This window comes from Mus caroli, unplaced genomic scaffold, assembly GCF_978045245.1.
Source record: "Mus caroli unplaced genomic scaffold, Mus_caroli_1 scaffold_10, whole genome shotgun sequence".
NCBI classification, from domain to species: domain Eukaryota; kingdom Metazoa; phylum Chordata; class Mammalia; order Rodentia; family Muridae; genus Mus; species Mus caroli.
The window spans coordinates 36,495,700-36,567,788 of NW_028227265.1; the positions used below are offsets into that span (position 1 = coordinate 36,495,700).

The 72,089-nt window shown below is 45.2% G+C and overlaps 1 protein-coding gene across 1 annotated transcript; it reads right to left on the bottom strand.

Annotated features, from left to right (window-relative positions):
- Positions 1 to 240: 240 nt before the first annotated feature.
- On the bottom strand, positions 241 to 36,685 carry Slc6a2 (solute carrier family 6 member 2). Its single transcript, XM_021169812.2, has 14 exons — positions 36,412 to 36,685; positions 26,607 to 26,738; positions 24,898 to 25,135; positions 15,817 to 15,955; positions 8,735 to 8,869; positions 7,441 to 7,544; positions 6,190 to 6,314; positions 4,755 to 4,867; positions 3,534 to 3,662; positions 2,967 to 3,066; positions 1,983 to 2,083; positions 1,564 to 1,731; positions 805 to 876; positions 241 to 264 (listed from the first exon to the last, which is right to left on the bottom strand). The coding sequence occupies exons 1-14, from the start codon at positions 36,683 to 36,685 to the stop codon at positions 241 to 243; spliced, it is 1,854 nt and encodes a 617-aa protein (XP_021025471.1).
- Positions 36,686 to 72,089: the final 35,404 nt, after the last annotated feature.

The following is a 72,089-nucleotide window of genomic DNA, read 5'->3' on the forward strand; positions in this document are numbered from 1 at the left end:
TCCTCCTTCCAGCCTCTTCCTTGAGGCTCACCAGTTCTCCATGCTCGCTTGCCTCCAGGCCAGATGAACAGAGGTGAACAAAACCAGCGTCACGGAATCATTAGTAAATGAGAAAATGGGAGCGACGGGGAAGGTGTCTTCCAGGAGAGGAATCCCAAGGTGGTATCCGAATGGGGGCAAAGAGGGTGCCCTGGACCTGGACGTTGGCACATGGGTTCCTCTTCCTCCACATTGCCAGGTTCAGATAGCCAGCCAGTGCCGCAACTGCAAAAGGACGGCAAGGCCACTACAGTGAGGACAGAGTCAGTGGGGACTTAGAGGAAGGGGTCAGCTGGTTGGGGCCACACGAAGCAAAGAGCAGACAAAACAAATAGCCACCTTGTTGACCCAGACCTCAGAACACCTTCCCTAATTGGTGCTAAGGCTGGATGCAAAGAAACTACCCCAAAAGAAGGAGGTCAACAGATATCCCCCTCACTGCTTGGGCCAGCGACATGCTATTAATGCCTTCAAGGTATAACATGCTCAGCTTAGCTTGGTGACACTAACATGACAACTCAGAGGCAGAAGAAAAGTCCAGCACTTGGCATCTCAGGATGCCAAGAAAAACAGAACAGCAACAGCAGGAGGCTGGCTGGACTCACAGCAGTCTCATCTCCTGCCCCCTTCACCTTCGTCCCTAAAATGAAGGTGACTGCCATTCAGACTTTCCTGTGACCTCTCTTGGGGGCACCCAACAGGGAACAACCAACCAGAACCCACCACATCCTGTCCCACACAACCCAAGTTCAGCTCTGCATCTACCTGGAACTGTCTCACGTCTCTCTGGGCCACCAGGTGGTGCTCATTCTCCGGAGTGATTCCGTAGGCCACTCTCTGTGAGAAGGGAGAAGGGAGGGAGCCTCAGGAGACCAGGGAAAGCAGCCTAGGGGCAAGGTCTTTGCCTTACAAAGTAGGGATATTTGAAAAGGCCACCAGCAATAGTTTGTGCAGCCAAATAAGTGTCATAATATACTAAGTCAGAATAAGAGGTATCTCTGCTGTGTGTGTATGATGTATATGTATATGTATATGTATATGTATATGTATATGTATATGTATATGTATATGTATATGTATATGTATAAGTATAAGTATATGTATATGTATATGTATATCATTTCAGAAACCCCTGGTTTAAGCTGATCATATTGTGGTGATTAGAAAAATGGTTGCAGGGCTCATACAAAGAGAAATGGGATATCTGAAGGCATCTCACACATTGAAAGGGGACAGGCATGGTGGAGCTTTGCCTTCTCATGTGAACAGCAGAGACAGCCATGGCACTGGCGGGAAGCACGCAGAAAGCACTTCCTGGGGCCAGGTTCTTTACTTAGTACCCAAGTGTTCTCTTCCAAGCTACACAGTATTATTCTCAGGCTACAGATGTAGACACTGAGGCTCAGGGTGGGTCTTCTCAGCAAATGAGGCAGGTACGCTGAATCAAAGTATCCTCTATCTCTGTCTTACCTCAACAGGACAGCCATGTCCACACTCATGCAACAACAGCCACCCAGAGCTCACCTCCCACAGGGAGCCACGTATGCTGAGGAACTTGTAGATGACATAGGCAGGGACCAGGATCATGGATGAGAGGGCGATGCCCCACCCGACCCAGTTGGCCCAGGCAGGATAGGTGTAGTCATCATAGGTGAGCGGCTTGAAGTTGATGATGCTGACCACCACCACAAACTGCAGGAAGGGAGGGGCAGAGAGGGAAGAATGATGCAGGGAGCAAGTGAGGCTGGGGCCAGCACAACAGCACCTGGGGGACCTGCCCGGACTCCCACTAAGATGGAACACCCTCCACACCCATTAAGGCCTGCATGACCAGGGCTTCCAGACCCCAGCACCTCCTTCCTTAGGAAATAAGTACGTACACCCTGCCCCCAACCTGGACTCAGCCACCCTACCGACAGGCACCCCAGCCACACCCTACCCACCAGGAGGAAGGCGGGGCTCACGAACTTCCAACACAGCCTCCAGTACAGGCCTGGCTTAAACCCCATCATCTGCTGGATGTCATTGCTGAACCTGTCCACACCTGTGAGCACATGGGGCAAGCGTGTCACAGGGAGCCCAGAGATCCAGGACTGGGGCCTCCCCCTGAAGTCATTCCATGAGAAGCTGTCAGAGTGCAGGGCAGGTGGCAGGAGACTGACACCTTGGAATGCAGGAAGCCTGGCAGGCACTCTGATGATGGCAAACAAGGGAGCTGACAGAGTCACCTTGCATGTGTCATTGTGATTATCTTACGAGACAGAAGCCAGAGCTCAGAGAAGGGAGGGCCAGACTGAGTAGCCAGGTGCCTGGATTCCAGCCTGGCTCTTTCTTCTAGCATAGGCTTTCTGCGTAAACAGTTTGTCTGTCCATATGTTTATGCACATGGACACCCTCAATCATAATCTAAGAGAGACCGTTAGACACTCTCTCTGCGATCTCTTTCATAAAGAGTAAGAATAAGATTAACCAAGGGGAAATGAGCAGTTAGAATACATTTGACAGTTTAGTAAGTAAAATCCAGGATATCTATTTAAATTTTAAGTTCAGACACATAATAGAAAAAAAAAATCAGTATTAGTAGATTCTATGCAATATTTGGGTCCTATAGATCTAAAACCATGTGTTCATTTTTCACCTGAAGTCCAAGTTTAGCTGGGCATCCTGTTTTGTTTGTTCAAGGTATCTGGTTTGGGGATCTGCAGCTCTCTACTGATTCTACTTCAGATGCGGGTACCGGGTGTCTCCCAGGTCTCACAGCCCAGTGAGCTGAGGATTGCAAGAGACTCGGACCTATATTTAATAGAGGCTGCTCACCTCTGGAGATCCATCCAGATGGCTGTCCTGGGCATGAAAAAACCCTTTTCCCCTCCAGATCAAACAGACTCCAGGAGTCCTAGAGATCAGAACTTGTGACACTCACTTACCATAAAACCAGGAAACTCCAATAGCCTCCATAAGCACCGCAAACAGAATGGAGGTGCCTGCTGCAAAGGAGTCCAGCAGAGTGAGGACATAAATCCCTCCCTGGGGCACAGAGAGAAAGGGCTTAAGTCATCCTTGGCTATAAATAGTCACCAGCTACATCTACCAAATCCCACCCATCCCTATTCCCACCTGCTCAGGGCCATGTTTACAAACATGCGTAATAGGGCTAAGGTATAGCTCAGTGTGTCTGTATTCTAGCGGAGGGCTCTAGGAGCTTCTAGCAGGAAGTGTTTTGTTTGATAAACAGTGTGATAAGCTTCCAGGGAACTTCTGCTGGCTCTAAGTCAATGAGTGGTAAATAATGATGCTTGAAGATCATCAGCCCCAGAAGTAGCAGAAGGCAACGGGATGTGCTGTCTTATCGACACAGTGTTTAACAGAGCGGTTGTGCTCAGCCTCATCCAAGTACCAAGTACCAAGTACCACCCCAGTACCAAGGCTGAGAATGTCTGGATTTTTGAAACACAGTCCTCGAAACCCCATGAGTATCTCATGTCCAGCCTCACCTTTGTTATGCAAAACAATGCCAGAAGGAAGGTGCTGATGGTGACAACACACGTGAAGAGTTTCCGGTGTCGCTTCAGGATCTGGAAGTCATCAGCCAGTCCAGTGATGACTGCTTCCATGCCTCCCATCTATAGAGAACCAGGATGGTGGGATGGGGATGAAGGGGTTCTTGTGGTTCAGTATAACCTCAGTTACATACGGATTTCCAGAAAATAACAGACCCTGCCTTCCTCCCAAGCATCTTTTCCCTTTTTTCTATCCCAAACTCAACCAAGCTCAAGTTATAAAGGATGGTGAAAAGCTAACTCTTTCCTGACTCAGCAACAAGTCCCTGACCCCTGACTAGCTCAGCCTGAGTGGGTAATGATGAAAAATAGAAAGTAAGGGATATAGTTCTCCAATGATACACTTTCTGGAAACATCAACCAAAGAACTTCTTCAAAGTGGGAACTTTGTCCCACAGTAGATGACAAGGGTTCCTTGTTGCCTTGGAAGCAAGTATCCCCAAGCAAAGTGATTACTTTAAATACAGACTCTTGGAGTCTATTCCTTACGAACCGCTGTTGGGACAGACAATAATCACACATGTCCCTTGCTCCTCTCCCCTGTCTTTGGAAGACATTGTTAGTCAACATCAGTACTCTATCCTGAGCTCTGGAATGAGTCTCAGACCCCTTTCCAACACAGCGCTCTGGCAGAGCCACCAAATGAAAAGCAAAGACAGTAAGATCTATTGGCTAGCTCCTCCCTACATCATTTAAGAATGAAGGGTGGAAACAGATATAAAAGGATGTCAGGAATTTAACTTTGCACATGACTAAATAGTAATAATAGTAATAATAATGATGATGATGATAAAAAAAAAACAGGGATCTAGTAGCAAAACAGGGTCCAAAATGTTTGAGTTGGTTGTCAGTAATAAAATTTAAAGGATAGGAAAGTGCTGGGTCACAGAATGTTCTATCCATGTCCTTTCTGAAGTCCGGCTCCCCATCTGCAAAGGCAGAGTGCTGGGCTGGCGTGTCAGAGGCCCAGTACAATTTGGAGTTCCCGTAGGTTCTGGCTTTGATCTAGGCTATCATTTGGAAGGGAGACTCACTTCATTGTTTGGATTAAAATAGTGCCGTTGGAAACAGACACCAGACAGCAGCAGCCCTACAGGCTGAGTGCTGGAGTGGGTTGCAGGGGTGGAGAAAGGTGTTCTGAGAAGGTTCACTCACTGAACTATCTAGCCCCAGAGCCAGGAGCATCAAGAAGAACAGGACGGCCCAGAACGTGGATCCTGACAGAGTAGAGATGGCTTCTGGATACAGGATAAACACAAGCCCAGCTCCTGTAAGAAATATTAGGGCCTGATCAGTGCCTGGCAAGTGGTAAAGGCTGAACAGAGCAAGGAACTCTACCCTAGCCTCAGGACATTTGGTCAGGCATGTGTAGGCAGCGGCAGTGCAGACTTGGGATCTTGGAATGAGTAATGGAGCCACAATTCAGTGTGCTATTATCTGGATCTCTATTTCCCAAGCTGCCTTGTGTCAAAGACTTGATCTCCAACTGGTGCAATTGTGTATTGGTTCAAACTTCAAGAGATGAAACCCAATGTAGTCTTCCATTCTTTGAGGATGCACCCTTTAGGGAGATCCTAGGACCCAAGTTCCTTCTCCCTCTCTCTGCTTTACACCTTGGTCATTAGGTGAACAGATTGCTCTGTCACATGGTCCCACCATAGGCCCCAAAACAAGAGCGTTAATTAGACATTGTGAGTAATCCTGTTATTTCATACATCAATTATCTTGGGTATTTTGTTAAGAGTAATACAAAGCAAATGAACACAATCTGTGTATCAAACAAGCAGCAAAGAGAGCAGCACGTTGCCTGAACAGCTCTAAGTCATGTGTGGCCAACCTGCCTTCCACTTTGTGGGATTCTACTCTGGTTCTCAGAAATTCATGATCCTCGGGATCCATTAAAGGCTGCCCTTCCCTGGGTCTCATCTTCCTTATGGCCTTAAGAACACAGAAGGCCATAGAGAAGAACAGAGGTTCCAGAGTCAGGCTGACTGGGGCCAAATGCTAAAATCACCTCTCACTAGCCCAGATTTAGCTTAAATCCCCAATCCCTCATCTTTAAAGAGAATCTATTAACCCCTGCCTTGTAGCTTTGTGAGAACTAAGGGGAAGGAAGTATGCTGGTACGTATTGAACATAATTTGTCCCCACTAAAATTCATGCTCAGGCTTGCTCCCCAAAATAGTGATATGAAGAAGGTTGAGGACCTTAAAGAGTTAATTAGATACTAGTAAGATTAACCCTCTTTTTTAGGAGTTCCTACTCTCTGAGGGTTAAGCGGGCTCTTAGGATAAATCAGGGCTGTCCCTCTAAGCATGACTCTTTGGACACCCAGACATTTCTACTACTTCTCTATAGTAAGATAAACAGATATGACCTACACCAGAAGTCTAACTGATAACAAGTCTTCATGCTCTGGATTTCCAGAGGTTTAATATAGCTAAAATTGCCAGGATGATGGCCTCAAGGGAAAGTCTAACAGATGGGGTCCAGAAACCTCCATAGCCAGACCTCTCCAACTACAGAGGCATTATGAAGCCAGCTCAGTCTTTCTTCATTTAGCTGGAAGCAAAGTGGTTTGGCCACCTACCTTCAGTGGCAACATCCTCAATATTGACCTTATGTTCATGGGCCATATAACCAAGGATGGAGAAAATGGCAAATCCAGAAATAAAACTGGTAACACAGTTGATGGTGCTGGTCAACAGAGCATCCCTGGTAGAGAGAGAGGCTGCTAATGACAGTCCACATGACTCCATCCCTACTCTGCCCACCAACCACTCGCCATCTATGGAACATTCAGTCTGATCCAGCCTCAAAGGTAATCTCTCCTTTCCATTGTCCTCCTGTCACATGGACCCCGAAGCCTTGCCATCACTGGGTAAGTACCTGCTGGTACAGTGCATAGCAAAGAGCTAACCAAAAGCATGCAGTCAACTCTTGGGGATCAGAGTTACTCCTCCCATAAGTAAACTCTGGCTTCCTCTGTCTCCCAGCTCCTTGTATGCTCATTTCAGAGTGTTGCTATGATGAACCACCCTTCACTCTTGCCTTATTTCTAGTGACTTTTAGCATATACTCATCATAGCAAACAAAATAAATCAGCTCATTGATCCACAGACACACTGCCTCTCTGGTTTTGTCCATAGTGTTCCTTACCATAACTTATGCCATCGGCTCTACATCTGTCTACTGTAATCTCAACTAATCTCCCAGACTTGCCTCAGGTATACTTCTAGACTCTTAATGGTGGCAGTCTACTAAAGGGATGATGACCACCCCATTTTCTGACCTCCCTAAAACCTTTCCTGGCTGAATATTCATCCTGTTCTTTCTTGGATCAAAGATAGTTATTCTGCCTTAACTGTTAAATGGAGTGAGAAAGGGAGGCCCAAATCTCCCAGCTCTGAAGTCCTCATAGCACAAGGCCTGCAGGAGGTAGTAGTACGTTTTCATTGATCCAAACTGGAGGTTTCTTCTGTGTCCTGTCTGCCCTGAAGTCTTACTTCTGATACAGCTAGCTCTCACCAGCCTGTTCTTTCTGTCCCTTCCTGACAGAGTATCTGATGGACAGAGTCAAATAGCTTCATCATCTCTTGAAGCCATGCCATGCTCCTCTGTCTCAGTGATCATTCCCCATGGGCTCCTATAGCTGCTGACCTCAATTTTTCCCAAGAAGTGTTTTCTAGTGAAATCTGCTCCTTGTACCCCATAGACCACATCGAGGTTCTCAGAATGACCAGGATGGTCCACAGGGGAAAGTCCCATCTAGATAAAACCCTCTCTGTTCCTACAAGGGCCAACTCCTTTTAGTGCTAGAAAGCACTAAAAGGGTGCTTACCTGTAACAGTTGTTGTCAAATTTATTGTAACTGGCAAATGCAATCAAGACTCCAAATCCAGCCCCCAGAGAAAAAAATATCTGGGTTGCAGCATCAATCCATACCTGGAACCAATAAATAAAACTCATCACCATCTCTATTTCCTACAGACCGGACAACAGCCCAGAGAGTACTATAGACTAGGAAATGTGGTAACAACCTGGGATCTCCCTAGATTCTCCTGGAGTCAGACACCAGATTAATCATGTCCTGGTGGAGCCCAGCAGATCCATTTAATGCCCCAGATTTTGAAGAAATGTAATAAACTAGAAAATCTAAGCTAGAAATGTTGACAGGGAAAGACAAAGGGTTCTGGCCATCTCAGCAGTTATGAAGATGAATCTTAAGAAGATAATGATGGGCTGGTGAGATGGCTCAGTGGGTAAGAGCACCCAACTGCTCTTCCGAAGGTCCAGATTTCAAATCCCAGCAACCACATGGTGGCTCACAACCATCCGTAACGAGATCTGGTACCCTCTTCTGGAGTGTCTGAAGACAGCTACAGTGTACTTACATATAATAAATAAATAAATCTAAAAAAAAAAAAAAAAAAAGATAATGATTTCTTCAGGACTTCCCCATGCAGATGGTGACAACCAATGAGAGCCTTAGGACACAATGGAGTTTACTTTTCTATCCACCCTCCCTGGTGACAAAAGTAGATGGCTGGTGCACTAAAGCTCTAACCTCTTCTCCAATCTCTATGTCATGGTTTGGCCCTAATCAATCTCACCTCTCCAATATACACGCTTAGAGATCCATTATATATTTATATATTAAATATGTGTATATTGTACATATTATAATAATATTATAATTACATCAGTACACCTAAGGCACTTGAGTGGGATAGTGTTTGCCATGTCTCTACTTGCTATTATTCTGGATTTCCCCAACCTTCTACTATAATGGCAGATTCATTCACTGAAACTGCACTAAGGACTCAGCGCCTGCATAGCTGACTGAATGAGGAGAAGCTAAATAGGTGCATAACCCATGGAAACCTGCTCTGCTTCAAAAGTTTCAAGATGATCCATGGTCTGTGGTCTATCATCTTTCTAAGAGTTACACAGGAAAGAGATTGCTTATTGGGCCTTGATCTACAGCACAGTGGTAAGCTAGACACTCAACTAAGAAAGACACATATTTAAATAAACCCCTCTTAATGCTATGTTACTACACTCATCACCTCCCAACCCTGGGAGGCCTCCTTCCACCTGGCCATTGGGTAGGTAGGTGAACCCTGGGCACTCACCGTGGCCTCCTTGAGGCGGTAGAAGTCAATGTGCAAGTAGGCATTGATGCCATTGGAGGCACCAGGCAGTGTGACACCATGGACCAGGAGCACAAACAGGACAAAGTAAGGCAGGGTGGCTGTGATCCAGACAACCTGAGCAATACACAAGATGGCTGTGAGAATCCCACCCTGACCATGACCTGGGGAGGTACTAGGACAAGGACACCGGGTCTTTTCTCGGACCACAAACATGCCATCCACCACTTCCCTTCTCCTAGTGTTGGAGGTGCCATCATCATTTCAGGGCCAGGTCCTCGGCCTGACCCCAGGGACATAAAAATAAACAGATGCAGGGCTCCCTTGGAAAAGCTTGGAACTGATCAAGTCAGTCACTGAGAGAATAGAGATGAGATGAAAACTGAGGTCACCAAAGGCAAACACTAGGATTTTCAAAGCCCTTGATGCCTCGTTTTCAACAGAGCTGCCTCTCTTTACTCTATCTTATATGGAACTCTATATAAGAAAATGTAAGGCAGTGTTACTCCTGTCAGCCTTGCCTCTGTCACACTACAGGCATGGGTTGTTAACACCCAACTTACAGGCAGGGTATTTAAAAGTACCTGTCCTTCCTCCTCCTCCTCTTCCTCCTCCTCCTCCTCTTCCTCCTCCTTCTCTTCCTCCTCTTCCTCCTCCTCCTTCTTCCTTCTTCTTCTTCTTCTTCTTCTTCTTCTTCTTCTTCTTCTTCTTCTTCTTCTTCTTCTTCTTCTTCTTCTTCTTCTTCCTTCTCTCTCTCTCTCTCTCTCTCTCTCTCTCTCTCTCTCTCTCTCTCTCTCTCTCTCTCTCTCTCTCTCTCTCCTTTCTATTTCCTTCCTCTCCTTTGCCACTCCACTTCTCCTTTATCCCTTCCTCCTTTGTGTGTTTTGTTTCCTTCAGTGTTGAGAACAGAGCCCAGAGGATAGAACCCAGAACTTTCCACACATCAAGCAAGCATGCTGCCACTGAGATACTTTTTTTTTTCCTTTATGAGACACTGGCTCACTTGTAGCCCAGGCTCCCTCAAATTCATGATTCTCCTGCCTCAGTCTCCCAAGTGCTGGGATTACAGACACATACCTAACACTTAGCTTCTCTATTTTTTTTTCTTTATCCACATTTCAGTATAGCCTCTCAAGTCTAGTACATGTGGCTGGGCAGAAAACAGGAAAACAAAACAATTCTCCACCTCAGTAGAAGATTGAGATCAAGACAAGCTATCTTTGCAAAAACACAAAAGGGAAGAAATTATCTTCAGACTCAAAACAGATAGCCAAACCCTGCCCGACATGGAGAAACAGAGAAAAGGGTGACTAGGAGGGTTGTCATCATCACTGGTCCCTCATGGTCTTGGCCACACATTAAAGTACTCCAGGGGAATTACATACAAGAATGTGGAAGACAATTCCCAGTTCTGGGATTTGAGGTTTAAATGGTCTAAGGTACAGCCTCAACTCCAGTATTTTTTTCCCAACTGAGGTCAACATGTAGCCAAAGTTAATGTCTTCACTCTTGATAAAGCTGTGGGCTGTAGCATTTTCTTTGCAGAAAAGCTGTGCACCAAACTGAGCCAGGGGATGGGTAGTCAGACCCAAAGAAGACAAACCTGAAACATGAATGGGCATATAGCTTAAAGTCCAACTCTTTTTTCCCTACAGCTCAGGAACTCTGTCTCCTAAAGAATCCATACACCGCCCTGGACAGAACATGGAAAACTTAGGACATGACTGAGAGTAATATTCTTTGTCAGCCTAGAAAGATATAGGCCCAAAACAAAAATTGACATATTAGTGACAAACTCCCATGTTTTCCATACTCATGTTTAGAGGCTGGAATTTATCTTCCTGATTTTCCTGTTCCTAGTATATATGGTTCCTTTGAATGTTCGTTAGGTGAGTGAATGAACAGTCACATGGATGAAAGGTTGCAGTAGAAAATGAGACCGATGGTGGGATATAGAATGGGTTTTAATTAAATGAATGGATGGATGGATAGTTAAGAGGGCAGATAGTTGAGTAGGATGGAAGAATGCAAGAGCAGATGAGCTACAACGAGAAGGTTAGTGAATGATGGTCAGCAGAAGAATGAAATTACAAGCAAAAGACTGGGAAAGGAAACACGGAGTGTAGACTCTCCAGTGGTGAGCACATCTGGATCAGAGGGAACCAGGAAGGCTCTCCTACTTTATGGCATCCGGTAAGTCACTCCCCAGTTCTATGAATATCTGTGAGAACATAAGCTTTGGGCTCTGTGTTCTTTGAGGGGTCATGGGTGCAGAAACATGGCAGACAAACTTGATAACAAAAGGGGGAGAAAACTATGCCCTTGAAAGAGAGGTTGTTGCATCTGGGTAGCCTCACCCTGGTCTCAGATGATTCAGTTTCTCAAACAGGGGCAAGTGGATCCCAACCCTTGGCATCAGGAACAAAGAGAAGCCGTCATCCATCCTTATCCTAACAGTTACAGTTTCCTGCCACTCGTGTCAACAGCTGTGGCCCAGATGCACTGTCCTGCCCAGGAGGCTGGGTGTGAGCACACTTCTCCCATGCAAACAGCACCCAGTGTTCTGACTCCAAGGAATCTCCCATGGAACCTGGGTGCTCCTGCACCGGCCATGAGTGTAACTCCAACACAGATTTGGTTTTCCCCAGGAACGTATAAAGGAATAATGGAGCTGACATGAGTGTGTCAAGTATCAAGAAATGCTCATACATTCAAAGTTAAAACTTTGGGTGGCAAACATATTTTCAGACATCTAGGGCATTTGTCAAAAACTAGAGGACATCTTCCTCACATCCATGTGCTCCGCTGTGCGCATAGCAAAGGGAGAGACGTGTGAGCTCTGGTACCTCCATCCCAGGCTTCCTTTTTACCATGAGATAAAAAACAAAATGAGTTACTCCTTTTTCTTTTTCTTTTTTTCCTATCACCTCCAATATAAATTTTTGTTGTTATTATTTGTTTTGTTTTGTTTTTTGAGACATGGTGTCACTAGGTAGCCTTGGTTAACCTGCTCTCATAGACCAGGCTGGCCTCAAACTTAGAAGCATCTGCCTTACTCTGCTTCCCAGATGCTGGGATTAGAGGCATGTTCCATCATGTCCATCCCTAAACATAAATTATTACCTACTTGTATGTGTCTGTGGATAATTTCTGAAGTTCTACAGTACCAAATTCAAACTAATGGCTGATCATAAAACTGAGGAAGACTGCGGCCTGTGGCTCGTAAAAGGAAAAGTCTCCAGATGGCAGAGCTCTCTATTCAAAGTTGTTCAGGGGAGAGGCTAAGGTTCCATTATTGAAAAGATGCAAGCCTTGACCCTTGCCATGCATCCAAGTATCAGGCCAAGGATGGACCACTAGCACTGATGTCGTCCAAAAGCTCATCAGAAATGGGAGCTCCTACCCCCACCCATACCAAATAAACTCTCTGCAGAAAAGATCAGAAATCTGTGCTTCACCAGGGTGCCCCTCGGGGTCCTCTTAAACCTGCAATTGAAGAAGCTCTGGTGGTGGTAATGCTCCAAAACTAAGAATATAGATATCCACACTCCCAGGAGAAAGCTCCCTACAGTTTGTGGCCAGCTAGCCTCACCTACTTGGCAAGTGCCAGACTAGTGAGAAATCATGTCTCAAACAAACAAACAAAACCAAGCACAGTGCACAGGAATGACAATCTGATGTCTTCCCTTTAGGCCTTGCATGTTCACACACACCCAAATACATATGTGCACTCCACTCACATACAAACATACACATGTGCACACAGATAAGAACTAAAATAAATAACAAAGTCATATCCGCTCTGTATCCCTGTAAAACTGCATTAGTTTTTCCAGTTTTAGGATTTGTAGTCTTTGAACCGAATTTTGGGGCCATTTTCACTAACAATGAAGACAGTCTATTATGGAGAAGAATTTATAGGGTATGGCATAACGATAATGTTGCTTAAGAAAATAAGGAGTTATAAATAGTTTAGTGTAAGCATGGATCCTGTGCAAATGACTCTGTTCTGTGTAACTCCATCAGGTCATGTCAGGCAGGCAAGCTAGGATCAGCCTGGATTGGCACAGTAGGGGGAAGACAGCTGGAATTTTGCCTTAACCATAAATGAAAATGCAAACAACAGCAACAACAGCAAACATCAATTAAATATTCTAAAGCTCTAATGATCTCTAAATTTGTCTGGCTTTCTCTCTTTTCCCATTCTACCGTGTCTGCTAGAATTCAGGACATCGTCTACATATTCAAATGGTCTATGTGTTCCCATCTTCCAAGCAGCCCAAAAGCTGGCAGCGAAGCAGGTGATGAGGAATGGCTGGGGCTGACCAGCTCTGTCATTCCCACCTCGTCTCCCTGGAAGAGGAGCCTCTGAAGTTTCTCAAAGTGTGGTGCAGTGTGTAAACAGATTGTGTGGGAGACAGGGAGACGAGCCCTGTCCCTGATCCCTTCTGACCTCCTTCTACTTTGAAGTGATCACTGGGCCAACACAGCTGTCACTGAGTGTGTGGTCTGGGATACCCCCTCACGCCAGCTCAGATTGTGCCCTGCTCCCACCTTCCCAAGAGCCAAGCAGTCAACAAATCATCTTTCCAAATCGTCTTCACTTGCACATTTCTGACTCATTCCAGGCCTCCTCTGTGACTCTGGGGGATGACTATGAAAAAGCTTGTGTGCTGTTCCAGAGAGAAATAAGCAATACTCTCGGATTCCTCATCAGCCAGTTTATAAAAACAATGAAAGACAAGGCAGTAGAATGTCCCAAGTGAAGCTGATTCTAGAAATAACCTCCTCATGGACCACCTGGGGCTTCTATGTGCTCAAACTCGAGGGGACTTACACAAATGGGGGCTCTGGCTTCAGTTGACTCTGTAGGGCCTAACACATCCCTCTTCATGTCTCCACATGGATGGTGCCTCCATGGTGAAACATTCCTTCTCAACTCAGAAAGTACATACAGCAAGAGAAACAGAGTATGCTCAAGCATTCCTGCTCCTGCTGGTATCTTTGGTAACACCAGTCTCCCTGCCAGCAGCTTTTATTGGTCTGCTCATGACTTTAAGGAACAAGGCTGGGCTCCATATTAGAATACTAATGACTCACATCCATCTTCTTCAGCTCATAGGATGAGCTGTGTGGCCTCCTCCTGGTGCCAAGGGTAGCACAAAGCCTAAGCAGGGCTTGTCCAGGGCTTCCACACCTTGATAACTGTGCTCACGGGTTCTTCCAGAGACTCCCTTTCTCCTCACTTCTTCCCGTGCCTATCCTGACAGGGGTAGCACAAGTATCACCTTCTCCACACACCTTTCTCTCAGCTGACAGAGCATCCATTGCCCACAAATGCAGCATCTCTGACTCTCTGACCATGGCCTATAATAAGAAATACTGCCTACCTCAAGTCAAAGTGCAGATGAACATGCAGCTGGCTGCATATGTCTGGCAAGAAGTAGCTACCTGCTCAGTTAGCTTAATAACAGCTTGAAAGCTTACAGTTGATATTTTTATTATGGAGTAACTGGACTACCTAATGTGAAATTATTTCTAAGGGTAATGGTAAGTTTAAAACAAACAAACAAAAAAAAAAGCAAACTGCATAATAACAAGTGTAGTTTGTGACCACAAGTGCTTATTTAAAGGAGGCTACACATAGATGCCTCTGTGTAGACACTCAAAATACTGCACATCTGGGCCAACCCCAAGCCCATCGGGAACACAAACAGAAGAAAGGAATGGAGGAAATAATCTGTCCTCTATTTGTGTAATGCTAGACTTAGCATCTAAAACATCACGGAGTAGGTGTCCATAAAAGCTTAGTAAGTTGAGCTAAGCACTTAATAAAGTCCCTGAAGCTTATCCAACCATCCTTCAACCCATCACTAAGCATTTACTAAGACCTATTATGTACCAAGCATTAGATCCTAGATCTAATGATCCTAGATCGATTTGGGCATTGAGACTAAGCATGATGCAAGCAGAAACCGGAAGAGCTACTTCATGAAGGGTCTCCTCTGTGTGAAGTGTGCTCTGGGAAGTCAGCTGTCATGATGTGCAATGTCCAGGAAACACATAAAAGCTACATGGAAACAATCCCATACCCATTGACTAACAGCTCCAACCCTGCTCCCAGACAGCTCCAACCACCTAGGATATTCCGGTCCAGCCAGGTCTCCAGACACATAGTCCAGGCAATATCACACAGAGCAGAAGAACCATGCATCTGAGCCCAGCCACTTCTCAGAATTGAAACATGATAAGATGTTTGCCATTTTTAACTCTCTCTTCTTAGAAATGGCTTGTTCCAAAGCTGTATCTAAGCAAAACAATTAGAAAGAATACTTCCTAGCTATGTCACTTCAATTGCAGTTGAGTTCTTCTAGACTGCATACAGTCCCTGGGAGATTGTTATTCCCATATCAATCCCCAAGCTGAGAATCATCAGGAGCCACCTCCTAAACATACCCCATCCCACAGAAGTGACCTCAGAAAGCAGCAACATCCAAGTTCAAAACGCCACCTCATTAGTCTGCTAACCTGTATTCTTCTCCTAAGTGTCTAGACACTTGTGGGAAACCAGAATTGTATTAGAACCAAAGCACACATCTAATTATCTTTCAAAGCATTTTCTCCCAAACATTCATATATAGACTTATTGATTCTATAGTGAAGCAAATTGTCAATTTCCCAAGTAAGATGCAATGCTTTCATGCAGTTTTAGGTGAGAAGTCAAGGCCAAAGATCAGTCAGTAGTTGTTTTAGCCTTGGTCTCAAACCTTAGAGGATGCCCCAGGCTCTGATCTCTGTTCTTATGGAAATTATCAAGGGAAAATGTGAGGACCTGATCTACTTTCATCCCTTTAGCCTGCTGTTGGGCAGAGTCAGGCTCTGGGTAACAGATTTGTCCACATAGAGACAGAGGTAAGGATGCAACCTGAACTTGTGTTCCTAGACCCACCTCTTTGCACTAGCCATGTTGTTGTAGCTAGGACAACACACACACACACACACACACACCTCCTGTGTGTCTTTCCAAGGCCAACCTCCCAGCTGAGGAAGCACAGAGACATTACCTTTCCTGATGTCTTCACTCCTTTCCAGAGGCTGAAATACAAGACAATGATGACGACCATCAGGCAGAGCAGCAGCTGCCACTGAGGCAGGCCGATGTCATGGATCCCACTGCTCTCGTGCAAGTGTAGGACTCCGCGTCTGTGAGCAGGAGAGAGGACAGCATCAGGGAGGATGACCAAGTGCCTAGAGATGGTCTGGACCAGCTCCAGTCAGCTATGACCTGCATTTAGGATGGCCTGCTCAAGTGCCACCTGCTGGCCATGGGAACATGATGATAAGAGAAGGAAGACCCCTGTTCTCCAGACTGCATTTTCTAAACTACCAGTCCTCAGGAGGAGAAAGAACACTGTTCACACACACTACACCCCTAGCATGTTAATAGCTACCATTCATAGAATTAATGTTCACAAATGCTCCAACCCCACATAGTAATACCTACCATTGGTAGAATTAAGGTTCACACAAACACAACAACCCCCAAAACAAAAATTCACCACTAGTAGAATTAATGTTCACACACAACAACCCCAACATGGCAATATCTACCATATGTGGAATTAATGTTCACACAAACAGAACAATCCCCCAAACAAAACTCCAACATTAGTAGAATGGGGTGTAGGGTACTATGAAGCATCTAACCTCATGGAGAGGTTTAACATCTTACAGTTGTGGCAGACAAATAAATGAGCATGTTCTTTCTGATTCTGTTCATATAAAGTTCTGTGAAATATGGAAACTTGATCCAGATGGTTAGAAGTCACTCTGGGCTGGAAGAGGGGTGGCCAATTAGGAAGGGACTCATGGGCACTTATAGAGACCATGATTCCTGGACTGGGTGTTAGTCACATGGCTATGTTCAGTTGGTGACAGTCCCTGAGCTGGCCCTTTAAGATATGTTAACTCTCAATAAAGGGCATTTTAAACAACAAAATCAAGCAGAATGAGCACTCTGAAAGCCTGGGGCTTTCAAGACCCCACATACCATGTACAGCGAGGGAATGAAAGACAGAACAGTAAGGAAAATGACCACTTGCTAATTAGAACCCAAAGCCACTTGATGACATGGTCAAATGAGTCAAATGGATAGATAAAATAGAAGAACAAGTCACTGGAACGGGGTGTCCCACAGGGCGCAGATGCTCACCAACAATACACACCCTAGAAAGTCAAGCAAATAGAACAAAGAATACTGTAGTGGGGCCTTGGACAACATCTATGCCATGCGTTCCTCTCCAAAGGGTGCTGTAGGCTGTCCCATTTGGGCTATAGACACACTCGGGATGCCTCTAGCATTCAATCCCTGCCTCCGTGGGGTTATACTCCAACGTCAGCAGTAGCGTTAAGTGTAAAATTACTATAAAGAGTGGCTTTGTTAGGAGGAGTCAGGAAGCTACAAGAGCCCCCAGAGTGGTCTCTGCCTTCTTGCCTCACTCAAAGGCAGACAGATGTTGCTTCCAATATCCTTTCCCCCAGAAGGGTTCCCCACTCATCCTTGATAGACATCTTTAACACTTTCAGTTCCTGCAGTTAATGAATCATCTGGCAGAAGAGCTTCTACATGGGACACCAAGACTGACCATACAGTTGGCCCTCAGTATCCTTGGGGGATTAGTTCCAGTACCTTCCATGGATACTATAATCAGTGGATACCCAAGTCCTTTAGATAAAATGGCATTGTATTTGATATTTCTTACGCAAGCCCTTTTTGCACATTCTAGATCATCTCTAGGCTGTTTTAAACACAGTAACAGTAAACGTGCTATTCCGTATCACTGCAGAGACAAAGGCAAGATACAAACTTTTGTCTGTACGTGTTCAGGATAGACACATCTTCACAGTGTGATATGGGGGGTTCACTGCACAAAGCTATTCCAAGAAAGAGGTAAACAAATTACTCCTGGGTGGCTAGGGCACAGCCCAGGTCTGGCAGCTGCACGTTGGATTCAGCACAGACAAATGTCCTAACTTCTTTTTGCCAAGTCCAACAATCTGTCTTCTATTTAAAATAGAAATGAGAGCCCAGAGCCACCCCAAGGAGATCTAGGGGGAAAAGGTAAGTCTCCAGAAAGCATGTGTTTGCTTCTCTGAGCAAGCCTGCCTTCTACTTGTGGTAAAATCTCAACTCTCCAGGTCCTTCACACTGCCCAGGAAACCTCCCATTTTCCCATGTAGACACTTCACTTGCCTGTGTGTCAGCCTGCAAATGTCTATGTTCAGCTTCAGACAGTTGTAAATCCTACCATGTGTTATAAGGAAGCAGCAGATTCATATACTATTCTTTCCTTAAAATAAAACATTAATTCAAAAGACACACTCATGGTAAAAAAAAATTGTATACATCTTTGATGGAAAGACAATATATATATGTATACATACATATATAATCACAAATCATATATATGCCTTCTATGCCCCCTTCCTCTTCATCCTTCTCTTCCCTCAGTTTTCTTCCTCTTCTTTCTCCTCTATGCCCTAAAGAGAATTATGCGATAGGGGCTTTAATTTGAATATAATTTGGAACCTGCCAGAGACACCAGTTGATCATGTAGCCCCATCTCCGAGCAATTTCCCTCTTCAGCAACAGGATTCTCAACTCACATATTAGTATTAATTGTCTACTGCCAAAATAAGTCTTTCTGTTTATTGTTTGATTGTTTGTTTCACTGTGTAGCCCAGGCTGCCCTGGAACCTAGGGTTGTCTTCCTGCTTCATTCTCCCATGAGCCACCAGAGCAGACAAAAATAAATTTAAAAGATATATTATCATCACAAAGCAATCTGCTGCTATCTGCTCACTATCAACCAATTAAGTCAAACCTCTGTGGAGTTGGCACTTGGGTAATAAGGTCTTTGATTGGCTATCAAAGATTGAACCCAGAGTCAGATACCTACCCAAATGACAAGCTTCTTCTAGACCAACCCAAGCCTTCCAGAATCTATCTACTGTCCTGGCAAAATACAATTGACTTTCTGTGTATGAGAGGGGAGGCTTAAGAAGGCTCCTAAGAGATGAGCTTGTAAATCTAGAATCCTGGGTGTTTGAAGGAGAGCACAGGTAATTGGGAGTTGAACTGCCTTTACTGGACCAGCTCAAAATAAATAGACAGACAGATAGATGGATCAATAGATAGATAGATAGATAGATAGATAGATAGATAGATAGATAGATAGATAGATAGATAGATCAGACTCAGTGCCCGTGGGAGCATCTATTCCCAGTATGGACATCCAGCAGCTTGTCATTGAGCAGTTAATGCTTGTGAATGGCCTGTGAAGGTGTGAAGGTCACTGCTAATCCTGTGTGCTTCCATTCTGTAATTCATTCATTCATGTCAGGTGTCTAGTATTTGTAAGAACATGAGGAGATGTTGAAGTGTCAGGGACAGAAGTAAAGTCATCCAGGCTCCCAGAGTGGGCCCTGTTCCTGGATCCTGTGTGACCTAACCCCATGCTGAGCACCAAGCCTTCTTAGCTCAGCTTTGATCCAGGTTGTGCGTTAGAGGCTGGTGACTCCAGCATAAATGAAGTTCCCAGGATAGGGGCAACGCGAATAGGCTCATGCAAGCATCCCCACCTCTGAGCTTTCTCCCTCTCCTGAGGATTCAGTTGCAGAATCTGGGCCATACCCTGAGCCCAGGAAATGATCGCCTCCCCCAGAGGGCAGCTGGAGCTATCACTGCATCTGGGTTCTAGGCTTCAGGGAGGAGTTCACAAAGGAAGCTGAGGAGCACTCGCAAGGTTTCACAAAGAGTGCAAGCGGGCCAGACTCTTCTGACAAGGTTGCTAGGAGCCAGTAGAGCACGGGCAAGCTGGCAGCAGGTAGACAGGTGCAGTGATGGACGAGAATGTGAGCATTTGTGAATGAATGAAGCTTCATGAGTGATCAAGACCCCCAAAGACACCCACATCCTCCCAAACATCCAGTCTCTGAAGCCCCAATTCACCTGTTTTGACTTCACCAAGTCTTACCTCCTCCCACAACAGACTTTGTCTGACTCTTCCTAGTCCTATCTCTGGTCCTCACTAGCCTGCCCCACACAATACCCCTCTAGAACCATAGAAGATGCCACTGGTTCCCCCAGTCCTCGTTTCCCTGCCTCTCACTAGCTCTCTTAAATCCAATCTGGCCTAACCTCAGACTGATGTGACACATCGGTCTAACCTTGTCACTCTTTTACCTCTAAATACTCAGAGATTTCATATCATATAAGACAGAACTTCTCACCAAGACGATTCTTGTGTGTGGATCTCTCTGGTTATTATTTATATGTGGAGAGAAAGGGTGGTATTTGTATATATTGAGTAAAGGTCAAACATACAGAACAGTGCCCTGCCCCCACTCCCAGAAAGACTCATCCTTCCATAAATTATGCATGTCAAGTTGTCAAGTCCAGCTCCAGAGGATACAAACTAGCCTTTCAGCATCAGAGAGCTTTCAGAGCCCACCATTGCCAAGTTCATGCCTCTCATGCCAAGTCAGTCTTTTGCTCCTGGCAACAGCAAGATACTTGTCTACAGTCTTCAGATGGTCCCTTGATCCTTGGGGAAAATCTTGGGACCCTTGGGACTTTCTGTTCCTGCATTCTAGAATATATTTCCCAACCCAACTTGTCAGCCAACCTTTGAGTCTCGCTAGTCTCAAATCAGAAGTGGTCCCCTGACTCGTAGCTTTTATTTCCAAAGAGAGAAAGGATGGAAGGTGGGATGGGAAAGGGACAAGTTGGGAAGAGAAGAAAGGAGAAAATGAGGGCGGATATTTGGAATGGGCGACTGAATATGACCAAGGATAGAGAGGAGTCTGGCCTCACTCGATGCTTAGTTCTGCTTTGTCTTATTGTTTTATGGGTAAAATGTGAATGATGTCAATTGCCATCTGGCTAATTTGACTGTTAAATCAATCTCTCTCTCTCTCTCTCTCTCTCTCTCTCTCTCTCTCTCTCTCTCTCTCTCTCTCTCTCCCCCCAACCCCCAGGGAATCACCACCACTCTGCTTTTCTGAAACTTGGGAAAATTCCCTAGTGTTCAGACACACAACTAAAGCACCCGCATGCAATGGGCTGCCTCACCCCCATGTGCATTTGAAGAGCCAGACCCCAGAGCCGATCACAGAGAAGAGGACTAAGGGCAACCTCCCAGGCTCTAGGGTTGGCTCTCCCAGGCTCTGGGATTGGCTCATGTAACTTGAGTTTGTATTCATTCCTTCCCCAGCAGACTAATGGACATGAATCATCACAGAGAGCACCATCCAGGTTTTCCAAAGCCTGTGAGCCAAAAAAACGGCTCCACTCAACATTTAAGCATGAGGAGTCAATGTTAGGGAGGAGGGAGAATTCCCTTCCTCATCAGAGGTGTCATGGGTAGAAATTTTCTATCCTGTCACATTCACTGAAGATGCCTTTTATAGATAAGGATGGAACTTTAGTGGCCTTCAGTGGTGGGGCCACGTGGCTTTAGGCCCAGAGCCTGGGGAGAGCAGCAGTTTTGTTCCCTTGAACGACATGTTCAGTCTGTCGGCCTAAATGAGCAGAAGATGGTAACAGACTTGGCCAGGATGCCTCAGGGAAAAGAAGGAATTACCCAACCTCCACAGGGCTGGCACTGGCTCACATCTGCTAGCTCTTTGGAGTCGAATGGTCTTAAAAGCACATCACACCTTTCAATAAAAGGGAGATGTGCTGCACACAATCCAGAGGCAACCCACAGCAGTGCTACATTCTGGGAAGCTCATAGGCAGGGCCAACCTGAGAAAGAGAAGCCTGAGAAGGGCTCCTATCTACCTGCAGAGGCCCCTGCACCCTTGTCCCACAAAAGAAACCAGGAGCCAGACCTATGAGATGAGAGTCCTAGACCAGATGAGGAGACCCAGCTCTGCCTCAGACCTCAGGCCACACCTCTGTCGTCTGACATGATAGCTCATTTTCACCTCCACAAATGGAGAAGGAGAAGATAGGGCAGGAGTTGGATGTGAAAACATGCTAGAAACCCAGTTCAGGGGAGCTATGAAGGCTTCCAGGAGCAAGGAACAGATGAGGGAACAGACCAGGGAGACAGAGAAGTCTCCAGAGAATAACACTGCTGAAAGTCTCTCTGTCTTCTGCTCTCTACTCTAGGCCCCCAAGGCCCTATGTCGTCTTAGACAAGAATGTGTTCTCTTTCCACCACCTTCTGCTCTTGGCTGGGTCTGAAAAAAGCTCAGCTCTGCAACAAAAGCACTCAAAAGAGGTCTCCTCTCCCTCCTGCTGGGCATCTCTGCGGGAGATGTGCTGGCCACTGGGGAGGGGGAGGAGTCAGATACTAACCAGACCAAGATGAGGGGCTTTCATTTACCACTTTAATTTATAAGAACAATGGTTGCCAGGAGCTAAAGGAAAATCCATGTTCTTTGCTCTGAGAAGAGAGAGAGGCATGCTGGGAAGCAGCAGCCACGCCCTCCCCATCCCTCATCTTTCACTGGCTCCGTGTCCAAACCACACTCATGAACTAGGAAGAAACTCCCAGAACCTTCACCCACAAACTCTGCTGCTCTGAAGAATGAAGGAGACCCTAAATCTTCTATGATATGAGACCCCCACATACACACACCCAGAGACAACGACCTGCAGTGACTAATCCAGGGGACTTCAGTGATGTCTGGATGTTAGGATTCTGGAGAGACAATTATAAAGGAAGTCCATGTGCCCTGGCTGTACCCAGGCTGGTAAGATCCAGGGAGTGGTGACTTCTAAAGCTCCCCAGGAGACTGTGATGTGTAGCCAAGATTTAACTCCACTGTGCTAAGAGCTTGCATTTGGAAAAACTCTCTTCTGATGCTCCTTCTAAACAGGGGACCTGAAACAAAGCACTGGCCAATTTATGCCAGTTTCTTTATTCACGGAGCAAGTAACATTTTCACATTTTCGTATTAACCAGGTCCCATCTTCTTAAGCAGGAAGATAAACAACTCAAAATCATTTCCACATTCCCTGAAACTGAGCAGATTTACTCGGCCCCTGGGGGAAGGAAAGCTGCAAAGACTGAGAGCAGCCCAGCTGCCTGGAAAAAGCAGAAACCAGCTGATATACCTGGAACCAGTTTTGAGCAGACTCACTTGAAAAGGGCAATGGGCAGTGAACTCCAGGCTCCCGGCTTTTGTGATCTGTCACCCATGCTGGGGTGGGCTTTGCTGACAGAGCTGTCTTTGAGTCATTTCTGCTCCAGTAAGTAATCCCTTCACCCATTTCCATGTAAAAACTCCAATAAACTCGTGGATCAGCAAACTGGACTTTGGTGGTATCTGTACTTTCTTCTTTTGTGGGCTTCTGTATAACCTAGGTGATAAATCTACATACATGACCCGAAAGCCTCAGAATCTATCATCTGTGTTCCTGTTTAGTACAGTGAAAGGCTTCCACAGTGGATCGATCACATGAGCCCAGAGGATGGACTCCGGTGGGCTTTACCTGTCCTGATGCATGTTTGGGGCCTAGACTATCACTCATATGTGACTAAGGCATCGCTCAAATGAGGGTCAACCTCGCTGGAGGGAGCAGTTGAAGCTGTCTTCTGAGGGTAGAAATGTGCATACGAGTTAGAGGACTGGAAATACATCAACTCCCTTCACTAAGACCCAGCAAGGCAGATCAGAGACTGAGAATCCAACAGACTGGATAGTGGTGGCTCAGGAGTCAACCACAGACAAAATAAATATTCAAGAGCCCATTCTGAGCTAAGTGAATAAACTGGATTAAATCCATGAAGGGGGTGTGGAGCTGGTCTTCACAGGAGGACTCTACTCAGTTATTCTAGGACTGATGAAAATAACAGAGGACAATTAGACATGAAGTCAGAAATCCTTACCTGCAAACGTTAGGAGTAGGCAGTGAAGGGTAAAGTAGGAGAAACAAGACACTCGCCTAACCCTTTGAAAGTACCTCTCTCAAAGACACAATTTACCAGAGTAAAAATATCCCTATCCAGGAAGAAGCTGGCAGCATCCACCTTTGCAACATTCAAGGTTAACCTCGCCGGTAACAAGACAGATGGACATCATGTCCCCCAGACAAGGCTCGCCGAGAAGAGCGCCACAGTGCCTCTATGAAGTGCCCTTGTGGAAAGTGAACACCCTCAATCAGAATGTGAGAAAGCAAAAAATAAATCCATCTTGACATATATTTCATAGACTCCCTGGCCGCCGGTACCCTCTAGAAGGGTCAAGGTCATGAAACTCAAGGAAAGCTCCAAGAAGCCACCCGTATTGGAGGGGAATAAGCAGGCACAACAACTAAACAGAATAACATGGTGTCTGTTGGGAAATGGGAGATTATAGTAGGTTAGCTAATAACAGGTGAACGTTAATTTTCTGATTTCAAGAGTGCAGAGAGGGTTACCCAAGGTGTCAACATTGGAAACAGGGGAGGGAGTATCCCAGGTACCATCCACACAGCTTTTCTATCTCTGAAATTACTCCAACTGAAATGTTGTATGTATCTTTAACAATGTTCTGCCCACTGCCACCAGCCCGTGCCTCTCATCCACACACCATAAACACACCATCACCAGGCTGCATGCATCTGCTCTGCCTTCCCCCCGGCCCCCAGTATGGGAGCCCTCAGCACAGGGTAAAAGGAAGGGCAGCTTCAGGACCAGACAGATGCAGATTTCAGCTCTGCAGTCACCGTCTACCAACTAGCTTCTGGACGTTCTCTTGGCTAATATCATCAGTGTGTACAGTCACTTCCGGAGAGAGGCTGTTCCTTCCACAAACTCCCATTCACCCACATTCTTAGTTTGGCTTCTTAAAGGCAATTACTCCCTCCACAGTGCCTTTTGTGTCCTGCAGGCTGCAGGCTGTCTTTAGCACTCTCCTGCTTCCTATCTGCATGCCAACCATCTGGCTCCCAACCTCCACTTTCCTGTCCTATACAGGCGGCTCCACCAGGCGCTCCACACATTACCATGTCCTCTGTCCTTAACTTGGCATTAAGCCTGCACCTTTCCAGTGCTTGCTGCCATGCCCCTAGCTTGGTATGTGTTATTTCCTAATACCTGGCTCCGCTCCCGCCCAGGCCTGAGTGTGCCAGCGAAGCACCCGTAACTTACTCATAAAACTCTGCAGCCGGTGTGAACTTGTATTTGGAGTATTTGGTATGGTCACCCAGCACCGAGGCGTTGAGGAGTTTGGGGTCCGTACAGTTGGGGCTGTTCCAGGAGTGTCCGCAGTTGGTCCAGGGCAGGTTCAAGGTGAAGGATGCAAAGAGGTAGTAGAGTGACCAGGCGATGATGACATTGTAGTAAAAGCCAACATAGAGGGCAATGAGGATCACAGCATAGCCCACTCCTGTGTGGGAACAAAGATGTCAGGCTTTCCCAGACCCAGGCTCAGAGCTGTCCCCCTACCACCACTGAACCCCGGAAGTAGGCTCCAGCCACTGCACACTCCTGCACCTCTCTTTTTTCTGGAGCATATTGTCAGAGCCTCATTCATAATCTTTTGACACTGTAGCTCTCCTGGTCTGCTTACCAGGTAAACAAAGTGCCAGGGCCTTAATGCCATATCTGGTGTTGGTGTATAAATACTGCAGCTCCCTGGACACTCAGGCAGGATAACACAGGGGTGTGTTTTCACATTCTCTCTCCCTACCCATGGTGCAACTGGCCAGTGATGGGCTCCTGAACTGGAGACAGGTGTTCTACCTCCAGCTGATACTCCTAAGACCCTCACAGCTTCCCTGGTAACTCCTTAGACTTAAATCCTTCCCCAGGACCTGTCTAGGGGACGATCCAACCACATGTGTTTGTTGTTTCCAACTGTTGAACTTGGTAGAATTCAACCTTGTGGCTGCTCACAGCCATCTTTACTAGCCGTTGATAAGAATATACCTGGGAATTAGTCTAACTTAGAAGAAAACAGACAAGAGACAGGAAGATTCTAGACCCTGGATCAAAAGTGTGTGTGTGTGTAAGTATATGCATATACTTACACATACATATACTTACTTACACATACACTATATATATGTGTGTGTGTGTGTGTGTGTGTGTGTATTCCATAATGAAGCCTATCACTTTGTACACTAACTTTATAAATTAGTCATAATTTTTAAAAACATAAAAAAATAATAAAATGAAACCATCGTGAGCTGAATCTCAGGTGACTTAACAGAAAAGATGCTAACCATGTGTCTTGTTAGACTTTTATGTCAGTCTGTCCTCCTCATCACTGAGCCAGTATATACAAGGTGCTGAAGAGACTCTTGCCTCTTAAGGAGAGGATCGTGGGAGACACACTTGTACTTACTGTCTCCATTTTTTGTAACCAGTGTTTGGGAGATACTGGCCTTGTTCCTCATCCTTCTCCCAATAGTCTAGGGGATGGAGAATGGTAGCTGTCATGGCTAGTTCACACAGACCTGTTCTAAATTCAAGTACAAGTTAACCTTACAGCAGTCCTAGCTGTTGGGTCAAGATTTCTAAGGCAGCTTTCTGCTTGAACTTGAAGGCATCTGTGATCAACTTGCCATGCCTGTCATGAGAGAAAAAAGTGAGAGCAGAGGTATGTGTACTGAAGTCCCTGCTATCTTTGTATTTCCCATAGTGAGGCCTAACCTGGAGCTCGAATTTCAGGCTACACCTCATGTATCCTAGTTTCTTTGTGTAAATTTGAATGGTGGGCAATCTTGACATCACCAATGCCCACAGCCCCAGGTAAGAGTTGGTCTACCTTAAGTCTCACCTTGGGAGAAGATTCTTCAGGACATACCAAGGAAGGCTTTGGAGAAAATATTGGCCTTGCCTCAGATCATTCCTACCTTTGAAGAAAGGGCAGATCTTCCACACTGTGGCTGCCCCCTCCCGGTTGTACTGCCCCAGAGCCAGCTCCATGTAAAACAGAGGCATCCCAGCAATGATGAGGAACAGCGTGTATGGAATCAGGAAGGCACCTACAAGACATAGAGGCAACTCAGACCTGCAGGATAGACACCCCTCAGAGGGCTGTAGTCACCTCTCTACAATAGCTGCATGGATCCTATTCATCTACCTCTTGCCCATTTCCCAGGGATGTTCTGTGGTAATGGTTATGTAGAACACTTGATTGGCATAGCAGTAAGCATGGCGGTCATAGTGTTCATAATCATAATAATACTCATCTGTTGTCAGAGGAGTAAAGTTTGCGTGAAGCACAGGGACAGAGCTGTGTTCCCACAGCTTCTCCTAACTTTCAGAGCACACTACATGCCATGAAGCACCAACAGATACAACCTCTACCTAACACACCTCAACCCAGAGCCTTTCCTTCCGTGAAGCTGAAAACTCCCATGTAAGGCCAGCCTTTCCTTTCCTCGGGCAAGATGACTGAGACCAGACAGGGAGGGACAGTGCCTAAGGTGACAGGTGGAGTCTCATTTTTCTCACACTGGTATCATTGTAAGGCTTCACATGGCTTCCCCAAGCCTGATTTTACTGAATCTCCCCCCCCCCCCGCGATTGTCACAGAAACCCATGAGAAACTGTTGTGATCGGGATCATTGCGTCCCCCGGGAGACATTGTTAGGCAGAGAGAGAAATCAACACTGCCTGATGGCATTTCTGACAGAAGATGGATTCTCCTTCAGGGTTCCATCTGGTTCAAGGGGCTCATCCTGTTGTAGGCTGCTGAAGGAAAAGGCTGTTGTTACAAAGGGTCCATGAGAAGTCCACCTGCGGTCTAGAGAGGTGGCTCGGTGGTTAAGAGCACTGAATGCTCTTCCAGAGGTCCTGAGTTCAATTCCCAGCAACCACATGGTGCCTCTTGACCACCTGTAATGGGATCTGATGCCCTCTTCTGGTGTGTCTGAAGACAGCAACAGTGTACTAATATATATATATATATATATATATATATATATATATATATAATTATGAAGCGGGTCCTAGGCCACAAGAGGCAACTCTGGTGACATAGGAGATGTCTTAGTGACAGGAACAATTCTCTGTGAACCCTGACACCTTGAGTGAGCAACATGGGCCATCACCATAGCTCATGCTATGACTCAGGGTTGTATGTTCGGCATGTCAGCAGGGTCAAACTAAAATGGTAGCTCCTATCCTGGGACAGCCAGCACAAAACCAAACTCCTCCTGGACTTCAGAATGAGGTGCTCGAAACATGGAAACACCTCTGACCCAGGAAAATGAGCAAGTGTGTAAAGATGACAGCATGGATGGTTCTAACACAGGGATCAGCAGCTCCCTCTGGCTGAGCCCCTGATGTCGCGCAGACACGTTCCATGCAACCTCATTAGCTCGTTAGAGCATTTCTATGGAGCTACACTTCTACAGATCATTGCTAACTCCATTTAATGGGTGGGGACTGAAGCTCTTCTTCACTTACAGAAGAGTTGAGGCAACGGTACCTATTCTCCAGGGTCAAGCTCACCCAGTGACTCAGGATGTGACTCTGCATGGAAAGCCTGGGGCATAAAGCATGGTGTGCTGGTCCTGTTGCTGCAAGACTGAGATCATCCCCAACCAGAGCTAGGCCAAGGGTGGAGAGCAGGAGAAAGGACTGCACATTTGTATCATGCACATCAAGCAAGGTACTAGAATGTGAGTTCAGCTATGCTACACAGGACTCCTCTGGTAGTAAACCATTGCCGTGATCACTTTCCAGAGGAGGAGACTGGGGCGTAGGATCAAATCAAAGTGAGCTGAGCAGGCTTATATATCGGATAAGTGATAGATACAGGATTTGGGCCCAGATTTGGTTGGCTCCTGCGTTCTAGGCCCAACATACCCTGCGGACTCTAAAGCATTCTGGTGCAGATAAAGGATATAGATCTGATTAAGATGTGGGAAGGGTGGACAAGCCAAGCTATCTGGTCTGTTTGTCAGAGGCTAACCCAGCACTCCACACTCTGCTGCAAGTTGGAATGTTTTGTAATACCACATGTCAAGGTCTCCTTTCTTCCACTTAACTTCTGCCTCTGTCCCTCTCTCACAGGAAGGGTCTGTCTGGCATCTGCTCACATAGCTGGCAGGGATAGTTGCAATAGTATAGCGCTGACTGGGGGGGAGGCCATGGGCTTAGGGAAAGTAACATCCCACTTAATGGGAACCCAGTGTATGCCAGGCCACATTAGTTGTGCACAGTAGTCATTTAGAACTCTCTCCATGAGAGATAAGCACCACTGTGCAGGCAAGGAAACTGAGGCCTAGAAAAAAAATCAAGCTCCGTCTTCACACTAGGAAACATTTACAGCATAGATTCAAAGCTTGATTTTCCTGGGTCCCATTCTGCTGTCACATGCTATATCCTCTGGGGGTCCAGAGCTGGCACTGAAGTAGGAGGCTAGGTCCTAAAACAACCGAGTAAGTCTGAAAACTAAAGTCAGTGCCCCAAGGGGAGTCGGGGAGGGAAGAGGTGGATATCGGTGCTCGGATGGTTGTTCTGAGATTCGCCAACTGAGGGTCCACATTGTCTTTAACATGGCCAAGGTAAAAAACCCGGTCAATCCATCACAGGTCTGTTTTAGCTCAGGCCCTTAACTTGAAACTCCCAGATGGTGCCACCAGTCAAGCAAGTCACTCAGTGTGAAGCCCATCTCCCCTGCTGCTGACTTCAAGTCACAGTAAAGTGAGGGAGCACAGACATGGATGGATCCACATGAGTCACAGTTCTCCACAGTTATGACTCTGATGTGGACCAATGGGCATTTCGTGGACTACAAATCTCAGAAGACACTAGAATGGTGACACAACGGATGTAGGAGGGGTTGGAAGGAGGAAATGAAAATTGTATTTTAAAAATTTAGTGGGGACACAGTAAGTATGAATGAAAAAACAGAAAGTACCCATGGTTCAATGTCTCTGTTAAAAGAGGACATTAAGTAGCACATTGGTGTGAGCTTTCTTACATATAATAATAATAATAACAACAACAACAACAACAATGTATGGCTGAACAGTTGAGAAGGAGCTTCAAGGAGCTTGTGGTGGACTGAGGACACCTCTTTATAACCAACTCTACACCATCATCTTAGAGCTAAAGGCTGAATGCAAATGTACTAGTCTGAAAGGGTCATCGCTGTCATGCCCTAACATCCTAGTATATCTCCTATGCGTTGCAGTAAGCCTCTCACAGGGCCTGAAAGTCCAGAATCAGTCATGGCTCTGAAGTGCCCTTGTTTCGTAATTGCAGGGCTCGCATGAACAGACCTGGGAAAACCAGAGCAGGATATACCTCTGTGAGGACTCAGCTTCCAGGAAGTCCCCCAAAACATATGATGTCACAGTCTCACATGCTCATATAGACTCATGCAATGGTAGAGCTAGATCATGTATATGCACAAGCATGAGCAAACGTACACACACAGACACACACACACACACACACACACACGCATGCACGCACACACTCATACTCACATCGTCTTAGAAGAAAGAGAAGTGTCCATTGTGAAAGAGACTCTGGACAAAGGCCTTTGGGTAGATCTGGTAAAATTGAAAGCATACATCTCTCAGGCCACTGATGCTCCCAGATATCCCTCCACAATAGAGGAACGCCACTGGCAAAGAGGTTCTAGAATTTTCTGTATAAATGCTGTTTTGTCAGGAGAAAAAGCCACTGGCCACTGAGATCATTAGATAGCCTCCTGAGAAGGTAAGGGGATCTGTGTAAAGGTGATTGGGGATAGGGGAGGAAGGGCCACTGAGAGGAATGGGAGGGCCTGACTCTGAGGAACTTGGATGAGGTCACCAGAGGCTGCAGCAGAAGGAGTAAGGTCATCTAGAACAGCCTTCTAAGGACAGACTTCCTTCACCGTCCTGGCTAAACTGAGCAGTGAGAACGCACAGGACGGTTTCCTGAATATCTGCAGTTCATCTGTAGGCTGTTGCTGCCTGAGGTTCCCGTCAGGCCCAATAGTGCCTAGGCTGATACCTAAAATGGCCAGATGTGGTCCCTGGAGCATCTCAGGGTCTAGTATCTAAGTCCAGAAAGCTACCCAAACTCTTGCAGAACTGGGACTCAGTCCTCGTGGAGATGTGGCTCAAAATAACAACTCCAGCCACAACTGTTCATTAAAACACATCTCCTTCCTACTTTGACAAGAGACCTTTATAATAGTTCTGTTAAAAGGTCCAAGTTTGGAATTCTCAGCTCTTAGACTTCAGGCCACATGGGAGGCCTCTAGCATATGCTGGTGGGCTCTCCTTCCTGTCCTGTGCCTGGCTTCTATTCCCTGAAGGCAACACCATGACCTGCACATTTTTCAACAGATCCCTGGAGCCATTTGCCCAGGAAAACCCAGAGCCAAGTATCTGCAGCACCGTTGAGTAGAGGGACAGTGACTCTCTCAGTTTTATGTGACTCAAGCTGACCTCCTGCCTGAGCCTTGATACTCAGGGACAGCTCCAGTCAAGTAGCACACTATCCTGTGGAAGGAGTCATTTCCTCCCAGAGGTCAGAGGAGGCAGGACTCGGGGAAACGAGTTTAGAAGCCAGTTCTCTCTATGCAGCACCTCTCCTTACATGGTCGTGCCTCAACTTGACTTACCCTCATGGATTCTGGTTCCCCATCTCCTTCCTTCTAATCTCTTTAAAAGGAATAAATCTGAAAGTGTTTGGGATGCTCAGAACTATATTACTACAGGAAATGTGACCCACATAGAACCAAGCACCACCTCATTTTCCTCATTTGAAGGATATAGAGTACTGCATGAACTTTTAGAATATCTGCAGCAGACCGTAGCTCCCTACAGGCAGGGATTGTCTTCCATGCATCTCTGTACTAGGGGCTGGCATTAGCCAATGAGTTTCTCTTGAATAAACAGGTCTCTGTGGTGACTCATATTTGACGGTACTACCAATGAAAGAAAACCCTGGGCCTTCTCCAGTTGTCCTAGAATTTAATCCTTACTTGGGCGATTGGGTTTGAGACTGAGGGGCAAGATACTCAGGAACAGCTCCATGTAAGAAGGGGTGTTTCAAAGAGATCAGTGACCTCCAAACTCATCTCCCTCAGCCCCACCCCGACTGACCTCTGAGAGGAGCTGATTCGTTCTACAGGGGCAGTGTGCTTCTTGGCAGTAGCTGTTTCTGAGTATTTTTTTTCTCCCCGTTAAATCCCACTTGGTTGGGAGCAGCCCTTCAGAACCTTTTGTCCAGCTGAAGGTAATGGGCCACTCGATCATCATGAGCCTGAATCAGCTCCTTACTCCTTCAAAGTGGTGTGCACACTCCACAGCTGGGGTACCATGATGGTTGGCTCCTTGTGCATCTGAGCCAAATGATGGGTCACCTGAGCAAGTTCATTATGTGGATAAAACCTGTATCCAAACTGGACATAAAGGTATCAAGTTGGAAAACCCCAGGTGTCTGTATTGCCACCAGCCTCATTAGTGCTACTGAGGATTCCAGACATTTGCGTAGTGAGGCAAGTATGCTGGAAACTCAGAGTTATAGCATCTTATGCAGGACTGCTAAGCCCACTGTCCAGGTGTGCAATCTATAGTGACGCTGTAGACCAGCTGTTCTCAACCTTCCTAGTGTCCTCGATCTTCCTTTAATACCGTTCCTCATGCTGTGCTGACCCCAACCATAAAACTACTTCATTGTTACTTCAGAACTGTCATTTTGCTACTGCTATGAATTGTAATGTAAATATCTGACATGTAGGGTATCTGGATATGTAACCCCGAGAGGAGCTGTGACCCACAGATTGAGAACCACTGCAAAAAAAAAAATGTCTGGACACGTCAAGTCCCACCTTTTGCCTCCTAAATCTGCCACACTGTGGCCTCAGGCTTTAGAAGGAGTTCTTTTTTTTTTTTTTTAAACCTTATCCTCCCCTTCATCAATTTCTCTTCCGAATAAATTCTATTTATCTTAGAATTAAGACTTCATCCTATACTTGTGTTAAGTATGTAACCAGTATCATCAAAAATATAAAAATGACAGCATTTTTATTTTGCCTCTATTATGTGACATTATCCCAAATACTTTATCTATATTGACTAATGTTATCTGGTCCCGTAGAAAGAGCCAAAATTACACCCTCCCCTTTGCTACACAAGGAAATTGGGGCTTAGAGACACCATATGACCACTTCTCTATCAAATACCATACTCTGAGTCAAAGCCAGGTATACACAAATCACCACAGTCACCACAAGATCCAGTGCAGAGCTCTGTCCATGCACAGAGGACAATCCAGAGGTCACTTCCAGACATGCGTACTCAGCCACCTGCATATGTGTTCCTTTCCGGAGACCAGCACAGACCCGACCTTGGGTTCAAAGGGAACAATCTGGAACGGACAGCCTGACATCCCAGCAGCTGGTCTTCAGGAAGATGTTCAGACAGGCTGGTCTTTGACAGTAATTCATTCATAAAATATTAGCCAGGGGCATACACTATTGGCAACTCCATCATTTCAAAACATTCTCCAGTCCGGGCCAGTATAAACACTCAGACTTGGAGATTTCTATGTTAACACTGGCACCAAAGAACACGAAGACCCAGGGCCAGGCTGGCAAAGAACAGGATGATGAAGCCTGGCTTGTATAAATTAAGTATTCAGGGCATTGGGGAGCAGTGAATTATTGGGTTATCTCAAATTATGCCCCTTTATACCAGGAATTTTGATGCCTGAGGTCACAGTGAGTGGTGGGATGGGATTTAAACTTAAGTCTGGCTTCTTCCAAGATTAAAGAAAAACCTGCTTGCTCACCCATCTCTGGAGCTGAATTCAGAATTATTGAAGGATAATGGGTCCCCACAACGAACAGTATGAGGACTCAGCAGAGATCAAGGTCTGAGGAGGTAGCTGAACATCCCCGGAGCAGGGAGTGAGAGGACTAAATGGGAGCACTCTGTTCTCCCAGATGATGGACTGACTGGACGATACTACCCTTCCCCAGAGCAACTGCAAACCTCCTAGTCGGCAATGGAAATTCACTGATAGCAGCCCTTCCCCCTCAGCCAAGATTTCCACAGGCCAGCCTCAACTTGCCTCTTACCCTTATCTCTCCTGGCTTGTTCCTCTCCAGAGGAGCCTGTTCCAGGTGGATGCTAAAATGCTGTTTTTCCAAGCCCTCCCTGTCCAGAGCAGCTGATTTCCAACCACAGCTCTCTTCCCCTGAGTCACCACTAAATAGCCCCTCCTTAAACCTCTATAGCAACAGTTGCTCTCCTATCCCTTTCCTATGGCATCCTAGTGATGCTGCTTAAAAAGCAGCAACTACCCACTCTGAGCCATACATCACATAGGCTCTGCATGTGCACTGAAGGATTTAGTCCTTATCCATGTGTATAGCTGAACAAGATGGTTACATATATGAGACGAGAATAGAGAGTTTGTCCAAAGTCACACATGTTAGAGAAAGGAGCCTGTAACCTCACAGCCAATACTCTTAATGCCTAGGCTTCATGCATGCATGTGTGCGTGTGTGTGTGTGTGTGTGTATGTATGTATGTATGTATGTATGTATGTATATATCATCATCTCCTGCACCTTACTGTGCTAGTTCCTATAATGTGTCTACCATGGTTTGTGAAAATGACCACAAGTCTCTGAGAGATTGGGTTATTTTGTTAATATATTTGTTCAGTATAAGTGGGTAGGAACTGTCTACCACATTCCTAGGACTTGAATCTTACTGGGGATTAAACACCAATAGTCTGTGCCCTCAACTTTTCTCTGACTGCTTGGGAAACAGGTCCATAAAAGACAAATTATGGAACAACTCGGGATAGGCCACTCTAGGACGAGTATACTCTCGAAAGGGAATGTCAGTCAATTCCAAAGAAAACTTTACATCTGTGACAAATTTGTGGCACGTTATCCCTAGGCTATCAACTTATCATCCGGCACATAGCAAGTGCTCTTTCCAAAACACAGTAGTGGCCAAGTGGACAGTGTCAATGAGAGGCCTAGAATATCTATTTAGCACATGTGTCAAGTTGGCCACCCGTGTTGCTTCCATTTCAACGGCATCTAATAATGGAAAAGACTTAAAGTGGCATGGTAGCTAGGACTTCTGAGGACCAATGTCCCAGGCAGACAGAGTGATGGCTCATACATCCAGGTGACCCCTACAAAGCCTAGCATTATGTCCTACACTGAGCTAACCCAGAGAAACATTGTTGATTAATGACCGACTGTCTGATGTCTAGGGACAAGCAGTCTCAGACAGTCACTAAGGACACACAACTTGCCCCAAGGTCTCCCAATTTGTCATTTACTCTTCATCTCCCTGCTTGCTACAAATATAGATTCTACCCTTTTGCTCTTGTTACTATTGGGCCCCAAGGGCCAGAATGCTCCAATCTGCCCAGAGTCCCTGAAGGATCTGCAACCACAGAGTGAGGAAACGTGTCACCTTTGGGTTGTGTGTCCTTTCCTTAGCTTTCTCTCTCCACCCACCAGCATCTACAGATGAGAGCACTGAGCCAGAAGAGTAGAGACAGGAAGCATCCCCCTAGTCTCGGGACCTTTGTCTTATCTGGAGTACCTAATGGTGACAGTCTCATATCGGGAAGGGCTCACAGGACTTCTCATCAGCTGGCTCCTCTTCCTTGGTGAGAGCTGATGCTTCTATATGCAACACAACTCAGAGCCACCTGTTCTCTTGGGTGACCACACCCTCTTTACAAATACAGAGTCGTGTTTATCCCAAAGCAAGTGTCCAGACAGAACACAGAAATAAAGAACTGTGCATCTTGGTTTCTAAGGGCACAAGCCTCCCACGCCCCTAGACCCCTGCCTCCAACTGACTTCCCTTAAATTCTGAGACAGAATTAATACATGGCAGGGTGACCCAAGGCAGGCCAATACCTTCCTCTAGAAGCTCACACCCCTAGGCTCTGTGCAGGGTGCTCTTGAACTTGTATCTGAGTAAAGATGGTGGGGCTGGGGTACTTTGGCCATGCTAGGCTCCAAGCCCTTCAGAAAGGAGTTTGAGGTTTCTTCCATTGTGCTGGATATGACCTCTGGGATCCCATTCCAGGGCAGATGGGTAAAATGACAGCTCATCAGGAAGAGGACAAAAGAGCTGTCTGCTGGGTGTCTTTTCTAGGTTTGCATGCGCTGGGCTTCACAAACTTGGCCAGAGCTTGCAAAGCGGAAGAGGACACTCCAGGCCCAGCTCAGCTCAACATCTAGTGTCCTGATCTCGCAAAGGCTGTGTACACTTATCCCTGTAGCCCACTGGTGATCCAAGGGCTCTCGTTTTATCTAGCCTAGTGTCTGAGTTCCAAGGCTGAGTGCTAGAGTTACCATCATCCTGTGTCCGGCCGGAACATCCCAAACTCTTCTGGAACCCTTTAAAGAACTTCCTGCTCTCTACTCCCCTTTTCTGTACCGCAGCACTGACTCTGAATTCCTCACCCAACCGGGTGCCCTCTATTCTGTCCTTGAGCCCCTGTGTCTACTACTGTTCAAGGTACTGCCTCTATTTCCCTAACGGAGAACACTCCAATCCTATTTCTCGGTACTCTTAAGAGTTCTTTCCTGCACACTAAATTCGTTCCTGCGTCTCCTCTTCTCCTCCATGTGCATCCCTGCTCCCTCCCCAGCCAACGCCACAAGAACAGGCAGCATCCCAAGTCCAAAAGCCTCAGCCAACCCTGTGCTCACCACCACCATTCTTGTAGCAGAGATAGGGGAACCTCCACACGTTGGCCAGGTCTACCGCGAAGCCCACCACGGACAGCAGGAAATCAATCTTCTTGCCCCAAGTCTCCCGGGGCTGCGCGTCACCATCCTGGGACGCCAAGAGGCACTGGACGCCGTTGCGTTCCTTCACCACTAGTAGATCGGCTGTTTTGCAGGGCCTCAGGGGCTGCTCTGGCAGCGGGTCCGCCCCGCCGAGCTCCGGCTGCACCTGCGGATTCATTCGCGCCAGAAGCATGGGTGCGGCTGGAGAGAGGGACTTCGGAGGTTCTGGGGACACACCAAAGTTCTGCTTGTATGAAAGGAGAAAAAGCAGTCAACAAGGCTTGCCGCCCGTTTGCACCAACTGAGACCACCCAGGGGAGCCCAGACGTCAGGATCCTTGGGCTGAGCGGACTCCCAGCTTCCAAGAAAAGGAGCGCCTGAGTTGGGAATTTTTGGAGACTGAGTTGTGACGCGCGTCCGACTGGGACAGAATTTATAGGTGGGGACCTCCTCGGGCCGCCCTGTGGGTCGGGCTAAAGAGCCCACCGAGGTCTACCTGGATCATTCACTGTCTCCCCTCCCCTAAATGCCAAGTTTCCTGCGGGCCCTGAGGGACCAGAGTTGACTCAAGAGCCCTCCCAGCTCCGGGGGGCGCCCTCCGACAGCACTAGGAACCTTCAGGGACACTCTTAGAGGGTGCAGCCACTCACGATGTGCCTCGGAGCCGGTCCGCACACTTACCGGTCCCGCGCGCAGAGCGCACTCACGTGGCGGACAGCACGGGGATCCCGGGCTCCAGCCCCGGCTGGGCTCCGCCGCGTGGCACTCAGGCGGGGCCCTGGGAGCGCTGCGGGCACGGGGTGGCCGGCAGGACGCGGGCTGGATGGCTCTGGCCGCGCCAGGAGGAGGCCGACCTGGTAATGTAGCCTGTGCCCCAGGTAACGCGCCTATTGCATTAGCCCCGCGCCCAGCCCGCTCGGTCTGGAGCCTGTTAGCACTAATGCAGACTGACAGCGTGGCCGGGACTGGCAGAGGCGGGGGCGCAGCTCCCACGGGCTCCGGGGTGGCGGGAGCCGGACTCCCAGGGACTCGCGGGGACCTGGCTTAGCACCCTCTCTGACTCTTTTTTGGCAAAAGTAGCGCAGGCAGCTCCTCCGAACACCTGGCTCTGACCTCTGGACAGATGAAGAGAGCGATAGATTCCCAGAACTCGGGTTAAGTCTGTCAAAGGGGGGTTGTAAGGACAGGGGAAGTACCCACCACCCCAGTGACACCAGCGTTGTCATACACCCAGACCACTTAACTTACTTGGTGAGAGTTTTCTCCACCAGCAAAAGAGAAACTTGGTGCTTCAGATAAGGACTGTGACTGGTGGCCTGCAGGCTGGGCCTTTGGGGCAGTGTTGTTTGGCGGACTCTGCTGATGGAAAGGTCATAGCTGGAGATTTTATTCCTGGCCCTATTTGCGGCCAGACTGTGACCCTGTTCTTGGAGTCTGTGACCCTGATCTATAAGGCTGAGAACTGATACATAATCGTTCTCAAAAATACCTCCCTAACGCCAAATCAGGCCTTTACAGCTTCCCACAAGTGGACAACACCTTCAAAGAGCCCGTTGTTTGGTCCCGGAAACAGGAGCAAGACAGGAAACACAAAAATAAATACTTATTATGGGCGAGAAGACTGGTGCGGAATGGGCCGAAGGCAGGTAAAGCAAAGTAAGGAAATGGATGGGAAAAGCAGGGCTGCAGATTTTTAACAGTATGTTCTACAGTGTTTAAGCGTGGACCTGAGAGTTCTTCTTGTGTCTGAATCCACCCTGCAGGGAGAGCCACGGAGATAGTTCCCAGGTGTTCTCAGTCCCATGTGCAGAGAGCTTAGTGACCTCAGAAGAGGAAATTGGGGGAAGCCAAATAAGTAAGGTCAGCAGGCAGGAATGTAGGGAAGACACAAAAGCAGTATGGGAAGACAGGTAAAGCCTAGTCACAGTGACACTCTTTCCACACATTCCAAGCTCAAAGCTACCCCCGGGGCACTTATTAGCTCTTGCTTCCGACTAAAGTTGCTCAGGTCTTAGTGAAGATATTCCTTCTCAGACTCATGCATTTAAAGTTCACCCCCATTCTCTATCAGATCACAGACTTAATTAACTCATCAATTAATTATTAATTAATTATTAACCCCCATTTCCCCTTTAATGGCAGTTGAACCCCAGAAGAACAAAAGCATTGCCTACCTTTTCCAGCTGTGTGTCTTTGGCAGTAGAACTCACTAAACACTATATAAAATGAATGTGTGACTAAACGTATAGATGATACAGGGTGGTATTTAAAGAATTTTCACAGACAGGGCCAGCAACACAGGTATCTTGTGGAGAAGATACAGAGAGGAGAGGAGGGGACAGAGAGGATGGGAGGTTCACCCTGACCTCTTGGGGACTGATGACAGGAAACAGGAGATTAGGCCAAGGGTGGACCTGAAGATTCAGGATGAGAACTGAAGACCATAGGTTCCCGCTCATCAAGAGTGGTCATCTCAGGACCTCTGTGAGGTTCAAGTGGCCTGATAATGTGGGAAGTGTCAGAGCAGAGCTGAAAGGGATGCTGAGTTCTCCTGGTCCCCCAGTTTCTGGTCCTTCCACCTATTATGGATAAAGACACCAGAATCCCTCTGGCTAACCTGTTGTGCCCTGCTCTGTTTCATGCCTGTCCAGCTGGTGTTTGATCTCTGGGAATCTTATTCCTAAACGCCAACAAAGCCCCCCCAATCCTCCTGCAACCCCAGAGGACCTCCAATTCCCCCTCCTGCTCACCTCATTTCCCCCATCTTTCCAGCCACACAATCATCCCCAGTTGCCAAAGAAATTCTTGAAACTCAAGCCCAAGACCATTACCTAAAATCCCACAGATGTTACAGCGTGGCTAAAAGAACCATAGATGCAGAATAGTCTCCATTTCTCCTTTAGGACTCTTGGTATTTATCTGCCCACTTTTCTACAATGAGCACTTGATACTTGGGCAGTCAGAAAAAGATAACTCCCAGTTTCAAGTGATCCCCCTGCCTCTCCAAGACAATACACACACAGGGTCAGCAGTGCAGACACAATTTTGTTTGTCCATTGATTGCCATTAATTTGATTACTATTAATTTTATCGCCATTAATTTTCTCCTTGCTTTCCCCAAGTCTTTTCTCCTTCTTCAAGATTGCTCAGTGCTTATAAGTACTTGCCCCTCTTGGAGGAGGAGACTCAGATTCGGTTCCCAGCACCCACATGGCACCTCACATCTGTAACTATCATTTCCTCTTCTGACTTCCACAGGCATGGATGTGGTGCTTAGACATCCATACAGGCAAAACATTCATACACAAAAATAAAATAAAATAAGTCTTCAAAATATACTTTCTTCTTTAGCACATGGGTTTAGTTATACTTAAGAACTAATATTATGGTCTTATGTCCTGCTGAGGTTTTAATATGCTCTTCTCATCCTTTTGGCTGAGGAATTCCTGCTCATCGTCTCAAACCTCCAAGGCCAGTGCAAAACCTTCCCCAGCAAGCAATGCTCACCGGAGTCAAATCCTACTTTTTATAGGGCTTTGTGTGTTTGCCTGGTCTAGTTATGTGTGCAGTTCCTCTATGCCGGATAAGGATGCTATCTGATCTAACCTCCTACATGGCTGGGACTGCATAAACTCATATAAAACAGAAGGGACTGGGAGCATGTTCCTTGCCTGGGATAGTCAGTGTTGGAGTCATCCAGACACAGAACTTGAAACAAAGGTCAGAATGTGTGAGGGAGGGAACTTCTGGGAAGACTTGAGAGAGTTGAGCAAGCAGGACAGGAAAGGATGTGAGACCAGGAGAAGGTGGGTTAAAGAGTATCTCGTGAAATCTGCAACTGGTGTCATCCTGTAAGGACCTCAGAGGCACAGCCTATGCCTTGCAGCTGGCCCACCGAGGAGAAAGCTAAAAGGCTCACCCATGAAATTTGTTCCCAGTGATCGACTCTCCCAGTGCTTTCCGTCTGACCTAGGATGTGTATGTGTCTTCTGCCAGAGAAGAATCTGAGCAGAGCCCCAGGTCCTGAAGTGTCTGTTACAGGATAAAGAGAAGCATCCCCCTTACTCCATGGATACTAGCAGAAGGCTGATTGGCAAATCCTCAGAGTTCCCCCTGTGGCTTCCAAGACATCTGGGGGACTCAGTAAGGACACCAGACTGGGGTGTCTCCTCCATCTCCGGCCCAGACTCCCTGCCCATGGTTCTAAGGGCCATTGGGGCCATGTGGCTTCTCTCGAGATCTGTGCCCTGCCCACCAGGTGGCCTGAGGGCAAGTAGTGGGCAAGAGGCTACAATATTATCAGAGCTAACATAGTCTCTGGGGAGGCGTCATTTCCACTTACCATGGCACTTGGTGACACAGGCCATGAGATACAAAGCAATCGCTGGGGCTGTTAGTCCATCTTTGGTCATCTTCATGCAGACATCAGGCCTTGACAAACAGAGCTTAGGCTGAGGTGCATCTAGAATCCAAGGCCCTGCGTCCTGGAGGTGCTTTAACAGTCTTTATGTTTAAGGCATCATAGGAGAAATTAAAGCAGGAACGAAAGAACATACCTGTATGAGAGCTCTCTCTCTCCCCTCTGCCCCACTTCCTCTCTCCTTCCCTCTCTTCCTCCTTCTCTCGCTCTACCTCACTCTCCCCCTTCCTTTCCCTTCCTCCTCATCTTTCCTTCTCTTTCCATTAGACTATTAAATATCTTTCACTGAAGCTAGTCTGCTCAGGGTTATTGATCATTGGTTTAAGCTGTGTTCTAAATACAAGTAGAATTAACAAGTCCCCCCCCCCAATATAAAACCTTCATGAGTTAAAAATCTGTCTCCAACCACTTCCCACTAAAACCCCTTGGGGTTCTTAAAGCTTCTTGCCCAGACCGTTGTGGCTCAGTCCTTGGTGTCTTCTCTGTTGAGATCAGAAGCCCAGTTGGCCCTCTGCATGCACTGGCATTGGAGAGCAGCCGTTGGTTCCTCGTTGACCTCCACATTTAAATCATCGGCCTGGGTCTCTGCTCTGGGTTCCAGCACTGTGGATTCAGCTACACTCCGGTCCTCTCCACATGAAACAGAGGCAATGAGCACATGAAACTGGCCACAGGCAAATCAAAGCTCCTGGCACCAAAACCTGGCTTATACATAAGCTGCTGTTCCACAATTGTCCTCAGTCTAGGTTACACTGTCACCCTCATTTTGGCTCCTCGAGGCAGTGAGCTTGAAGTCAGCTTAACGTCTCTTGCTCTCGTATCTAACCCTGCACAGCTTCTGTGGGCTCTAAATCACGTCATGTCTCTGCACCTCTGAGGTGACTTCCCTATTCCAAGCCTTATTATCTCCTTCCAGAATGGCTGGGACAGTCTCCAGGTGGCCTCCCCTGCTTCTCTCCCGTCCTCTGTGACTTGAATCCTCTAGGACTACCAGGAAGATGCTTTGGCAATGTGTGCATGCCCCATTACCCTCACTTTCTTCCTAAAATGGCTCCTGTCTTACTTGGGACAAAGTCTAAAATTTGTCCCTAACCAATGAAGCTTGTTTGTACTGGTCAGGGGAAGCCCTGCAGCCCCTATATCAATCAGGGACTGGGGTGCGAGAGGTAAGGACAACTTGAATAGCGGTAGTACAGCAGAAAGGGTGGCTGTGTTGGTTGGACTGTGCAGCTGTGGCTGAGGCCATCATGGAGGTCACAAAAAGAAGAAAAGCAACACACATAGCAAGAGAAGAAACCAGGAAAGAGATTGGAAAAGATATGTCCAGGATACATGGTTCGGTCTCCTGGAAAGAATGGGGGTTATCTTTCTTTCTGTGCCTGCCCACACAGATCCTTGAATGGCTTTAGCATGGCCATGAGAGTTACAAGACAGAGGTCGGATCCCCGACCCCTGTCTCTCTCCTGGGCAGAGAATATGGTCAGCCTGGCACTGGATCTTTGTCCTTCTCAGAATATCAAAGCAGATGGGAGCTCAGAAACAACCATGGAAGTTGTATCAGACAGGTATCCTATGAGTAGCCATGTAAGTGAGTCCATAAGGAAGCAAGGACTCACTTCCCAGAGAGAGCATATATGCACCATTCTTAATTGAATGTGAAATTCATAGAGTATAAAAAGCATAAAACATTGTGTATAATTCACAGTTTATAATTATTATATGAATCCATTCAATCCTCCCACTTAAATAGGGCGTCCCCATGTGTCACCAGGCTGTGATCCTATACACACAGCCATCCCTAAAGGTAGACCAAGGTAGATCATTGTCCCTACCTTGCTTTTTTGGTATTACCACTTATAGATTTATTCCCAAATATTGCATTGTTTGGTTTTATTATATAATTTTTTTAGATTTATCCAGAATGATGGCATTTGCCATAGTTCCCTAATTTTTATTGTTGTGTATATTCATTCTGTGGAATGGATGATCACAATTTATTTATTTATTTGGTATGAAAGACATGGAGTTTAGGGTCGTTTCCAGAGTATATGTGGGTCCATGGGGGTGTTGGGAGGAGTGTGTTAATATTTCAAACAATCCTATACATAAACGTGTTAAAATGTCACATCCACATTTACAAGAACTTCTTCCATTTCTTGGAAGTTCTCTGTTTGTTTTTGTTTTTGATTTTGCTTGTTTGTTTGTTTGTTTTTACGCTGTACTCAGCTTTATGAAGAAGTGATACACTGTTTTCAGGGTGACTAAACCAACTTGCTGCTTGCCAGTTCCTCGTTCTTGTCTTCAGATCCTCAGTAGCCTTGGTGTTTGTCTTCTGGGCTGTTAATTCTTGAAGATCTTCTGAGGGTGAGATAATATTTTATCATGGTGAATTTGCACTTCCCAGACTGTAATCCTACTATGTGCCTTCTCCCGTGTCTCTGGACCCTTTCTGTTTCTTTTACTTCTGGGAAATGACAGCACATTTGGCCGGTTGTCTATTGGCTTGTCTTAATTCATAGAAGCCCCCTGAAGCCTGCTGGCTGCTCATCTTGCTGTGTTTTGTGCAAGCGTCCTTACTTGGTTGCACAAGACTCTTCTGCTCTGCTCATGATTCTGATACGTCACTACAATTAGAAGAGTCAACCTTTTCTTACTGTTTATGTGTTTTGGTCTAATTTGACAAGTTCTTCCTTTGCTGACATTCTCCTTCATTAGATGTTAAAATTTCACAGTTTGGGTCCTTCATATTTATATCCGTGATCCATTCATTGAGAGTTCCTTTTTGAAGATGTGTGGTAGGAATTCCATTTCATTGTTTTTCTTGAGAACAACAGATAATAAATTATCTTGGTGACAAGTTGTCACTTCTCTGCTTTGATTAGCAAAGAATTCTCTATCTTAAACAGTCACCTTCTACAGTTTAGCTTCTTCTGGGCTTTCTCTTCTGGTCTACTGATGTATTTATCTGTTTGTAAGCATCAAATACCTCACTAGCTTAATAACCATTACTTTATATTCCTAGCTAGAGGGAAAACTGGCCAGTCCTTCTTCATTGAAAGTGCCTTACCATTACTTCTATTTAAATTCCATATTTCACTTGCAGAGTTCTATGGGGGACTGGAGCACTGCACTTCAACAATGACTGTGTTCTCTCTGAGGTCAGTCTGAAGAGAACCAACCTCTTCAGAGGGCCTGATCCTCTCATCTGAGAATAGAGGGCATGTCACCATCTTCCTTGGTGTACAAAGCATTTAAACAGTGTGTGAAGCTTTGCATCAGAAGGAGAATGGCACCAAGGCTAAAACACAGGCCCAGAAACTACATGACATGAGTTTAATACTATTCCCAGCACTGCGTGCGTGCAAACTCTTGGCTGAGTTCCTCTGTTTGCCGGTGTCTCCGTTTCCTCATCTTTAAAGTGTGTAAGATGCTGCTGCTGCTGGAGATGATGATGGTGATGATGATGGTGATGATGATGGCGTGGTGGCCTGAGCAATGGTGGTGGTAGTGGCGGTGGTGGTGGCAGTGGTGGTGGTAATGACTTACCTCATGGAACTGCTGAGGGGATGAATGAGTAAATAAACACAAAGCACTTAGAACAGCATCCATAAATCAATATTTCCCATAAATCTATTGGAAGTACAGAATTTGATCTCCAGAATTTTAAGTTAGGCCTACCTGACTTCAAGTTTTATGACCAGGAAGAGTCAGAAACTGTGGATGGTGTTAACAGCTGTGAGTGCAGCTTCTGGAGTTATAACTAAAAGCTGACTTCAGCACTGCACATCAACCTTTGTTTGTTGAATGACCTTCAGATTCAATTTCCCCATCTGTAAACTGGGCATTATGGCCCCTATCATGGGAGTGTTTCAAGACTCTGTGACCATCATTAGGATTTACAGTTGCAAGGCTGTTGGCTTGTTTGCCATGGCTGCTTAAACTTAGGCACCCACATACCAGCTTTGTCACCTGACACTGGTGAGTGCCTCAATTTCCCATTTCTGAAACAATATCATGATGGAATCCATCTCATTGAGTAGACACAAGACTTAAATGAATCAGTGACTGCAAAGAGCCCGAGCAGGGCTGAGCACATGCTAACACACAATGAGTACAACTGACCTGCACAGTAGAGCTTTACTTGCTGTACAAAGTGATTCTAGGCACTCTGCTAAGTTTGCTTCATAGAACATTCACTGTTGCTGTTAGATCTACTCCATAGGTTAATTAGTGGGGATGAAAATTGGCCAAATCCCTTGTCTTGGGTAGGAGGGCTAGAGTGGGACTGAATGTGTCTTGAGCTCAGGATGTATACTCTTTGCCACTCTCCTATCCCAGGGACTCAGACACTTGCTATTTGGTCACCACCCTCCTCCATGGTCCTCCCTGTACAGTCTCCATTCTCAGCAGCATGCTCATCCATTTTGACTAGAAACCTTGAAACTGATGCTTTTCTGAACCCCAATCGTATATACCTGCCAGATGTTGCCTTCTCTAGCCCTCATACCTTTCAAGATTGACAAGTTTTTCCCAGGCTCTTAGGTTCACCTCTTTCACTGTCTTTAGAACTTACCACCAATGCTATCCTCTTTCTCCTCTTCTCCTCCTCCCTGGGCAGTTCCCACTTGCCAAGACTTCGACACTCAGAGACACCCTCTCCTCCCCACTTTCCTCTGCTTCATCATCTCCTCCCAGGGAGCTGAAAAAAAGAATCCTCCAACTCACCCACCCCCAGGTTATACATCCTCTATAAGTTGGCACAGGTTAGTCATGGCTCTAAGACTTAAGATTTTGGTCCTCTGACACTTGAAAGGAGACATTTCCCCCACCACCTGTCATCATGTGACACTCATCTGCCATTCATCACACCAGGTGGACTGGGTTATAAAGGTTGGAGAAGTAGATGAAGAGTCTATAAGTCCAAGTAAAGTCTTGATAGTGGTAGGATGAAGAGGGTCCAGGTTAGGCAGGTTTCTCAGTGATAACAGAAACAGGGTCGCCCTCCATAGGTCACTGTTGCCTGTGATGAGTCACCCAAAGTTCGCAGGTTCCTATGAGGAGCTTAGCAATTCACACTGCCTCAGAGCCATAAGGTGGTGAGTTAATGCCGCATTTAATACTCAGTTCCACCATCATACTAGAACAGACATTTCCATGGAAAAATGGGGAGAAGGTGGTCTTAGGAGATGACCCAAGGGCTTTCTTCAAGAATGGATATGGATCCTCTAAGTATACAGTCATTGCAGGTAGATCCTCTGTGGCCTTACACTGAGATTATCCCATAAATGTGTGTGCAGATTTGCCAAATGATAAATACATGCAAAATGAATTTGGGCAAGATATATCATACATGGAAGTACATAATATACTTAGCATGTACTAAATATATGTATGCATATACATCCCTAAAATATGTTGGTATGTCCCTAAAGTTCTATATTAAATACATGTATGTGCATATGTGTATACACATATGCCCACATTTCTCTGAGTATAAGAGAAAACAACTAATTATAAGTGAACTTCGTAACTAGTAAGTATACCCATTTAACTATATAGAGGATATTGAAAAAAAAGGAGCAGCCGTACATAAGTTCCCCTGACAACTGTCCCAGTCAGTATCCCCTCCCTCTGCCCAAACAGAACCTCTACCCTGACCTCTGATGGCACGAATCCCTTTTGCCTGTCTAAACAATAGAAAGCATCACTTTGCGTATGTTGTAAGTTTACATAAATGCTATCATTCTGCCTGAATCGTTCTGCAAATGTTCTTGAGATTTTGCCAAGTTGATATGTAAATTTCCTTTCTTTAAACAAATCGGTTTGATTAAGGAAAGAGAATTGATTGGAAATAAAAACATTGAGACCACTCCAGGACAAGGGGAACATGGAGTCCTAGAACTTACCACTACACCCACCCTCACCACCATTCCCTTTTATGGTTATGCAAACTGAGGCCAGGGCCAGTGGATGCTGTGTCCCTCCTCCAACCCCCCCCCGGACCCCATCTCGGTGTGTGTGTGCTCCTGTCACAACAGAATGAAGTTCCAGCCAATGCCTGAGACCAGAGAGCTTCCCTATTATGATATGTTGGCAAGAAATATTGCTCTTTATTTCATCCCACCCATAATTAGACACCAAGCCATTTCCCAGCCAAAGTTACTTCTCAGTCTTGAACTGCAGAAAGTAAACTGTTTTGTTGAATCAATTGCCTCAACATTAAGTTGGGGTGTGACTGCACTGGGGGTGGGGGTGGGGACCTGCTTCCACTAAAGCTGCTATCCAGCCTTCAAAGTTATGACAAGTCTTCTATCAGCAGCCCACCTCAGTGACCTATATTTTAATGTGTGCTATTAGATTATTGCTAATGAGACATCTTAGGGATAAAAGAATTATGCTCCCTGCTCAGGCCATGGTAGAAGTACAATTGAATTAAAGGCTGGAATCGTTTAGGACTCTGCTAGACAGGCTGTCCCCCAGGCTGGGCCTGAATGCAGATATTAGGCTTTGGAAATTACACAGGAAAAATAAGTATAATTGATCTAAGGTAACCGCACTCGTCTAAATTAAATAATGTGATTGTTACAGGCAGAAAGGCTCGAGATGAGGAGCGAGGCGGAAAAGGCTCCCTATCTGCAAACAAAGTTAGAAGTAAGAGCCCCAGGGAATTGACTTTTCCCTGATGAGCTGCAATCCCCTCCCAGCAGCCTCTTGGTAGCAGCAGGAAGGGAACCTGGTCCAGGTGTCCTAGAATGTGAGGCTGGCCAGGCACCCCACCACCATCCTCAGTCTCTCTTTCCCAAAACTTGGGTTTGTGGTGGGGGTCCTCCACAGCCTACCCCCTGCTGGCTGACAGATGACATTTCTGTGTTGTGTCTTTCCCCGTGGAGATGCTCTCAGGTTTGCCAGAGGTCATCATTCATGGTCATTTCACCTCCTATCCCATGCCATCACTTATGTGACAACCACATCTAAGTGCCAACCTCTGAGCAGTCCCTGACAATAATTCAGAAGACCCAGGTTGTCTGGGAGTTGTTCCTTCCTTGGGTCCCCCAGGCAGCATCCTCAGCTCTTTCTCTGAGTCTGTGTTACCATCCTGGCAGCATGCAATGGCTGGTGCTGACATCACTTGTCACTGGGGAGCAACATGCCCATGAATCTGTGCACTGAGAGTTCTCACCTGCTGGCAGTTCTCTCTCCCTTGGCTTCGGTATACCCCACGCATAGGCAACTCAGTGGACAGCCTGGGAAGAAAGATGTGGTGCCCCCCCCCCAAGGATCTTGCCTGCTGCAAAGTATTGCTGCTCTGGGGCCTTGAAGCCCGAAGTGAAGACTTAGAAGTGTCAATCTCTTGTGGTTAAAACCATCTAGAAAATACACAGAGTGAAGACATTTCCTCTTGCCTCGATCCTTTCTGCAATCTATAACTGGTCTTGATTGCCATTTTGCCAGGACTCAATGTCAGCCAGGAGACATACCACTGAGGGTGTCAGTTGGGGTGTTTATAGAAAGACTTAACTTGAATGTGTGCGACACCACTGCATGTGTCGCATTCCAACCCTGATGGAATAAAAAAGGGAATAGGAGCATGCCGCCAGAGTGCCCACATTTTCCTACAAATTAGCAAACTCTTGCAGCCACAAGCCACTCCTGCTCTCATACCTTCCTCCAGAGGACCAACTGTGCCCTCAAACTCTGTGCCAAAAGATCCGTCCTACAACTTAAGTTGCTTGCTGTCGATATCTGGTAACAGCAATAAGAAAAGTCACTAATATCCTTTCGCATCCCTCCCTTTCGTCTTCCCTTCCTTCCTGCCACGAACATTCCCCAATTCACAATCGTGGACAAGAGCAGTTCTAGGAACCAAAACTCTAGTGACAAATAAGACAACTCAAGTCCCTCCTTGAACTCAAGGAGAAAGGAAAGTCTAGTGAGTAACAAGCAAAAATAAATACAGTGTGGCTATGCATTGATAAAGGTTCTGAAGAAAATGCCAGAGCGGCAACAAGCCATAGAAAGTCCTGGAAGGGCTCTTGGCTGGTCCTCAGAGGCACCTTCTTTGAGGCTTCTATATCAGAAAGAAAAAAAAAAATTAGGAGGCCTCAGCCCTGTGGACAGGATTGAGAAGGATTGGCTGTGTCAGAGGGAGCAGCAGTATCTGCCAGTGTCAACCAACAGAGGCTGAACACCAAGGCCATTGCTTGCAAGCTGTGACTAAAAAGAGGTGGACAGTGGTCCGGTTTTCTGGCCCCTTCTGGCAATTCTGAGGAGTATGGTTCCCCTCTCCTATGAATAAGGACTCTAGAAAGGATTTTGGAATACAGCAACCTGACTGAATCTATGTTTAAAGGGTCTGGAAGGCTGCATGGTGCAGGGACAGGGTCATGGGTGGAGGTGGGGGGCACTGATCAGCAGGTTCCAGAGTAATCTGGAACAAAGGAAAGGAAGAAGAGAAGAGACTCTTGTCCCAGAGCAGGAGGAGAAAAGATGATCGTGATGACATTGTAAAGCCCACCACCTAAGGACAATGTGTGACATTTTCAGATTTGAAAATAATTATTAAGGCAATACAGGCAGACCAGACGTTGGCTCTGTTTCTTGACTTTCAGAAAGTCAGATGGGACTGGCTCAGAAGCCAGTGATCCAGGAAAACCCTTTTTCTACCTTGCAAGCAAAGTCCATGCAAAGGCTGCTAGCCCCTGACCAGCTGTGGACATCACACACCACCGATGCTAGCTCTTTCAAGTACATATATCTCAACCATGACCTTGTACGTAGAAAGCTGGCTTTCAGTGTGGGAACAGAAGAAAAGGCATCATTTGATCAGGTCTCCATGTAAATTCACTCAGACAATATTTTAAAGGCAGAGTTCAGCTCTGCCTTTCCCAGTATTGACTCAACCCCCCCCCCACACACACACACACTGTTAATTAAAAAAAGAAACACTGCAGCTCCCACAGAGCCCCCATCCTCCCCATTGTATCTGCACAGAATCCTTCCTTGGCACTCAGCTTTTCCTCCTATATAATCAAGAGATGGTTTCCCAGCATTTACTTCGGTTCTTACATCACAAGTTCTTTCTGTAGGGAGTAACCAAATGATGGATGTATTGCCTATGATGTGGGCTAGCACAGACCATTCTCCAAACATGGCGAACCTCCAGCCCCATTGTGTCCTAGAACACAGAAAGGAAGAGGGGAGCCTGGGGCAGGGTAACCTGCCTGCCACAAGGGACCCACATATCATTCTGTAATTACTTGTTTCCAGCTTCTCCTACTGTTTAGTCACCTGGGGTCTTTGTGAATTCTTCATTTCTTTCTGATTAATTGACTTCCGTTTTTTTTTCCCATGTTACCTTCACAGGGAGTTTAGTCCAGTGACTCATCTAATTGACTTCTTTATTTCTTTATTAATTTACTTTTTGATAGACACACATATAATGCATTGTGGTCATATTTACCTCTCTCCCCCTCTCTTATTCTCCCTCTGACTCCCATCAACCTCTTTAGTCCCAAAAGCTTTCCTCCCGCTATGTCTTTTTTGTTTAGTGTTGTTTCTGTTAGTGAATCGCTGAGTTTAGCCAGCACTACCTTTGTGGGCATGGGTATGAAGCCATACCCAAAGGGTGACTACTAGCAGGAGATAGGATGCCTATTGTGACAGATACACAATGCTCTTAAATGCATCCCTCCCCATATTCACATATCATGATTGACTGGTCAGGATTTGTTTTCCTATACTCTTCAGCCCATACAGAATAATAACAGATGTTTACCTCAGTATATTGGCATAGAGGACCCAGATATAAGTCCAAGAAACCACAACCACCTGGGTTTTGACAAAAATACCAGACATACACATTGAAAATAAAATAGTATGAGCAACACCTGATGGGAAAACTGGATATCAACAGGTAGAAGAATTCAATTAGATCTTTACTGCTAAGCCTACACAAAAATCAACTTCAACTGGATCAAGGGCCTCAGTGTAAGAGGTCGGGGGTGGGGTTAGGGGGTGGACCTTACCATATGAGCACAGGCACATTTTCAGAGCAGGATTCCAGTTGTGCAGGGAATACAGCCAACCGATCAGTAAATTGGACCTTAGAAAACTGAAACAAACAAACAAACAAACAAACAAACACAATCCCAAAGCAAACCAAACCAAATACAAAACCAAACCAAACTAACCAAGCAAGCCAACCAAGCAAACAAACAAAATGTCTGCATATGGTCAAGAAGATGGCTCAGCAGAAGAGCCCAGCAACCGGAGTTCCATCCTCTAAATGTGTTTGTGTGTGTATCTGTGTGTTTTTGTGTGTATGTTGTGTGAACATGCACACACACACACACACACAAATTAATCTGTTAAAATATAATAAAAAGTTTTTTTTCTTTTCTAAAACAGCTTCCTCAGCAAGGAAATGGTTGAGGAAATAAAAATCCCATAAGAGGATAAAATCCTGGCCACTGATACAACAGATAGAGGATTCACTTCTAGACTGAAAAAAAAAAAGAAACAAACAAAAACAAAAAACAAAACAAAGAAACAGAACACATCAAACCCACTTAACCTTTTATGAATTCCAGACTCCCATGTTCCCACCTGCCCATTTCCATTCCTGGTTCACAGAAGCCTACCTTATGTTTATCTGTTCTTAGACAATCACAAGTTACCACACTGTCAGTGTCAGTTACCTGTGTCTTCTCAACCCTGCCCTTTTAGACTACAGCACTTTCTAGATCATTCTGTTATTGGGCTGAGAGTTCCATTGTCAGAGATGAAATAAAAATCTGAATTTCCTTTTAAAGAAATCATGATTGATTCCAAGTGGGTTGGAAATCACAAGCTGTGGCAGTTAGGACAAGCATGTCAAGACATGGCCTTTCCAGGACAGTGGGGACTCCAGACACCATCCACAGGAGCCCCTCTCTGCACATATCACCCCAAACAGTGACTGTTTAACACACACCTGGATTCCGATTGACACAGATGGGATGGGAATGGACATGCAGCTCATCCCCTCTTCAGACATCTGTGGTTGTTAGGTCAGGAGGATCTGTTTCCCTAACTCTGACCCTTAGAGTCACAGAGAAGAAGTTGGTTATCAATCATCCTGCAGACATTTGAGGGCAGGAATGACAGCTCTTCCGGTCCTCCTCAGCCCACCACCACCCACCCTTTTTTCTCTTCCTTGGGCTCCTCTATTTCTTAGGTTGTCTTAGATATTGGTTCTAGAGTTGCCTCTGGAATTCAGCAGCTGCAAGGATATCAAAGCGAATGGCTGAAGAGTCCACAGGGACAGGTTTCCTCCCTGCCTCTGCCATTGATTTTCTCAGTTCTTCTTCACCCAGTTTGTTTTGCTTGTATCCCTGTGGAACAGAAACACAAGCCCCAGTTCTTCCCCCTGCTCTATCACTGGGGGTGGGTCATAACCATTTGTGATCACTTAGAAGAATACCCAAAGGTCACTAAGTTCACTTCACTAACTGTGAAGTGTGGCGCTTCACAGTTCAGGGTGGATCAAGGAAGGACTTACACCTCTGTCACAGGGACTCACTAGCCAGTACCTTGTAGAACACCTGGAGGCCTGGTCATACTTTATTGGTTCACCTAGTGCTTTTCAGCTTGAGAGATTCTCTATAGAACACCTGAGTTTCTGGTTCATATAAAGCTGTGGGAGTTCCCTTTGGCTATCCTGAATTTGAGGGAGGGCACACATTCTCCAGATGATGTCATACTCCCTATTTCCATAGCACTTGCTTCTTTGTTCTATCTTTGAGATGTTTGAAACTTTGCAATCTGTGTTATTGACACATCTCCCTCTTCGTACAAGCATGCACACCCCAGAATGATGGCGCGGTCTGTGTAAGAGTTATCCCTGCTCCTCTGTGAGCATCTAGGATTCCCCATTCCCATCTATGTCCCAGCCATGACTAGCCATCCCCCTGCATGCTTATCTACTATAGTGTTGCCAAACTGTTGCAAGTCCAGTTGTCCCTTATCTTTGTACCTCCCACTCCCTCAGGGCACCTTTCTCCACCAAACAAGCACCCTGCAGGGTCAACTTTTAAGTCCTCTCACCAAGGTAAGACTAAGGCTCAGCATTATTACTGTTGTGGCTGCTTTTGCATAGTTCCTGCACCTAATAAGGAAAAACTTGAAATCTGGATCCTCAACAAAGCATAGTGACATCAGATCTACACGAGGGACACAGAAGAAAACAACCTAGTCATTGTTACCATTGTTCTTAAAGGACTTTAGAATTTCAGTGTATGTCTAGGCAAGACCATCTAGATGCGAAATTCAGAGGTAAACAATGAACGGTGAGATGGGTTGGATGTATCAGAACCAGAATCCAAAGTAATGCCCTGGGGAGACATGGCACCTAGATTTGGGAGACTGGGAGGCTAGACCTAAGCAGACCCAGCACAGCAAACCCCGAGTCACTTGACAAACACGGGCATAGCTAATTTATTCTTAGACTGGTCAAGAACCTAGGACTGCTACACTTTCGCTGGAAACCAGTAAGGAAGGCTTGGGAAACGGTTTCTGTGTGCTGAACACACCTAGGAGTCCACAGTAGCTGGAGTCTTCTCCACTCTTATAAGTGAGGCAAGAGACTAAGAACAAATTCCAGACAGTCAATAGTTTCTTAGTACTGCTGGATCCAGAACATGTGTTATGAAATCATGGCCTCTGCCATCTTAGGGGACAGTAGCTATTCTGTGAGTCAGGGCTGGAGTTGGCCTCACTCTCTGGGCCTGATGTCATCTTTTCTCTATGACAGATTACCATATTCGTCCATCTAAATCTAACCGAGATAAAACAAGACCCCACCCAATTCAGTTCTGGTGGACCAGCATGGAATTCCAAGTGCAACTTGGACCCCACACATATGGGTCGATCCTGACAAGACCTTTCTCTCCTGAACTGACTTCATTTCTTCTAAATATGAGAGAGAAGTTGGCAGCTATTGGTACATGTCTTCTGGTTGGTTGGCATAGGCTTATGCTTTCCACAGACTTCAAGATCTGAAAATTGTTCCTACCCCATAAGGCCTTTCCCACTACATCCTGCATTCATCCATTTAGTTCCTACAATAAACCACCCGAGGTAGGGTACTAAATAGAAAATGATACCTATTATGCCTATATTTTTAGAGGATGAGTGTTTAAGAGCAGGAGGCCCCAACTGTCGTGCCTCTTGTGAAGGGCTGGTAGCAGATGGTGTCATCAGGGCTGAAGTATTGTGAGATCAAACAGTAAGAGACGCCAGAGATTCAGGCTTGTTCTTTTTGTAATAACTAACACAGGGAACCATGTTAATCTTTATTTGATAGTAGACACACCCCCCCCAGTGCTGTAATTCTTTCCTGTTGCTCCTCATCTCTCCTAGGTTCCACCACCTGTCAACATCACTGCACTGGGACACCAGGCTTCTAACATGTGTTGAGCCACATTCAAACCATACCTGAACTGTAGCCCTCATGTGCAAGAGCATGCTACCCTTTCCTCTCTACCTCATACGGAAGCAAAGGCTGGAAAAAGAAGGCTTAACTCAGTTTGGCAAACACTCCCAGCCTTATCTAAACAGGAAGAAACAAGTTAGTAACTAACATGGTGACTGGCAGTATTGTCCTGTTTGTGCCGTGAAGCCTGCCTTGACTGGGTAGAGGTGATAGTGGGTACACCCAAGGAGGAGATGTGAATCCCTGTTGCCTCATGGAAGAAATAATCACTCCATTGAAATCACAGATACATGGTCTTTGTTTTATTCTGCCAGGGGCCTGGGTACCATAATGCCAGGAGAGTTACAGAGACTTCCCCTTTGAGAAAGAAGCCCTCCCAGGTGTGGGATAGTGGCTAAAGCCATGCTGAGGTGCAGCAGGGATGTATGGTAGGGAAGAACTGGGCACACAGTGAGATCTGATGACAGTTTTGAGAGTCTGTTCTCAGCCACCTAAGTTTTCTAATGGCTGCAATGCTAGGCACTTCATTTCGGCTTGAACTAAGAAACAAATGGCTTCCACTTGAGCAAAGAGGTCCAGAGAGAGGACAGAAGCTCCTGGAATGAGAAACACAGGCAGTGTAACAGAGAGAGGGGGTGACTGGACTCTAGCAGGTTAGATCTGGTAGGCAAAGCAGCATATGACAAGGGCTGACTCTTGAAACCTTGAAAGAGATGAGGATTTCTCATAGCTCCTAATGGTCAGTTTGGTAACATTTTAGTCTTCACACACCAGCAGTAAATATTCGAGCAGCATCAGCTTAATGTGAGAGATGACTCCAGAAAACAGGAGTGAAGGAAGAGAGAGCCAGAAAAAGACGAAGGGAGAGATCAAGGTGTGTTCCAGATTGAGCTGTGATCAGACATCCACCACAGCCTCTGCTTGGCAAGCCTCCAGCTTTGTCCCTGGATGGAATGTAGAAGTTTTGCTCTTGGGTTTATGGCCACTGCTCACCAGGTCTTACTGGACACTGGTTGCTGGGAGCAGACAGTAGAAAGTCACTGTACTCCCTTGAGGTTGCAAAGTTGTGTGTGTTACACCCAAACGTGAGTCTGAGCCACCTCTGAGAATTGATCACAGCAGCTAAGAGGAAAGCCAGAAGTGGGTGGAGTGGTAGAAAGAGGGATACCAAAGGTTCTCCAGCGTTGGTATGCTAATAGGAGAATAGAGTGCAAAACCAGGCCAGCTTCCTGCCCCCAAATTACTACTGTACCAAGCATGAAGGTTCACCCTACCCCTCAGGACAGGGCTAGGTAGCAGGGTAGACCTGGCACCAAAACCAAGGTGACAAGCTGAGGTCCTCCTGGAGTGTCTCAGACACATTGGGCAATGTGCTCATGGAGAAGTTTTAATTCTGCGTGTAGCTGGTGACATACTGAGAGGTAGAGTGAGACTCAGGGGGGCAATCTGTGGAGGTTTTGCCTTTGATTAGAAGTGAGCGTATCCTGAATAATAAAATCTTAGTTGTCAGGAAAGGATGAGGCAGAAAAATCATCCCCTTGTTCTTCCTAGTCAGCATTCTGGCTAGAGGTCAAAGTCAGGAGTGGTTAGTTCTTCTGAGGGGCTGTAGCCTTCATTGTGGAGGGAATTGAATCACTCAGCACCTGTGATAAGTCTTAGAATACTTAGCATTTCTAGTCTGGCCTGCACGGCATCTTCAGGAGGGAGTCCTTTCAGATGCTTCTCCCATTCCAGTCATACTGGACTCCCAAGCCCTCCCATACATACAAGCAGGACCCTCTTCCAGCAAAGCTGATGATATTCATTCTCTTGTCTTAAAAATAAATAAATAAATAAAGTTTCAGGTCATCAGATCTCAGTCCATAACCAAACGCAACAGGTTCTCATCCTCTTGAGTACACACCAAGAGGGATGGGCACATTGCTGAGCATGCCCACTCCTGGGAGTGTTTGGCTTAAAACCATGCAGTCAGACACATTGTGAGGCATGAATGGATGTTGGAAGGTTAAAATGGTAGATACTCAGGGTCATGCTGGCCTATGTCAATGATGGAGGAAAGAAAATTATACAGACCTGTGTAATCCTAGCTACTAGAGGCATGAGACAATAGGACACAAGTTCAAGGTCTTCCTGGGCTATAGAGTGAGTTCAAGGGCATCTGGAGCAATGCAGCCTTAAAAAAATGTAAAGATGGTGATGTAACTCAGTGGTGAAGTAGTGTGCATGAGGCCCTACAATTTCAAATCAGCAGTGGAAGGAGTGGTACGGAGGAACGTCTCTGGGCATGCGCAGAGTGTGTCAAAAAGCTTTAGCTGGGGAAAACAAAGAGAGCCCCGATCACTACCCCTGAAGGTGTATGTCAGCCAATACAGGTGTCAGCTTCCTAAAGCCCCACTGGAACTGGCCCCGTGCATCAACATGCAGGTCTCATCTAGGCTGTAAGTGGCTGGGTGTCTTCATTTCTGGCTCTTAACAGCTACCAAGTTCCCTTGTTTCTTCAAGTACTAGGAATTAAATCCAGGGCTTTAGGCACGCTAGGCTCACCTCCTACCACTGTGCCACACACCCAGCTCTGTCCAAACTCACTCTGTGGTCTAAATTGGCCTTGTTTGGGTGATCCTTTGCCTCAGATTCCCAAATATGAGATAACAGGTTTGAACCACCAACCCTGGCTCTCTTTATTTTCCTTAAGGGAAGGAAGAAATGCTCCTAGTGTGAGCTAGAACTCCTTTACTGGCTTCTCCTGACTAGACTCCGTTGCAGGGAAAATCATCCCTGAGTGCTGGGAGTGTCCCCCTCCAATGCTCCCTGCTAGACCACACCCATTTGGTTCAGATAATGATGTTTGATTTTTTTTTTTTTATTACACTCTAGTTTTAGGAGTTGAGAGGGGAAATTGGAATGGACTTATGAGTAGATTCCTGAGATAGATTTTAAAAGGTCCAGTTTTATTTTTTGTAATTCCAGAAGAACCAAATGACTGACTTGGTTCAACATTTCAAAAGTAAGGCTCGTTATTTTTCCTGGGTTTGAAATTCATCTAACCTCAGTAAGGGGTTCCACTGGACAAGACTGGGAAGTATGCTTGTCCTAAAGGTCATTCCTAGTCCTCAGGAGCTGTTGATAGGATGGGAGGCCCGCAGCACACAGTACGCACTTAGAACACCACACACGCGCGCACACGCACACATGCACGCACATGCACACACACATGCACATACACACACACATGCACACGCACATGCACATACACACATACACACACACACCTCCTGTCCACTCTGCATCCAGCTCTCTCCCTGAGGCAGCCCCAGCATCAGCTCAAGTTCATTCCCTATCCCTTTTCTCCTCTAAGTCCTTTGAAAGGTGGTTGGGCCAGTAAGCTGCCATCTCTCCCACCTCCCAGAAATACCTCTAGCCCCTTCTAACTCATCTATCAGAGAGTATCCTAGGACATTAGAAGGACTGCCAGGCAGAGATCTGTGGGAGCAAAACATCAAATTATGCCCTTCAGATTTGTTACATTTTCAGAAGCTTACAGGATTCCGTTGGCTAAAAGAAACACTTAACAATGGCATGGGTGTCTCACGTTGCAGGCGCTTCATCTTACTTCACTCTCTCTGTATCTCTCACACATTTGTGTATGTATATCCCTAACACACACACACACACACACACACACACACACACACACACACACACACAGAGAGAGAGAGAGAGAGAGAGAGAGAGAGAGAGAGAGAGAGAGAGAGAGAGAGAATTCAGTAGTAGCACATAGAAAAAGACATTTATATTTGGGAAAGATGAGTCATTGATAGCAAGAGCCATAGCAATCTATGAGGAAACACAGGCACTAATCCCAGAAGCTGTGTTACAGGCACTAAGAGGAAGGCATTCTATGGCAGAATGGATAGAGGGATATTGAGCAGGGAGACTCATTCATATCCATGCTGCCTCTTTCGGGCTCCCATCCCTAATGTGCACACACATCCTAGTCTCAAGCCATCTAGCAAGCTCTCTGGGAACAAACAAGGATTTTCTTCCAACTCCAGGACAGTCTCTCCCACCCTTAGTACTGGCACCACCCTGGGCAGCCATGCGTCAGAGTCTGGGGCCTGATGACCTCTGCAGGAACTCCTCCATCAAGGCAAGGACAATGGCACAGGAAGCGCTGGCCTTTAATGTGCCAAAGGACTGGAGTGTCCCCAAAGAGAGAGTTGGTAGTTTTAGATTTCTAGACTACCTCTGGCCCCAAGGTGTAGAAGTTCTGTCCCCAGTGTTGGGACCAAGCAGCTGCTAAGCCTCACACACTCTCCATTTCTTTGTAAACTAGACCCATTGATTCTTTTGAGACTCTGCTGGTGTGCAAAATCAGGTAGATTCTGTTGATGGTAATTTGAGAAGCATTTAAGCAGAGGTGAACTTTTAGGTTGGATTACTGCAATGACCCACTGAATCTGTGAATGGAAGAATATGAAGCTTAGGGGAAAGGACATCTATTACTGATATTCCAGACACACCCTACTCAACTCCACCCAGACTCCTGAGGACTAAGGAGCTGCAGACCATTCCATAGGATGGTAGGAGTCCTCTGAGTCACGCATGCGAACTGTCAACCATCCTCCACTAGCTAAACCCATGAGCAGCGTACCTGAATCACACACAAGCGCTGCAGGTAATGATGGGAGGGAGCAGTCATTGATGTTTGAATGCGGTCCACCTTTGTTCTGGGTTTCTCTTTCCCTATCCTTTAAAGAGCCAGGAACAGGATGGCACTCTCTTCTCAGAATTTTCTGCGGGTTTATTTTGTTTGCTTTTGTTTGCAGAGAGCATTTTTCAAGTCTGGAGTATTTGGCCACTGCTTTGAAACATTATAAGAAGAATAGGTAGGTAAGATATGCCACACAAATGTAGCTGGGTTTAATTGAAAAGAATGTCTCGCCTGAACAGGCAAAACCAAGACTGTATGCTGGGGCTGAGGCACTGGGCAGATGTTACATTTACTGAAATCTGTTAGTCAGCTTCCTGTTGCTATGGCAACATGTCTAAAATAACCAAATTACACCAAGGGGAGATTTATTTTGGCTTATGGTTCCAGGAGTTTGGTCTGCGGTCACTTTGGGCCTCTGGCAAGCCAAACTCTTAGAGAGGAAGTAGACAGCCTAAGAAACCTAAACTTGTCCCAAAGCAGCCAAAAGTGAGGTGGATGGGAGAGGCCCCAACATGTCCTTCAGGAGCATCTTCCAAAGAGTCAGCCTCCACCCACTAGGCCATACTTCCTAAATGTCTCCTGGCCTGCCAAGCGTACCAGGTATTTGAGGGAAACTTCAGAACCAAAGGAGGGTGGGCACACTGCACCTTCAAAGAAATGAGCTATGCCGGGAGCTACTTTAGCCTTCTATGGTTTCTCCTGCCCATTTCTCTTGGTATTTGGCAAACCACTAGCTTTCCTCCAGTCTATGAACCTGAAAGGAATTAAGTACAGCAAACTGTGATCTCAGCCTTTCGCATGCTGGTGTTTACAAGGCCTGTGTTTACCACTTAAAAGAAATTAGCGGCTCTCCCTGTTCTTTTTGTTAGACAATTACATCAAGGGAAAAGATTTTTGTTTCAATGTTTTCTGCTTAATTATTTTTCTACCAGATTCTGGCTTGAAACTCTAACAAAGCAAATGACAAGAAGTCTAAAAACCTTTTGTGAGTTTATAGTATGAGTGTTTTCTATTGAGGTGAAAGATAGACAGAGACAGAGAAGAAGCAGAAGAAGAGGAGGAGGGAGAGGAATGAGGAAGAGGAGGAGGAAGAGGAAGGAGGAAGAGAAAGAGGAGGAGGAGGAAGAGGAGGAGGAAGATGAATGAGGAAGAGAAAGAGGAGGAGGAGGAAGAGGAGGAGGTAGAAGAAGATGAGGAAGAGGAGGAGGAGAAGGGGAAGGAGAAGGGGAAGGGGAAGAGGAAGAAGAAGAAGAAGAAGAAGAAGAAGAAGAAGAAGAAGAAGAAGAAGAAGAAGAAGAAGAAGAAGAAGAAGAAGAAGAAGAAGAAGAAGAAGAAGAAGAAGCATTCTTCAATGTCTTCCTCCTCTGTTCCTGCCTGCAGGTTCTTGCCTTGAGTTCATGCCTGACTTCCCTCAAAGATGGACCTTAGTCTGGAAATACAATATGAAATAAACCCTTTCAGCCCCAACTTACCTTTGGTTGTGGCATTTATAACAGCAACATACATATAAACTAGAGCAGACTTCATGAATAACAACACTTGGTTTTTCCAGAATATTTGTTTCCCCTGAAGAAACACTCCATCCTCCACATATTATGCCCATCCCAACTGTCCCACTAAGCAGAGAAGTCTTCCTCATAGTGCCAAGGCCCAGTTCTCTTTGGTCCTAGATTAAAAGACTTTAAAATCAGTCATTCTCAATCTGTGGGTCAGGACCCATTGAGATGGAATGATTTGGAGATCGGTTGTTTTGTTTTGATAACTCATCACATGTATGCTTACAGGTCCTTACGCATCAAATATGAGTACCAATGGCCCAGGAACTTCGGTTTAAGTTACTCTAATTTTCACGTCCCAACATAGTAACAGTTTCATGATAGTTTTATAGTAATATAACAAAGACATTTCCAACTCAAGGACCTTCCAAGAGTATCTTGGTGGAGCTATAAGAAAGGTTGTGCACAGTGAAGCAGAGAAATCTTATCCAGGCCTCAGTTGTTACTTGGTGATGTTCTTAGCTGGCAGCTAAATTTCACCAAGAAATCACAGCTAGATCATCACAAACACATTAGGTCAAATACAGAATTTGGCAAGGAATGCCTTTTAAGGGGCTTAAAGATAGCCAAGACAAGTTGGCTCCTGAGACACAGGGTTCCAGATTTCCACAGCCATGGACATTGTCATCCATCATCCACCCCGGGAGAATCTTTCTCACAGGTGTGGCTCCATGTACCAGAATTTCAGTTCACAAGCTGAAGTCTAAGGAACAGATGCATTTATAGTTTGTAACATGGTTTACATTTATTTATTTATTTATTTATTTATTTATTTATTTATTTAGAGAGGAGTGTGCACATGCATACACAGGGTACCATGTCCTTGTGGAGGTTAGAAGACAATTTCCAGCAGTCAATTCTCACCTTCCACCATGTGGCCCCCGGGGATAGAACTCAAGTCATCAGGCTCAGCTGCAAGCCCCCTTTGCCCACCCACCTTGTTGGGCCCCTGAAAATACTTTCAAAGAAATATTTTTAGTGCCCCTGCAGTTTCACCATGACCTGCTCGTGAGTTCAAGTGTCAACTTTTCCACTCAGGTTATCATGGACATGCTCAAAAAGGTTTTCAAATTTCCAGGTCAGGGGTGCCTGAGGTGTATTCATTTGAAAATGTGTCCTGTGAAGATCAAGACTGTTTGTCCTGTTCACTACTGTGTCCCGGGCATCTACTCTGACAGTACTCCGTGTGCCTGACAAATATTTGTTAAAGGAAGTAGAAGCCCATCTTCCTGCTCATGGGTACTCCCTCATCTCTAGTTTGCATTCTTTTAACCTGAACCTCTATGACATTTTTGTCTGTATTTTAGGCTTCATCCATGATGTGGTAAGTCCCCTGCATCAAACATGGCTTTTCCTGTGTTCTCCTTTGCGGTTTGTATCCTCCACTCTGCAAACACACATACACGCTACAGCTACCTTTCCTAGTCTGTGCTTATCAGCTCTGTCCCTAAACACACAAGCACTCGCCTACCACAAGTGAGTTTCTCTGTGATTGTTTGGAATTTATGAGCTATTGAAGGAGACCTTCGTGGTTAGCCCATGAAGTCAGCCTATAAATTTAATTGTGTCTTCTTCGTTTTCCTTGTCTTTATTGAGTGTATTCCAACGATGTTTTCAGAATTTCCTCCACAAAGTTCTTGTGAATTTATTTTAGATTATTCCTCCATACCCTTCTTTTAAAGCATTCCATTTAACAGTCGGGTAAGTGATAGCTCACTGAAGCACAGATGATGTGTATCAGTCTTGTTTTAGTTTGTTCTGTTTTTGAAACAAGAGTCTTAATCCCTCTGGCCCAGGTTGACCTTGAACTCACAAACTTGTGGTGATCCTCCTGCTTTTAGCGGTGCCTGGGTTATAGTCATGAGCATGCCTGGCTCGGCACAGTGTTCTTGTTAACTGCACTAATCAATCTGTACACTGTTAAATTTTATGTGTTTTATTTTCCTTTTCCTGTGTCTGGCTTTTCTTATCTCCATGTGCTCGATACAACTTCCATTCCAGTGGTGACAGGAATCCTGTGAATCAGGAGAGTCGATTCTTATCTCCTTGGTTTTAGAGGAATGCCTTCATAAGTGTGTATTTTCTTGAGGTTTCTGGTACATAATCAAGTGAAGGAAGTTTCTCACTCTTCTGAGACAGTTATTATAGGGAAAGGAAGAATTCTGTGAATACCTTGTTTAATCTGCTGTGATTGCTATGGCTTGGATAAGTATCCGAAGCCCAGTGTGTTAAAGCTTTGTCCCTGATCCATGAAGCTATTGGGAAGTATCAGATTTAACAGGCGAGGTCCAGAAGACAGACATTGGATCAGTACAAGCATGCTCTGGAGAGCAGTGCTGGGACCTTACCTTCTTCTTCCTTCTTCCTTCTTGTCTGCCATGAGTTAGCTTTCTCCAATGTGGGCCACCCTTCACCATGATCTTACTGCCTAGTCACAGGCTGAAAAGGGACTGGGATTGCCAGTTTCTGGAACCTTCAAAACTGTGAACCAAATTAGCCTTTCCTCTTTTAAAGTTCATTTTCATGATATTTTGTTATAGTAATGAAAAGCTGACTACACAGGTTCTATACTGCGATGTATACTTTCTGAAAAACATAGGTAAACCATTGGTCTTCTAAATGTTCCTTTCCTATTTTTGAACCCATGAATATGCTACCTTGCATGGTAAAACCATCTAAGGCTGCAGATAAAATTCAAGTTACTAATCAAATTGTCCTGGATTTCCTTGGTGAAGTCTGGAAAGCAGAAATGCAGGCCCATGGGTTAGACCAAAATGAAAGGAAAACAACTTGGTTATCCTTGCAGTCTTCAAAGACAGAAGAGAGAGCCATGAGGTATGGAATGTGGTGGCCTCTCAAAGGTGCCACAGGCAAAGAAATCTGTTCTCCTCAGAGTCCACAGGAGGAAGAAGCACAGCCTGTCAGTACTCCTGTTTTAGCCCAGGGAGACCCAAACAATGTCCACACAATGAGATGAAGCAGTACTAGATGCCATAGGAAACTAAAACAATCTTAACTCGATTACACAAATTAATTCTCTCTTCTTTAATGCTCACCCCTCCATAGATTCTTTGGATGACACCACAAATTAATACCCTTTATACATTTCAATAAAATTTGATAATGTAGTCATAAATAAAGTACAATACTCACAGAACAATTTCCTTGCTGGGTTTTAATATCAAAGTTACTTTCCCACTCTGCCTGAGTATGCACAACTCTGGAATGATCTACTGCTTCAGCATTTAAGGTTTCAACACCATATACAGATAGATTGAGGGTTAGTTAGAGGGTTATTTCTAGATCACTAAATTTCCATAATTGTAGAATTACGTAGGGTTTCTCTTTTTTCTTTTCTTTTAATTAATTTTTTAAAATTCATGTGTATGGGTGTTTTGCTTACATGTTAGGCCTATGTACAACCTACATGTAGTGTTCTTGGAGGGCGGAGACCACATTGGATGCCCTGGAACTGGAGTTACAGGCAGATGTGAGCTGCCTTCTAGATGCTGGGAATCCAATCTGGGTCGTCTGGAAGGACAGCCAATGCCCTTAATTGCTGAGCAGACTCTCCAGGCCCTTCTCTTTAAAACAAACACAGAACAAACAAAAACTTTTATTTTAAATTGGCACATTATAATTGCACATCTCTGTGGAGCAGTGTCATGTTCCACTCTACATATAGAACATGTTGTTCTTCTTCTGTTAGATTTGTTAGGTTTTTTTTTAATTTAAAATATCTGAGGGGCATTAGAGATGGCTCACTGGTTAAGAGTGTTTGATGCTTTTACAAAGGGTCCAGGTTGGGTTCGCAGTACCTGTGCTGGGCATCTCACAACTTCCTGTAACTCCTGCTAAGATCCAATGCCCACTTCTGGACTCCAAGAGCACTCATGCCTACTTCTGAACCCCAAGGGCACACATATCTCACACACATTAAAAATAAATCTTATTTGAGGGTTATAAACAAAGAGTGTGTCTCATAGGGTTCCTTTATGGTTTTAAAATAGTCTCAAGACGTGTTTATGCTCATGTTAGGTTCCTAAGATCTCTTTCCTTGTAATCAAATTTTCAAAGGCTTTAAAAAAAGATTCTTTGGAAACATAACTATTAATTCACCAGTAATTAAAATATGGACGTCTTCCTCCTGGGGGACTCTGAGGAGAACAGATTTCTTTGCCTGTGGCACCTTCAAGAGGCCACCACATTCCTCAGCTCATGGCTCTCTCTTCTGTCTTTGAAGACTATAAGGATAACCAAGTTGTTTTCCCTTCATTTTGGCCTAACCCATGGGCATGCATTTCTGCTTTCCAGGACAATTTGATTGATTAGTAACTTGAATTATATCTGCAGCCTTAGATGACTTTGCCATGCAAGGTAGCATAGTCATAATACATGAATATAAGAAAGGAATATTTAGAAGGCCAATGGTCTGCCTATGTTCTTCAGGAAGTACACATCACACTATAGAACCTGTGTTTGTCAGCTTTTCATTACTATAACCAAAATATCGTGAACATGAACTTCAAAAGAGGAAAGGTTAATCTGGATCAGTTTTGAAGGCTCCAGAAGCTTTCATGACCCCAGCTGCTTTTGGACCTGGGGCAGACAGCAAGCTCATGGTGAAAAGTATGGTACATTTACACAATGGAGTACTACTCAGCTATTAAAAAGAATGAATTTATGAAATTCCTAGCCAAATGGATGGACCTGGAGGGCATCATCTTGAGTGAGGTAACACAATCACAAAGGAACTCACACAATATGTATTCACTGATAAGTGGATATTAGCCCAAAACTTAGGATACCCAAGATATAAGATACAATTTGCTAAACGCATGAAACTCAAGAAGAATGAAGACCAAAATGTGGACACTGTGCCCCTTCTTAGAATTGGGAACAAAACACCCAGGGAAGGAGTTACAGAGACAAAGTTTGGAGCTGTGATGAAAGGATGGACCATCTAGAGACTGCCGTATCCAGGGATCCATCCCATAATCAGCTTCTAAACGCGGACACCATTGCATACACTAGCAAGATTTTGCTGAAAGGACCCAAATATAGCTGTCTCTTGTGAGACTATGCAGGGGCCTAGCAAACACAGGAGTGGATGCTCACAGTCAGCTATTGGATGTATCACAGGGCTCCCAATGGAGAAGCTAGAGAAAGTACCCAAGGAGCTAAAGGGATCTGCAACCCTATAGTTGGAACAACATGATGAACTAACCAGTACCCCGGAGCTCTTGTCTCTAGCTGCATATGTATCGAAAGATGGCCTAGTCGGCCATCAATGGAAAGAGAGGCCCATTGGACTTGCAAACTTTATATGCCCCAATATAGGGGAATGCCAGGGCCAAAAGAATGGGGATGGGTGGATAGGGATGTGGGGGGCACTATGGGGGACTTTTGGGATAGCATTGGAAATGTAATTGAGGAAAATATGTAATAAAAAATATTAAAAATTAAAAAAAGAGTGGTTTGCTTTGGAGAAAGCTAATTCGTGGTGAACTGAAGTGAGGGGGAAGTAGGTAGGGTGCTAACACCTTTTACGGTGCTATGTATAGCTAGTCCATACCCTTCTCCCTTTGATCCTTCTCACCTGCTTGGCCTATGGTGAACAGTGATCTGATTTCCATTTTCATAATTTTGTCATTTCAATCATGCTGTGTAAATGAGCTTATCATTTGTATGTAACATAGAGGGACTGATTCTTCTCTTGTGCCATACATGTTTGTGACATACAGATTCATCCAGATTGGTGATTCTATTGTTTGTGCTTTCTTATTCCATAGTATAAAAAAATATTAGATGAGTTCTTTCTATCAACTTCTATACAAATCACATTTAGGATATGAAATTTAGATCTTTTCCTCATTTTGAAACTATTATGTAAATGTCTTAACCCTACCACCATCACCACCACACCTGGTAAAACTTTTATTTACACAAAGTCCCTTCTGCATCCCAGAATTCATGGCCTAGAACTATGACCCTTTCCACTTGGAGCAGTGACCCCTTTCCTCTCCCAACCTCATTTCCTGTGTGTCAATTCTTTAAGACTGACCAATTGAATAAGACTGCAAGAGTTCCCAGCCAATGGAAAAAAGACACAGTTATCATCGGAATTAGAATTAAAACTAAGTATACTTTTTAATGCCTTTGATTGTCTGAGCTCATTCCCTGAAAAGGGTCAAGTGTGCCTTGTCCAGACACTTAGAGTAGGAGGGGAGGTATCTCTCTTTACAATCCTAAATTTATTTCTTACAATAGTCTGGAAATATTAGAGTTTATTCACTTCTTAATGTATATTTGGGGTGTTTAACATTTAAAAATGTTTAACATATTTTTGTTATTAACAATAAGATGACTATAAATGTTTATATAAAACTTATGTGATTATAAGCATTGCTTTTCTAAGGCAAATGCTGAGAAGAGTGATTTCATCATTGAGTAGTTGAATCCTTCTCTCTCTCTCTCTCTCTCTCTCTCTCTCTCTCTCTCTCTCTCTCTCAACAAGTTTCTAGGCACCCATTTTCCACAGTGCCACACCAGGTTACATCCTTGTCAGTGCTATGTAGATGCTGTAGTTCCCTTGCTTCCTTGTCAGTATTTGATAGTGTCACAAATTTTTATTCTAGCTATTTTGATAGGTATGTATTAGTATTTCATTGGGATTTGATTTCCATCCCCCCAATATAATAATGCTGAACATACTTTCAACTGTTTATCACCCATCTGTTATATCTCTGTGGTGAAGCATCTGCTTGTATCTTTTGATCATCTTCTAACCAAATTGTCTAGTTTTTACTATTGGGTTTCAAGAGTTCTTTATATATTTTAGATACTACAATTTTGGATATCTGATATGTGAAAAATAATAGATAGAAAAATAGATAAATAAATTTACTCCAAATATGCAGCTCATTTTTTTTTTCACCTCAAAAATATCTCTTGGAGCAAAAGACTAAAATTCTGATGATGCTCTATTTTTTGAGTTTTGTTTTATGCAACTGTATTTTGGGGTGTTAATCGAAAATTCTTTGTTTGCTGTTAGAATCTGCTGTGATTCAAATGTGCTTTGTCTCCCAGAAGGTTGTGTATTGGGAGGTTAAGCTCTTGGGGTGATGATAAAAGATTGTGTAGTCTTTAAGAGTTGGCAGATTAGGTTGCTGAGTTTGTGTTCTCAGATGAGTTTACAGTATGCCTAGAAAAAGGCACTCTAGCTTCTTTTCCCTCACACATGCATGCTCTCTGGTTCTGTCTCTTGGAGGTGGTACATCCAGAGGATCCCAAGTGATACAGGAACATTGAGATGTCTTTGCGAACAATAGAATCTCTCTTGGGGAGCCAGCATTCTAGAAATTTCAATGGTCACGAAAAGAGTCAGAGCCAGTGGCTTTCCAGCCTTCTAGTTCTTGTCTCCTTTCAGGAATTCAAGATTCTTGCCTCTTATACCCAGGATTTTAAAGAATGAAATTTGTGGAACACAAAGGATGAGTTTTAGAGGGAAGTAGAGTGTCATTTACTACAGATTTATAGGTGAAAGCCTAAGGGGTGTGTGGGTGGGTGTGGTGGTGTCTGTATAGCAGGAGAGGGCTCAGGAAATGAGTGACATCTAGCTGCTCATCTAGGGGCTTTGTAAAGTGCTTATGGCAGCAACAGCAGTCAGGTATGGGGGACGGTAAGCTGGTCAATCCAGCTGGTTCACCTTGGTAACTGCATCCTCTTAGGTTCAGCCACTCAGTCACATAAAGCCTCCAGGCTGAGATACTCATTTAGGAGATAACAAAGAGACAAGAACCAGAGATCCCTTCTGGCATCCCTGGCCTCTGGTGGGGATTTTCTCAGAACAGCTCCTTTAGGGTCTCCATCCCATCTGACCAGATGTTGCCTGCTGTTTTCACTGCCACACAGCTGGTACCGCACTATCTGGGCTTTCACTCTTGAAAACTGTGAAATTAAACCTTAAGTGCCCAGTCGTGGACATTTTGTTACAGTAGCACAACAACACAGAGCCCAAACTGTTCCTATATTCCACTTAGAATGTGGGATAGTTTATGCATTTTATATTTAAATTCTCAGTAATTTTGAACTAATTCTTGAGTATGGTGTAATTTTAGATCACAGGTCTTGTGGTACTCAATTTTAACTAAGCTAGACCATGTGGTGCTCAAGCAGTTGTTTAAGCAATCTTTGTGTGTATTTCTAAATGAGGTCGACATCTGGGTCATAGACTAAGTTAAGCAGATTCCCCTCTTAAAAGTGAATGGACCACACACACTCTCCGCAAGGTCTGAAGAGAATAAGAAAGGCCTCCATGAGGAAAAGAAATTTCCTCTCCTGTTGGACTTCCTTGAACAGGGACATTAATGTTTTCCTGCCTTTTGACCTGAACTGAATAGTGGCTCTTCCTGAGTCTCAAGCCTTTGGCCTCTAGCTTGCCAAATATGAATTATTTTACTTGTCAGCGTCCATCATCACGAAAGCCAATTCCTTATTATAGGACTATCTGTTGCCATAGAAACAACCAATGCCTCAGAGGATCAAAGAGATGCTTTATTCTGGAGCCAAGTTTGAGTGACTATGGCCTGGGAACACAGACACAGGTTACCCCAGGTTCCATGTTGCAATATGGTAAGAGTTTCATAAAGCTTAACAGAAACAAAAACAGAAAAGTGCCACCCATCAAGGCACTCTCCAAATGCACGCTGGAAACACATAAGGCAGGCAGGTTAAGACAAGAAAAGACAGGTGTTGTAGGCCACAGATGCTATGTGGCAACATCCTTAGCTCTTTGGTTGATTAGAAATCAGAGGTCTGTTTCTACATTCAATGGATTTACCTATTTGTTTCAAAGATGTCAACTTATCTATGGTGGAGGACAATAAATGGTTTTTAAGAAGGTAGAGATGTCCCAGTATCACCTGATCTGGATTTATAACAATGCAACGTGCCCCTGCACCCCCTCCCCCCCCCCCACATTATTGAAGTTCTAATTAGTTAGTCAGTCTTGCAGAAGGTTGAGGGGGTGGAGCTATTCTTTTGAGAAACTTTCATTCACATGAAAATTCAGACCCCACTCTGTAGCTAGCTGGACAAAACACAGGGTGACCTCTTGCCCTCATAGAGAATCCACTGATAAAAGTCAAGGCACTGATTAAGAAGAAATTAGTCTTAAAAGCTTTAATGGATATGGGAAGGAGTCTGGAGAAATGGCTCAGTGGTTAGGGACACTTATTGCTCTTGTAGATAAGCCAGGATTTGTTCCCAGCACCAACACGGTAATTTGTGATTGTGTAACTCTAGTTCCATGGGACCAATGTCCTCTTCTGGCCTCTGAGGACTCCTACATGTATATGGTGCATGTAAACTCATACAGACAAATACACATAGAACAAATATATAAATACAAAGAGCTAATAAGGACAAATGGGTGGAATCCCATCGGAAGGTGACATTTGACCTCTGAACTTTGACACATTGCCAATTTTTTGAATAAAAGCTTCTTACAACCTTCTTCAAAGGGAATGGTAAGAAAATTGCATTGTATTTTTTTAAAAAAGGAAGTAGCAGGCCTTTTATGAATTATTGTATATTGGCTCTGAACCAACACTAATTCCAGGAGACTTAGAACATCATTGTGGTCCAATGCCACTTTAATTCAGTTGCATCTCAATGGGCTCATGGGTCTCTGAAGGGTTGTCTTCCCTATCCTGTTTCCTTTATTTATTGGCATGAGGGAAGTAGCTAGAAGGAGAGGGACTATTCAGGAGGGTGCATGTGTAGAGTTGCCTCTACTGGCACAGTCATCTTGCAAGGCATAGCTTCCCTGATTTTTTAATAAATGAGAGGTCATACTCAGCACTCAATTAAAGGCTTTAAGGGAAAAAAGGTTGGGACTCTCTGGGGAAAACAAGATTCTGCCTCCCAATGGTATTTGGTTTATGCTGTAACACCAAGCCTCCTTGGGTTTCCAACCTACCACAGATATGGATGATTTTGGATCTTTCAGCCTCCACAGTTGTACTAGGAGACATTAAATCCATTCTCTCTGAACATCCTTATGTACAAATGTACACAGATACACATGTACACATCTCCTCAGATCTGCTCTCTACCTTTGGACAGCCTTAATACAATGCCTACAATGACTATGCTTGGAGTGAGTTTCTTACAGACAGTGTTCAGTTGGGTAGTTTTAAAAATTCCACAGACCAGCTTCTGCTTTTTAAATGGCGCATTTAGGCATTCACCTTCCATTCAGTCATTGAGACTGCATAATGACTTTCATCTGTCTTTTGTTTTGGCTATTTGATGCTTTTGTTTTTCCTCTTCCCTGACTTTTTGAACATTTTTCTAATTCCACCTTGATTTATTGAGAGTGTTTATCTCTTACACCTTTTTAAGTGTTTGCTCTAGGAGGGTGCATCCCCTTCATGCCTGGGTGTTACTTTACCAGTTTAGGTCCAGAGATGTTACCTCTTTGGTGTTCCCTAACCCTCACACATTTATAAAATGATCATCTTCAATACCACTCCTAGATACTCATAGAGCTAATCATACAGGGTCATTTCTACTTCACTTATCAAACATCATTTAGGAAACTCAAGGGTCTACTGAAACTAGTCTCTTGGTTTACCATATTCGTTCTTTTCCCACAATGTCCCAAGGCTTCTTCTTTTATCATTTCCAACATTTTAGGAGAACTTCCCCCAGCCATTCATTTTTTTAAACTTGATGGAAACTACAAGCTTAAACATTGGGGAAAGTTCAACAAATGAAATACCACCACCACCACCATGACCATCTAAACATGGACTGAACAAGGACGACAACAACAGACAGCCAGAGAGTGGGTGAGGAAATCCAGGGGTCTTCAGTCCTGTACTAAGAACCACAGGCAAGGAAGGAACTTGGAGAGTGGGAGAAACAGTCATCCCCAGAGAAGAGCATACTGACTAATATGTCTAATATGTAATGGTCATCCTTAAAAACTGAGCATATATATATATATATATATATATATATATATATATATATATGTAACATTAAGCAGGCTAAGCAGGCTGTATTTATACATTTAGGAACACAAGCACACATACACACACACACACACACACACCAAAAGTTAAGGAAAAAGAGCAAGGAAAAATATGAATTTGAAAAAGAACAAGGAGGAATGTATGGAGAATTTGGAAGGAGGATATAATATAATTACATTATATTATAATCTCAAAAATAAAAAAGTAATACAGAACAGATGCCCCCCAACAGAAAAATCAGACCTAAGTAAACTATAATTCAATTCCCTAAAATTGGTAATAAGAGAAAAATTTTACAAGTAGGATATTATTAGCAATACATTAGAGTGGGAATACATGGCTCAGTGGTTAAGAGCACTGGCTGTCTTTCCAGAGGACCTCTGTTCAATCCCCAACA

What these genes read in the sequence shown, in the direction of transcription:
- Slc6a2 (XM_021169812.2), bottom strand. Translation starts at nt 36,685, where the DNA reads ATGCTTCTGGCGCGAATGAATCCGCAGGTGCAGCCGGAGCTCGGCGGG. An exon ending in CCGGCTGCAGAGTTTTATGA is followed by an intron (nt 15,956 to 24,897) that starts GTAAGTTACGGG and finishes TCCTGCTCACAG; the next exon opens with ACGCGGAGTCCTACACTTGC. An exon ending in GAGACGTGAGACAGTTCCAG is followed by an intron (nt 265 to 804) that starts GTAGATGCAGAG and finishes GTCCTTTTGCAG; the next exon opens with TTGCGGCACTGGCTGGCTAT.